Source organism: Megalops cyprinoides, chromosome 24, assembly GCF_013368585.1.
Source record: "Megalops cyprinoides isolate fMegCyp1 chromosome 24, fMegCyp1.pri, whole genome shotgun sequence".
Classification (NCBI taxonomy): domain Eukaryota; kingdom Metazoa; phylum Chordata; class Actinopteri; order Elopiformes; family Megalopidae; genus Megalops; species Megalops cyprinoides.
In genome coordinates this window covers 20,555,615-20,626,283 of record NC_050606.1, presented here as the reverse complement: position 1 = coordinate 20,626,283, position 70,669 = coordinate 20,555,615, and the positions used below count along the sequence as shown (strand labels likewise).

The following is a 70,669-nucleotide window of genomic DNA, read 5'->3' as shown; positions in this document are numbered from 1 at the left end:
AATAAAACGTAAATATTCTTCCTATAACTAAGAACCCGGATCGTGCAACTGTCTCCTTGATTAAGACAGAAGACCTCAACTGCTTCAGTAAACATACAGCTCTATAAATACATAATATGTAAAACAAACAAACAAACACACACAAAAAAAAAAAATTGTTTAAGCTTTAAGGAGTGTGTCTCATGCTAAATGACAGAATGCTAGTGGATTTTGGATCATGCATTACAACAAAACATTTCTGACTGACAATCACTCAATTCTTCAATGAAGACTGTTGTTCAGGTTTGAACAAGTTTTAAAATTGTTTTCAATTTTTGCAACCTTGCATTAGTTCAGCGAAAAATCTTAAAAAAAAACAAAGACACGTAAACACATAAATGTGCTCAAAGCCACGCATGAAAGCACAGTAGCGTTCGGTTCGAACAGTGCCCTGGAATTCCTGCCTGGCTCTCCGATTCTTACGGGATGCTTTGTGGAGACAGGCACAGAGGGAGACACCTTTTCGTGAGAATCCTTATCTGAGCAGGAAGCGAAAGCCAAAAATGTACTGTCTTCTTAAAGAGGCATGAAGCTGCTGGTTCTGAGCTCCTGCCCACTGCACTCTGCCTCTGATAGCGATCTTATAGTCAGGATATTGTGCATTGTCCCAGATAAGCAATCTGCCACCGCCCCACCCTGAGGATTCCATTGAATGTATTTGATCTCTCTCTCTCTTGCTCGCTCTCTTTCTCTGCTGCCCTCTCTGTCTCTGTCACTCGTCTGTCCACCTTTCCCTCTCCCTCTCTCTCTCTGTCATACCTCTCTCTCCCTCACGCTTTCTCTTGTTCCTGCCCTCTTTTTCCCTCTCTCTCTCGCTCTCCGTCCCAGCCTCCGCATTTGTTTTTGAACACAACCGAGTGGCACTGCAGGGGCAAACAGGCATTAGCGGGAGGCGAAGGCAAATCAGAGGCTGCGGGATCTGAGCGGAGGCGGAGCCTCGGCTGAGGAGTGCCGGGAGAGCATGCGAAACGGGATTGCATTACGGCGATGCAGCAATTTTATTTACACTTGAGGACAAATGCAGTTTGTGCTGCAGAGAGGAGATGGAGCGATTAAGCCATGACACCTTTCATCAGCACCAAAAGCATAAGTCAAACAATCCATGTTGTTGTAACTGAGCCCTCCCCAGATCGCTCGGAAGTATTCAAAGACTTGAAGAATAGGTAAGAGGATGAGGACCGCGGTTCCAACAGACAGACAGTCATCTAAGAATAGGGGCCAGATAAATCCATCAGTGTATGAGTCTGTAGCACCTGGTGGACTGTAGGGCCTCAGGCCCGTCCTGCTCAGACGCCTCCAGCCCAGAATCTGGACGGTTCAGCTGGACTGAAACACAGGCACCAGCAGGGCTCTTTAACAGACATGAGAGACTGAGGCCTTGTGACCTTTCCAATGGGTGGAGCTACCATGTGTGCTGTCATTGGCTGCCCTCTTTGAAGAAATATTTTAAGTCAGTTTTTTGTTTTCTGGTTAAATCTTTGTAATTTGCTCTCCACAGCAAAATGACTGATTGGTTAAAATCAGTGCATCACTAGTAACACATGATTGGTCCATCAGTTTTGGGCCTCATGAATGCACCCCTTTAACTGCTATTAATCTGATGAAGGACCGTGGTGGATATATGTGTTTATTCATATTGACATCTTTCAGTATATTAAACCAAAGAGCACTGCTTGCTAGTGCTAATAGCCATTATATGTCTTCTGTTCTAGGACAGAGCTCGGTCTACCCTATGGTTATGTCAGTAATGACAAAAAGTAACACCTCCAAAATTGTATTCTTCAAAGTGATGCCAATACACAAAGTGGAAAAGCTGAATTCAATATTGATTAGAAAAACTACACATAAATAAAAGACAAAATAACTGGTGAGTCTTTCATCTACACTCTACAATGGAAAAAATCTCAAAGTGTGTATTCCCTTTCATTCAGTGGGAAGGAATGGACACAACAGCACACGCTTCTGCAAATCAAAGAACCATTTGCCACTCCACTTGGCCCTCATGTCAGTCTTCTGTTTGGTGTTTGACACGCGTCGTCCTCCATATTTTTGCTTTTGAGAGATAACAGACTGCCATAGATCCTCCCATTGATTCCCATCCGTTTGATGCTGCTGCTTGTTTCTGTTTTACGTGATAATGCACCTCATGGCATATTTTTACTACCTGACACTGATTAAAGCAACCTTTGAATTCATGAACATGTTACATATGGAACACAGTCAGACATGCTGCATTCCGTGCTTGTGTGCATGTGTTCCTGACTCTTCCGCTTTGTTTTAGAAGCATGGCACCCACTGAACACATACTGACATTTAATCATTGAATAGAAGTAAAACTTGCATTTTTACTTAAATCTAAGTCACTCAGATTAACATATCTGAGCTAACCGGATAAGTTATACTAAGGACGAAGCCCATGGTTAGATTACAAAGATGCCTTCCAGTTTACAGACATGAAGCAGCTTATCTGTGAGGCATAAAGGTGCCTGTTAGGGACCACAAACTGTCTGATATCCCAGCACAGAGGTGTTTGGGAGCACATTGAGCACTCATGAGGGAGACAGGAAGGAAGGAAACAGGCTAAAACTTACCCACACAAACAGAGGGGTAAATCATTTAGTACTGATTTCCACTAGGTTGCAGGAGCATACCTTGATTATTACCCACCTTCTGCAATTCTGTGAGCAATACAGGATGGCCAGGGGAACCGCCGGCATCAAACATGATCAGATACCACACACCTGGGACCTGTACGCTTGCACCCCCAGATGAAAACTGCTAGCAGCCTTTTGATTCTGCCTCTAGTTAAAGTTGTTCATTTACAATCAGTGTAAGAGATCAAAATGGTTATTATGCCGGTATGAGATGATACCTCCTACTATTACTTGTTAATGAACAGCACTGTGCTTACACCCTGTTTGTAGTTCCCTGTTGCCTTATCTCAGACTGTGTGAGGCCTCTTTGCGACGGTGTTCAGTAGGAACTCAGGTCAAAAGTGATTTCTGTCAGTGTAAACACACACGGCTGGCAAGGTCAGGGTGCTGGGAACTGTTACCAGCAGAGAAGGAGAAGAGAAAGGTCAACAGTCACAACTGCAGAGGGAGGTTCTGAGGCAAGCGTCATCAACCGCAAAGGGAAGCCCTCTCAAGGCCAAGGGATGTGCGTGCCGCATGTCACACATTGTAGCAACGGGACGCCTGCACCTACAGGGAACAGACAGAGGCTAATGACACTGAAGTCTGATGCTTAGCTTAGTCCTACTTAAGGGTGTAAAGCTCTGGCTTAACATTGATATGATACAATGTTGACAGCTAAACAATGATACAACAATATATCAACATAAATCTAAGAATTCACTTCAATACAATGTGACATGATTCAGCACGTTCATTTTAATTGCACTCAGTGTTCAAGGATAACCGTATGTTATTTATTAGAGGGACTGACAAAAGTGCTCTGGTTTCATCCATTATGCTCTGGCCTCATTTCTTTCTGAGTGGAGTTAGTAAACTTTTCAGTCAGTATGTTTCTGAGGTGTGGAGGGGTACACAGAATGCCAACAGAATGAGACAGACAGACTGCCAGAATTTTGCCTTCTGAATGCATTAAAAGCCAGAGTCCTTGTAACCCATCTAGGCTTTTTAGCATGCTCTGTTGCAGATCCATGCTGTAGTTTGTTTAAAAAACAGTGGATTTCCCAACTGTGTTGCAGTTTTGAGATAAAGCTAGGAGATAACATCCACAACAGTTCTCTGTGAGGAGCAAGGCTGTGAAAAAGAGTGGTGTTCACTGTGAGGCTGAAATGACAAAGAGAAGATCATTTCATTTCACATGCAGAATAGTTCTACATGAAACATGTTGAAAACAGTAAATGATACATTGATTTGCACTTTGTTTTATGTACCCATTTATTCTTCCTGCACCATGTTCACATTCAAAAGATTACTTTAATTCTGGAGAAATTAAAACTAGGTTTGACACAAATGTATCAAACATTTGAAAATCAACCTTGTCAGTGCCATTTACTTGTGGACATGATACATTCAATTACACACTTTCCCTGGGATTCATTTTCATTCTCTTAACTTGGTTCAGAAAGCCTTTTTGATTTCAGGCTCTTACCAGATGTGGTGCCTATGCTCTAAATGATAAGGTAATGGCAAGATAAGGTAAACTACTAAATATTTTTCAGGTGAAAATGACTTATTTCAGAGAGAAAGTGAGACAGCAAAAGAGAGTGAGCGAGTTTGAGAGAGAAAAGGTAAAGAAAGAGAGGGAAACCGAGAACGAAAGGGAGAGCAAGAGAGAAAGAGAGAAGTACTGTATGGCTCAGTTTCCCATTAGAACGTGCCTGCGTTTTTTTTCTAAATCAGGAGCACCTCTTCCAGTTGTTTAGGAAACAGGTGCCAGAGGCCCTTCACAGCCAGAGGCTGCGGCCTTATTGTGATCACAACCAAACCCTGTTTGCCTTTCGCGCTCTGAAAGTGACCTTGGTCACAGATCACCGCTGTGCGCTCTGCTCAGCCTCAAGTGCTGTCCCAATCTTAGGTTTCTCCCTTCGAATGTGAAAAAAAAACAAACCGCCGATCTCTCTACAGGTTGAGCACAGTCAATATGTCAATATGTATTTTGTGGAACATCAAAGGGTGGTGCCGGTTGTCCCAACAGAAAAACCTGGTCTGCCTGAAACCTGGTTTGCTCTCCTCCGGTCAGCAGAGCGAGGCTTTTCCTTTAACTGCTGATTGAAAGTTTCCTAACCTGTTCTTAAGCTTCTGTTTCGTCTCCTATGGGACATTCTGCACCCAAAGGCAATAAACATGCAGTGTCATTAGTTCATGAGCCACCTAAATTACACTTTTTACTATCTCTTCTCCTATTTCTCTGCTGGTACACAGGAGCTGTTTGTGAAATCGTCAGCTACATTGATATCCTACAAATGCAAGGTGAGTGGAAAGACAGGTCTATGGTAGTGTAAGGGGGGAAAGCAGGTGATTTTAACAATTTATATCAGAGAACGTGGGTAGAGTAAGGATGCAGCAGGCTTCACAATGTGTTCAGCTCCTTTGGAGGAACTAGCGGGTATATACGCAGGCATCTCATCATTTTCCATGTACCTTTAAAACATTTAGTGTATACATGAACTAATTTCGTGTTAAACTGAAAACTATGAAATATGCATACTCACTCATATCCAACTTATAGTGCGCACACACACACAATTAGAAAATGCTCAGCAACAGTGTTGCCTGTTGTTACAGTAGGATTGTAAAATATATATATATTAAATAACCAGTGTCCTACTGTGACAGAGTGCTGTCACTACGGTTGAGTATGTGCTCTGACTGTCATACCAATGAGCCTGGCTCTTTGGTGTCGCGGTCAAAGCCGCATGATTGATACCCCGTAGACCTGGGTTCGAGGCCAGGTGGGGTGACTGCTCTTGCCCTTTGCTACAAATGGTGTCAGCAGTGGGATGGCTTGCCATGAGGCCATCGGAGGTGTGCCCAGTGTGTGAGCCGTATGAGGGACCCCCAGGTTCAGTTGACCCCGGTGTGAGGGACCCCAGAGATGGGTGAAGCATGGTGTGAGGGACCCCAGAGATGGGTGAAGCACTAGTGAGTGGGGCACCCTGGGAAGGGAGAAGTACGGCAAGAGAATGCGTGAGGGATGCCATGGTGCGTGAAGCGCATGGGCGTGCTTCCCAAAGGGGAGGGCAGTGTGACAGAGTGCTGTCACTATGGTTAAGTACGCGCTCTGACTGCAATACCAATGAGCCTGGTGTTGGGGTCAAAGTCGCATGGTTGGTACCCTGTAGACCCAGATTCAAGGCCGGGTGGGATGACTGCTCTCGCCCTTTGCTACACCTACCTAGTGTAGAAGTAATCGCCTTTGTTTGAGTTATATGTCCACTATCTTCTCAGGTGATAGGTTTGCTGTTATGTCATCCTCAATGTGAAGGCTCAAAAATTAATTTATTACAAAACCACACATAATAGAATTCAGATTCATTTCTTACAATAATTTTATTTTATTTTATTGCATTACCGTAGGGTTATCAAAAATAATGTGTTAATTTCAATTAATTAATTATAGAAAAAATAACGCGTCAAAAAACTAACGCAGATTAATCACACTCTATAATTGCCCCTTGACCCCATATGTCACTGTGCATTTAAACAATATCACACGAGAGGGAGTGCTGTTATACTCAGGGTTGGGGAGTAACGGAATACATGTAACGGCATTACATAGGCTGTTTAAAATACAAAATATGAGTATTCCATTGTATTTCCATTACATTTACAGTACCATTTAAATTGATGGTAATAAAATTACGGTTACTTTTAAAAAAAATATTTAGATTACTGAAGGGATTACATTGGATTTTTTTCATTTACTATTAATTCAGTTGGAAAATCTATCCAATGATAGACAACTCCGGGGTGTATCTCCCATATGCCCCTCACGGAAAAAAAAGAAGAAAAAAGCCTGCCTGACTCACAAGACTGTAGAATAGAGAGGAAGACAGAAAGCAACCAGCACAACGCATTTATGTCATGGAAATACCGGGACCATTTTGCTTTCAAATTTCAAATAAGGTTGCAACATAACAGTACAACGCAAGCTGTTTTGCCAGCAACCAAACTGCTATCCGCTTCAAAAGAGTCAACCTCTAACCTGAAGAAGCATCTTGAAGTAAATTCTCTTTTTCATTATTTAAGCTAATATTGATCGCTAGCTAGGTACCTTACATAGTTTGGCTGCACTGGATTAGCTATTCAGCTAATAGGCTAGTAGGTATAGTATTAAAGCTATTAAAGCTAACTAGCTGATGAGTAGATACAGTGACAAAACAAGTGAAATTTCACATGTTCAAAACTATGATTAATACAACAATTTTACACTACGCATATAATACATGAAATTGTTAAGATACTCCTTTCTCAATCACAATGTGTTTAGGGTGGCTCGTGCCACCAGGCCTAAGACAGCGGAGAGTTCTGTCTCCGAGGAAAACATCTCTGATAGCCTAAGGCCTGGTGCACACTAGAGGATTTTCAAATCTTAACCGATTATAAAAACGTGGGAGACCACAGACATAATGACAGATTTGACCAATTTTTAATATTTTAATCGTAAGAATGCACACACCAGATGATTCAGTCAAGACACAGGACCACATACTAAATGATTTCAGAGTGGCGATTCCAGGGACTTCAGAAACTCATGATCAAACGTGACTTCAGAGCAAAACCAACAAGGAGGCAGACCGTCGTCTTCAGCTTGTTGCACTTGTGTGTTTTGCACCGAAAAAAAACTGTGGATGAAGTCATGGCTGAGAAGATGGAATCAACATGGCTATACGTTTTGCAGCGCAAGCTGGAGTTGAGTTGGAAATAATGTTTTATTCTTAGTTTCGGCTTGTGCAAGCTACTGCTACAAGCTATTTGTTATTTGTACACAGGTGGAGGGGAGAGTGAAACCTGTGATCATTAGAAATGTAGTCATTTTTATACATTTTCTGACCTTCCACTGCCCTGGAGATGCCGTTACATATTAATATTATTGTGCTCTGGGCTTGTACAAAGGTTAACTGTCAATGGTTGGGTTTGTGACTCTTCCCTTTCAGTTCGCTGTCATTGGCTATTGCGGGTTTCTGCTCAAGATTCCATCGCTGTTCACTACAGGATTTCAAGGTTATAAAAGGTTATAAACAAGGTTATAATAATTTTCAAATTCGTTTTTATTTTGATAATATGTTTGTATTCAGTCTTAATTTCCGTTTAGTTTTAGTTAGTTTCACCAGTGTTTTCATTAGTTTCAGTTTAGTTTTTATTTCATGGACTCATTTCTATTTCGTTTTAGTTTATTATAGTTTCAGTTTTAGTTTTAGTAATTTTAGTTAAGGAGAAAAAATTGTCTAAGATTAGTGCAGCGTGAAAACTAATCTGTTTATCACTGAAGATATCAACATTTCAAGACTAAACCTAACTAACATATGCGATACATTTGTTTCAGACTACACAGAATTTCGGGAGTGTGACTAGTCGCGGCTCCTGCCAAATCTCTCGGGGTGGGGCAATTGCTGCGATGATGGCTAAGCGGTGACCCGTTCAATGGGTAAATTAACAGCTAGCTAACTTGACATTGTCACATTGAATTGAGCAGGGGTAGCAGAACAAAACGTTACCTACTTCGCAGCCTGCTAGCCACGTTTTCCGCTCATACCAGCTCCGCGAAAATCCCCAGTTATACGATTACCCCCCCCCCCCCCCCCCCCCCCTTTGTAGATACTTGATTGATGTTTACATTTGGTCCGGGTGGTCCTAATTCTTTAGTTGCCAATTTATCCTGCTTACTACGACGACTGAACGGCATTTTTTTAAAGCCACGATCGAGTTGCTCAGAGTTATTACCCAGCGATCCCTACACCAGGTTCCGTATGACGAAATCACATCAGTGCAAGCCCACCCAGAACCCATACAGATTGCATTGCAGCGCCTGCAGTTCGAAAAAATCGCCTTAACATGAGTCTATCAAAGCGATCTGTGCGATTTTCAACCAGACTGAAATCGCCCGAAAGGGGCGGTACTCCACGGAACACGACTTGAGACTGATTGGACTATGATATTCAGAGGCAGGACAAACTGTCCAGAACAGTCACGGCTAGTGTAGCACTGTGGTAGGATGTGTGATGTGAAAAATTCCCTCTCTTTCCTCTTTTGGTGGTGCGTCGCCCGATCGCCCGAAGGAACAAACCGCCCCTGAGTGTGACTCCCGCCGCCTTGAATGAATACGACCTCCGCCGTCTTGAAACGATAACGACAATTATTTTTTGTCTTTTCTTATTTTATTTTAATACGTTTTTTAGCAATCATTCTTAGTTTCGTTTAGTTTTAGTTTTACATTTTTTTCGGGTACATTTTTTTATTTCGGTTTACGAAAATGTCTAAAAGCCATTACTTTTCGTCTTAGTTTTAGTTTTAGTATACGATAATAACCCTGGTCGTAAATAATAAACATGTTTTATTATTTACGACCAGGGACCAGGGGCTAGGGGCCAGGGGCTAGGGGCCAGGGGCGACAGTGGCTCAGGAGATAGAGCAGTTGACTGGGGATTGGAAGGTCCCTGGTTCGAATCTGGCAGAGTGTCGAAGTGTCCTTGAGCAAGACACTGAACCCCCAACAGCTCCCAGTGGTAAGGTAAGCCTGTATAGCATCTACCTACCTTAGGTAGATGTGAGGCATATAACTGTAAGTCCTTTGAGTACTCAAATGAGTAGAAAGGCGCTATATAAAATGCAGTCCATTTGATATTTACGATTTGAAATCCGGGAGAGTCTGATCAAGTCGGTAACACTAAGATTACATCTGTAAACCCCTCACACTACAGGATCATTTGGGCATTTGGTTCCGACCAGCCCCGACTTGGGAACGGCCCCCTGATCGTCGGGAGGGGCGAATCGGACCCAAAATCGGCCCAATTATCCTCTAGTGTGGGGCCAGCATAAGTCACCTCTCCCTCACAGACAGTACTCGTACATTTGGATTACAGTTGTAGGATATATTTTTGTGTTCAATTTACTTTTCAGGTTAAAGTCGGAGGTTGCTGTTTCTATTCAATATCCAATAAAGCAACCCGGAGTAGTAGGTATAGTCATGAGACAACAAATGATGTTTTTTTGTTGTTTATTCGACTCTGCCGACAAAAATAGTTCCTTCAGGATTACGTTTACACGTGTTGTTAAGCAACACATAAACAGTTTCTTGACTGCAGGTTAGTTAGCTAGCTAGCTTCCTGCTTTTTATCATTCATGAAAAGGCTAGCTAGTTACCTTCATACCAAACAGCAGGCTCACCAGCTACTTTTTATCATACAAATAAAGGCTAGCTATATGGTAGGCAAGGAAGCCACTTTTAATCATAGCCTACTACAGGCTAGCGAGCTACTTTTTAGCATACATGGTCGGGCTAGATAGATGGTAGGCTTGCTAGCTAGCTATTGTTTATCATAACCAACTGCAGGCTAGCTAGGAATATTTAAAAATATTTTTTCAATGCTTCTCAAGGCAAATATTAATTTAGATTAATTAATCACAAAGCATGTAATAGATTAATTTTGGACCTATTTTAGACTCGGTGTAGTGATATATTTCAGCAGCTAGGGGGCAGTTTGCTTCCCGCAAACTCCGCCTATGCTGCTACATATCATTGCAACAAACAAAGCCTTATATCATACTATATTTATATTATATGGGTTCTTTCATATATGGGGTTCCTCTCATGTAAATTCATGTAAACTCCTGTGAATCAATTTTAACTGAATTTCTAGGGCAATTCATCTAAAAACTCAGCTCATCTTTCATTTTTAAATGGAAGTGAGAGATCCTGTCTGATGTATATAAATGCAATGTAACATGACAATGAAGATATCCATAACACAGGCACTCTTCCTTAGTGGATTACTTAAACACTGAGTTGTTAATAGGTACTTCTCAAAACACAGGACACAGTTTGACCCCGCATTCAAAGTCATCTCTGGGTTAGATTAAGTGTGTGGCCCTCAAATGAAACGTAAAATAGTAATGCACAGATATTCGGCACATATTGTTTAAGAAAAGAATGCCCGTATGAAATATAATCCCTACATCCTACAGGATTGTCCCTGACCACGTATTGTTTTATGAGCGCCAAGGCAACCTGAATGGAGCAGCACTTTTCTTCTGAATGATGGATTACCCTGAATCAAGTCATAACAGATTAAGAGAGGTGTCTGTGATCTTGTACAGACCGTGTCATTACCCATGGAATATCAGTCTATAATTTAAGTGTTAGAATTCTGCACATGCTCTTGTTCCACAAATAATGCCATTTAATTGTTAAGTTACAGGTAGTAGAAAAAAGGTTTCCTTAATATAAATATGTTACCAATAACATCCACTCCAAACTTTTTCAGTCCTGTAATCACTACTTAATACACTTATTCCATGTCCATGCATTTTAACAGAGGAATAAAAGAATAAGAAGCTGGATGCTAGGGTTTGGCTCTATTGGCTCAAGGACATGACTGAATATCATATTACACTAACTTTTTCTGCTAAGTTCAGAAAGCGTGTAAGCAATGCAGCCAAGCCTTCCAGCCGGGAGATAGAGATCGGATCAGAGGCCCGGCGATGACAGAGGCCAGCGCTACATTAAGGGGCAACCAAGAGCCCCTCCCATGCCTCTGTGACGGGCTGGGGAAGTGCTGTTATTTAGAAACAAGACTGCCACCATAACGGCCAGTCCCCCAGAGAGTGGTTCTCACAGGAGACTTCTGGAAAGAGGGAGAATGGCCTCGGAGCGCCGTCACGCACCACTTGGAAGAGCTCTCATTTGTCAGAGGGAGCACGGTTTGCGGCAGAGGCGCATCCGTTGAATGACAAACGCCCCCGCCCTTTTTGGTTTTTGTGTGACTGTGGTTTGACTTTTTTGGTTTGCTCGAGGTGAACAGGAGTGCATATGCGCACCGATGGTGAATCAACGCTTGTCCCTTTCCTGCTTTACGCTCCAGCCAAGTTTTGAAAGCTGTACACATGATGTCAGCAATCGCAATTTGGCATTACATACACCACTGTGGCTCTCACACCGCCACACCCACCCTCTCATATTTGGTGCAGAATGAAAACATATTATTTAATTTTAAATGACTTTTCTTGTAAAGCCTGCAATCAACAAATGGCACTTAGGCCCACAGAAGGCCTTATTTTTTGGGCTCTACCAGCACTGTGTTATGCAATTTGGACTAAAAAGTGCAACAAAATGCTGGTACACTGATTGCTCATGAAGGAGGAAAGCAACCAGTGTGGCCCTGTCAGGTCAGGTCTCAGGTCAGCTCTTTCTCTTTCCATTTCAGTCTTTCCTGCAAAAAACCCTTTACCTACAGGTCTCAGGTTAGCTCTTTCTCATTCAGTTGGATTCTTTCTTGCAAAAATACTTTATCTGCATCTCCACAGCTATAAGCAGGATTTTTACTGGAGTACTGAGAGATTTGTGTTAATACAGGATACAGAGGCCCTGGGTTGTGTTTTAGGTACTTGTATCTGGCACCATACATGCATATTATTTTTTTAGATAAATTTGTATTATTTATATTGTTTCTACCTTTTAATTTCTACCACTCTGTAAGCCACACTAGCTATATCAATAAAATCATTAATAATAATGCTGATAAAAATCACCTTTTTAATTGTCCTTAATTCAGATGTCTCACCTGGTGCCTGACTTAGAGTGTGTATCATTGTCATATTTCACCACTGTTGAGTTGTAATATTTTCAGCTCTCTGAATTTGAACCTCGCTTCTACAGGAAAGTGTTTTGTCTTAAAACATTACCTTTTGAAGAATTACTGCTAGGTAAACCTTTTTAGCTTTATAACATGAACTGTACCATCTTGTAATGGGCTGGAAAAGCACACTAAAAACTGTAAAATTATTAACTAAAACAGTGACAAAACCAGATACATTACCCCTTTCAGCTGTAAGAGAGCTAACTCTGATGTTTTTTTTTTACCCCAAGACAAGACAGCCTGACACTTCGGTATTACCTTTCAAGCCATGTAAACAATAACCCAAGTAGCTGTGGATATAATGCACGCAAAACAGTACCTGACTGAGGGTCTAACTAGCTCAAACCTTCCAGTGGCAGTTGAGATGTCTTTTTGTCCTTTCGTGCTGTCGTCTTGTATCACACTTGTTCCTAGAAATGTATCGGTATATCACTACTACACAGATGCATCTGGGTAGATGTAATATATTTGTCTACACATAATATATAGGTATATATACAGGGACAACCGTTACTAATTATTGGCTAGGCCATTGGCAGTAAAACGTAACATTGTAACCATGTCTGAAAATGTATGATCTTTACCAACAACACCTTTAAAAAAATCTAAAGAATCTCTTTTCCTCAACACATACGAGACAGGGGTAAAGACGTACCGAGCATGAAATGTGATTTTTACTCCTGAACTGTGTCATCAACAAATTATTATCTTCGTTTCATCTAATTTTGACAGCAGAAAAATTGATGTTATCTCCTTCGGTTTTCAACAGTGTGCAAAAAAGTAAAATGTGCACCCTGAACAAACCTTCTTAAAGTGGATGTAAAGCTTTTAACCCTCAAAATTATTCCAGACTTTGTCTTCAAATTAGAATAAGTATAATATATCTCGTTTGTATTGTAAAAGCAAGGTATGTGGTGATGGTCCCGGTAGAAGACAATGTTTTCGTTGAGCCAGACGCTGTGGAAGCAGTGTGGAAGCAGCACGATGTCTGGGATTAAGGGATAACTCCGACACAATAACGCGACCGCACTGAGAGGAATGACGCGGTGCAGTTGTGAAAGAGCGCATTAACTTGTACTTAACAAAAGTATGTCGGAGACAAAAAAGAACGTGTAATCTATCAACTCCGGCAGCTCTTGAAATTGACATCTTTCAAGGGATTAATCTTTAAATTGCACATCTGAACAAGCCTCATACCTCTGCGAAAATAGGGTCAGCCGAAAAATACACTTCTGAGGAAGTTTAAAATAAGATCTTACGGCAGTGATTTAGAGAACAGTAAGAATATTCAGTTTTTTTTAATAAATAATGCATACAGAAATGACGTAATTAAACCACTGTATCAGGCGTGTAACCTACTTACATTATGGATCTGTAAAAACTCATTTGATTGCAAATCCATTTCATATCAATAACAGCATTTTCAGTTGTAGGGTATTTGAAAATTATCATTAAAGCAAAGTAGGGTAATATTACAGGTATTGAAGTTTTTCGTCTCCCATGGAATTCCAAACTGAAATAATGCTTTCAAAGTGGCATAGAGAAACACAAAAAAGTTGACAAAAAGAAAAAAACAACAACAACTAATAGACAATAAACCATTACACCACGCAATACATACAACTCCACTTTAATAACTTTATCCACTGCACAGTGTTTTCATAATTAGTCTACAGTGGTAAATAACTATTTCTATTTCTACCACTCCTGTTAATAGTGCCGTTAACTAATGGCGCCAGTGCTACCACCATTTCTGAAACAGATCACTGTGACGATAAAATACCCTAGTACCCTATATGTTAATGTAAATGTTAATCTGTCCCCCTCTAGTGGTGATATTGAGAATTGCTAGAGGAAGAGCTGGGCTGGGGGTCGTTGTGCAGCGGTTCAAGAGGAACTTGGCTCTTCATCGCCCCAAAAGAGTCGCACCACTTCAAACCGCGTTTACATCCTACCTGACAGCTACTGAAAACATTGTAAGGCAGCCTGCGCGAACATGGTAGGAGGAGCTGGAGCCGACCTGGAGCTCGGCCCGCAGACAATGTAAGTTTTGGCAGCCAGAAGATAGGGCCCAACCTGCCTGACTGCCCTCGCCCCTTCAGGCTGCGGCTTGCAGCTCCCCGATGTTTAATCAATCTTAATCATGCCCGCTTGGGGACTGTCCGCTTTTGAAAACTTATCTCCCTGGAAACACCCCTCCACACACATACGTGTGCGTGAATGCAAACACACACACACACACACACACACACACACACACACACACACACACACACACAAACACGCACAGAGGTAAGAGTTTCCAGTGATTAACTTTCACTCTCTTGCAGCTGTTTTCCTCCCTCTCATTGTTACGCTGACGATATCCGAGACAGGTGACACTGGTGAAGTGTCGGAAAACTGATAGGGCAACACCATTGAAGAAGGTGTCACATGAATTAGGGATAAGGTTTACGGATAGAAGAAGGAATCAGATTTTTATAAAGTCAGATTTCAGTGCAGTTGTATATGGAGTACATGCACACACATACGCACACACATGCACACACACGAACAGATGTGCCGCTGTGACACTGTGAGTGCTGTCACTATGGTTGAGTGTGCACTCTGACTGCCATACCAACGAGCCTGGCTCTTTGGCATTGCAGTCAAGCTGCAGGTTTGGTACCCAGTAGACCTGGGTTCGAGGCCAGATGGGGTGACTGCTCTACATACGGTGTCAGAAGTGGGATGGCTTGCCGTGAGGCCATCGGAGGCATGCCCACAGTGTGAGCTGTATGAGGGACCCCCAGGTTAGGTTGACCCCGGTGTGAGGGGACCCCAGAGATGGGTGAAGCACTAGTGAGTGGGGCACCCTGTGACGGGAGAAGTACGGTGGGGGAATGTGCAAGGTACGCCTCTGTGCGTTAAGCGCATGGGCGTGCTTCCTGAAGGGGAGGGCAGTGTGACAGAGTGATGATGTAGTCAAATGTGTCATTGCTAAACCTATTCCGCCACCTGCTGGGGAAATATCTACCACCTGTCTATCTCAATAGCAAAATACATTGTAGTTTTCGAATTAAAATCGGATTGTTGCGTGAGTGCCGTGTATACGTAATCATTCAGGTCAGATAGAGATACATGTAGGCTACTATTAAAATGAGAGATTGAGTTTTATATAGTATCTGTTATAGTCCGACTCTGAACATGCGATTTCTGTGGCTGTTCGTTGTTCATGTCATGGCAAAACTTCACGTTGACGTTTGGGGCGAGCTCTGCTGTCATCACTTAAGCTGTTCTTGGTGTGAAGTGTCAAACTGAAGGACTGGCTACTCTGAGTGGTCAATGGGATGCATTTTTGCAATGTGGCATGCAGCTGTGTTTAGGAATGCCAGCATTTTTCCTGCTCCATCACAAAACACTTAAAACGGAATAATGCAGCTGTCGTTGCAGGAAATTTCCTGGGAGATAAATACATGCAAACCGCACCTTTTGGTTTTTAAGACCACATTCATACCACTCTCCAATAATGATGGTATTTTGCTGCTACAGTGTGAAAGTGGGTAAACCTTTTATTCAATTTAAATACACAAAGTGACCAAACTGAAAATAGGACCAGTTCTTATCGCAAACAAAATAAGGTAGTACTTTTACCAAACATAGGCTATTATTCTCATGTTGCGCTCATCACGCTCTTTGAATGTGAAAGAAATTGCTTGCTGTGCAGATAAATGGAGATGCTTTATTCTATTCGTCTTGGTTTACTTCTAATAAAGTTGCCTGCATGGAACCGACAAACGCCGCAAGGTGGAAGAAGAACGCAAATTCGAGCGCCCCTTCGTGGCGCACATCAAGTCCCATAAGGCTTTGCGTTTTTCCCCTCGACCAACGTGTTGTAGCATTAGGTGGTGGAGTTTCCGTTGCCAAGGGGAGAAAGACACAGCCCATCGCGGAGCAGGAGTGTCCCAGACTGCGTTTTTGTCATAACAAAAGCGAATGCGATCCAGCTGCGCAGGCATCGGAGTGAGGAGACTAACAAGAAGAGGGTAAGCGCAGAGAATCAGAGAAAAAGAACGACAAAGATAGATAGCTAGAGCCTGGATCCGAATACACTGTCATGTAACGATTTTATACTGTAGGAAAAAGTAGCCCGTCCAGCTCCAGTTGCTAGCTAGCAAATTAGCCACTCTGCATTGTTCTCTAACAGTGTAGCTGTTCAGTTATTGAGGCATGATCGGTTTAGGAAACGCAGTGCACTACATAGTTATCAATCTATAAATAGATATCACTGAGTATCCCGTTATTGTGACACTAGCCCGCAGTGTGTAGGTATTTGTATTATCACTCTAGCGACTAATTTTCTGTCATTTCAATTAGCCAACGAGCTAATGCTGCTCCTGGGAACTGGTAAGCTAACGCTAACCCCAGTTTTATGTCTGAATAGTAACTAACTTAGCTAGCTAACAAACTAGATCTGTTTCACTTTTATAGTTTGTTACAATGCTGTTAACTACTTGCCCCCATTAATGTGATTTTTTTCACAGTCTGCGTTCAAAGTTTCATCTTTGGGCGTGTCTTAATTTGCATGCTATGATTTCAGAAAGAGCTAGCTGTATAGTTGGACAAACGTTTGACAGTAGATAAAACGTTAGAACATACATTTGGATATTTGCAATGCATGTAAAAGGATCTATATGTTTGTATAACGCACGATCATCTTATTTTCAACTAAGATTTTCTCCGTTACTTATAATTTCCGAAATTATCCCAAATTGTACTGTAATTACATGAACCGTTAGTTTCCACGTGCGGTATGAAGCAGGGTTGTAACCTGCTTGCGACGGTGATTGGTTTCGTAGAGATCACTAGTCACCGAAACCAGAGTGACATTACATATTTACACACAAGATGTATGGGACCTGTGTATCTCAGTGCATGCTGCTTTGACCTTGAACAGTTTCCCAGTGTACGCAAGTGGCCCTGTTTTCATCCTCTTAAATCCTCCTAAACCCCTTTCCAGCAGATTACTCTTCACAGAAGCTTAGCGCAACAAATAATCTGTTACAGACAATACTTCACTTGGCCACAGTAGTGCTGCCAACTTTGTCTCCACTTACAAAAAAAAAAAAAAAAATGGACGTCAACAAGTGGAAGCGTAATATGCAAGACATAAGCAAGTCACGTGTTTCTGACTCGACAGTCAGGGTTACTTTTGAATTTAGATGTGCAGGCTAAAGAAATCATGACGTATTCAGTTAAGACGCCTAATTTTTTGTGTTTGAATCAGTGTCAAACGTGAGGCCTATTATCTGTTGTCCTGCATCAATGCCAGCGCTATGATGTCCTTAATAACTTAAATGCCTTTTCAGGATATAAAGTATACTGACAAAGGTATTGTAAATGTCTCATTCAGAGCTTCACAATTGTGTCTGTCTGACATTCCACCTTCCACCTGCCATTTATGTACACAAACAATTTGTAACTCTGACTGACAGAATAATTATGGAGTACTGTAATACAACACTGAATACTTTGCGCAGAATTCATTAATTTAGAATATCTGGTAACCCCTGATAAACCTGTTTGACTTAATGCTTAACGCTGTGCTGAAGTGAGAGGAAAGAGTTTTCGAGAGATCTCATTTGAGGAGTTAAGTAACAGTATGCTGACATCTAGGCCAAGCATAGATCCTCAGAATGCTCTTTTGTGTTTATGTGTTTATGCTAAATTTCTAGAATTTTCTAGGATTTTCCCTCATTCGTTGCTGGTTATCAAAACAGTGAAAAGGAGGCTGACAGGTGGCTGGTCTACAGCTTATCATAGGCTTCGTTTAGCCTAGCTCTTCACTTTTTGTGCTGTTTTCTGCATGCTGTGACACGAATTGTTCATGCTTTGTCCATGCTCTCAAGGGTCATTGTGAGAAAAATAGACCTTTGTTAATTGCCTTTGATGCACTAAGTCGGCCATGAGCAACCAGACGGCCTGCTCTCAAACCAGCATCACTCCAGCGCCGAAATCCAATTTACAGTAAAGGAGATTGAGGGCCAGGCAAGTGTCCTCGAGTATCGCGGACACGTCAGATCCCATTTCCGCTGTGGCGGATTGCTGCAGCCCCAGAGCCTGGTCGCCCTTCTGGAGAGGCGTCCTGGCGACGGCGCTCCTGGCACACTCAGGCAGAACCTGCATTTAATCCACTTCCTCTCAATCAGTCTCCTTAAGTCCCCGAAACCTAGACTTAAGCACGAGAGAAGGAACTGACCCTGATGCAGGTGGGGATGGCTTTAGGAGGAGGAACGCCAGAGGGGTGGAAATCGCGTGGGATTTGCGCCGCTTCCATTTTGGGAGCCTTTTTCGGGACGGTCCTGTCTGTCGCAGGTCTAGAGGTGCTTTGTTGTCATTTTCGGTAGGGGCGCAGGGATGGAGCAAACGTCTACCCGTGACTCGCCACTCGTCGGGACCGTCTAGAGGAGAGGAATGGAGGCCAACCCCCGGACAGCTAGCTCTGTGTGAACCTTGTCCACGGGACCGAAAATTGATGGTGGAGGAGCCAGGGCGTCTGCGCTGGGGAACAGTGTCTGAGCACCGCGCTGCGCTCGGCCTCCTGGGAGGATGAACCGCTACACCACGCTGAAGCAGCTGGGGGACGGCACCTACGGCAGCGTGCTCATGGGGAAGAGCAACGAGTCCGGCGAGCTGGTGGCCATCAAGAGGTACGCGACGGGTCCCCTCATTCTCCAAGCCCTTGTCTGTTCCTTAATTGTTTAAACTTGGAAGGCGCTCTGGGTAAGAGCGTCTGATAAATGACTTAATATAATGTAATTTGAACTGCATGTGAGTGGAAACCAGCCTATTGCTTTGTTTCCATGGCCATATTAAGTCCCTCAGGACGCTGTGCTGTTGAGAATGGTTTTATTGCTTTATTGGAATGCAGGATCATCTGAAAGTCATCTAGGGTGGTGCTGTGAGGACACAAAACCCAGGGAAAGTGTTGGACGCACAAATTATTTACAATATAACCTTGTTATGGCCAGTGCTGTGGTCTTTGCTTAGTTCGCCTGACTAAACATTTTCCACAGGGTTCCTTTTGAAATATTATCAGCTTTCTCTGTTAAGTGTTTAGGTAATGTAACAATTAATAGCTCGAGGACCCCTTACACTCAGTCGGAAATCTGCTGAATCTGCCACCCTGTAACTCATTGTCATAGGTGAACCTCTGGTTATATAGTTTTGTATGTGTCATAGTGCGTTGCTAAGGACTGTAAAAAAAAAAAAAAAAAAAAATCATGTTAGACTTCTGGCACATTATGTTCGCATTTGCCTGCAGCTTGTTTCAAAATCTGTCCAAATAAGACTGAGCCAGGCTCCAGTCAATGTGAAATCGCCAGTCACTGTTTGTAGTAGCACTGTTATTGAGATTAAAACAAACACCGTGGAGGTTGTTAGGGAAGTGTGCTGAGAGAGCAATAGGATAGCTGCCTCACTGATAACTCCATTAATCATAAAACTAGGAGAATAAATGGGCGTAGATGAGCTGTCGTGTCCTAACCGGGGTGTCCGTATTTCACTGACCAATGAAACAATGCCTATTTGCAGTGGTTGGCTTTTACCTGATTAGCAGTGCATGCTAATCAGAACAAATAATTACATTTGGTACTATACCGTCTTTTAAGTACACTCACAAGCTCTGCCTTGACTATCATGAGCCCAGTGATTCTGGATTTCCTCCTGTAAGTGATATACTGTTCATTAGACTTATCCTGCAGCAAGCTCGACCCAGATTCCTACTCTCTGAGGTACATCCACACACTACTTTGGCCGCCTTCAGCAGGCTAGTTAAATGCTATGTCCTGCCTCACCCTAAGACCCCAGAAATGTTGTGCGCTGCGCGTGAATGAGTCCCGCCAAGACGTGCCTTTTCGTCTCCTTTGCCGCGGCATGGCGGCTTACACGCACGTTTTTCATCGAGGCGCGTTAATAATGCACACGCTGCGGAGGCTCCTGGCACCGCGCGTGAGGGGAAAGGCTCTCCTGCAAAGCGATCCCTCGGAGGAGGGTGAAAGCAGTGAAAGTGCGCGGTGTTGTGTTGCCGCTTCCCTCTTCAGACTGCGCCTGCCACAGATATTCTGCGCATCGATGCGGTGTCCAGCTCTGCTTGTTTCGCGATGAAAGCTGCGTCTCTTCAGACCGCGCCTGCTAGAGATACTCTATGTGTCGAGCAGATATGCAGCTCGTTCCTCATTGCACAGGTTCTGTCTCTTCAAACTGTGCCTGCCAGAGATACTGTATGTATCGAGCAGATATCTAACTCTGCTTCATAATGAAAGCTCTGTCTTTTGACTTCACCTGCCACATGCTGCATGCTATTGCAGGTATTCTACATACTGATCAGTAACTAGTTCTGTCTATACTGTTATTTAAGCTGTAAGCATTATGATATGCTGGTTTGTTAGGAATATTTTTGAAAAGTCCTGGTCTAAAACTGAACAGCAAGCATGGCAATGCTGGAGCCTAATATCTGGTCATAATATACAATATCTGTGATAATACATTGTGTACTATTTGTTACTTTGGTGTTTGGCTGTGTACCATGTGCATGTGATAGACTCTTAACTGCTAAGGTTTAAAATAGTCTTGCACAGTTCTTTTTGAGCCTTAAGCTCTGTCATTATACTGTAGATGGCTGTCACAGCTGTCCTTCTTTAGAGGGATGTGTGTGTTTCCTCACAGAATGTAAAAATATGTTGGCATTCGCCTGAATTGCAGGGTTACCACACCCACAAGTTGTTTTTCTTAAGAAAACTCTGTTCTGTAATAGACAGGGGTGTCTTCCACACTGCCTGTTGTCATCACGTGACTTTCTCCTTGACACTTGATTGCCCCTGCTGGGTTCACTGTCCATCCCATTGCTGGCTTTCTCTCATGGAGCAGCCCACTGACCCGCCCTGAAGTCACTAGTGTTAGGCCATTCTGGCTCGGTCACAGTGCAGAAGGCTGCAGCTATTATAAGCTAATTATAAGCTATCAGAGGAGAGGCTATCTTCAGTTTGTCAGCCGTTTGACTACCCTTTTTCCACACTAGAACATGAAATACGTTACGAAATAAAAAAGATGCATCTGACTTCTTGCTCTTCTGGTTTAAAGGAAACGCCTCTGACCGCTCTGTTAGTAAACGGCAGCTAGACCGTGATGGCGAGCGATGACCTCTTTAGTATGACTTGAGTGTTATTACTGCTGCGTTTGAATAATTCACCCTGCATTGTCCCTGTGCGTCGCTGCGCCTCTTACAGTGCTCAGACAGGCCCGGTCAGTGTTGGCCATCATTTATTGATGATATCAGTTATTAGATCCCCTGCCCTTTGCTTTCTCCCTAAACGACCCTATGAAACCAGCATCTCGATGTGTGTTTCAGCTGGCTGTGTGTTACCGCATCATTCTCTTAAAGTGTTCACATTGTGCATTTAAGTGTAAAAATTAAACATCTGCCTGGGCTGTTAAAATGATACTTTATCAATAATAAAGAAATTGCAAACTGCAGCTAGCTAGCCCTAATGTGAATGCACTGGCTCATGTTGGCAGTGTTTAATGTTATGTGGCAATTATTTGTCAGGTCTGCTTTGTAGCTACATTCCTGAGTATAAATGGTCTAAATGCTCTGCTCTGTTTCCAGAATGAAGAGGAAGTTCTATTCTTGGGAGGAATGTATGAACCTAAGAGAAGTGAAAGTAAGAGCCCCACATACAATAGCAATGTACAATAATTTGTTTAACAATATGTGTAACAATGTGTACTGTTACAGTGAATAACATTGTGTAGCAGTGCGTACCGTTACAATGTATATCATTGTGTTACAATGTGTACTGTAACAATGTATCACACATTCTTGCAGTACAGATTGTTACCTTGTTACACACATTGTAACAGTGTGCTGGTTCATCATCCATGAAAACATATAATGGGCAAGTACTTAATTACACTGCATGCTCGTGTTCCTGTAAGATACATAAGCACTTGAAGTTGGACACCTTTGCACATTTTATAAGAGATAGTTTAAATTTTTATTATGTAGGGGATATTATTTTATTCCGATGTGTGTTTGGCCTACCCCCGCTAATCTGTCAACGTGTTTGTGCTTGCAGTCCCTAAAGAAGCTGAGTCATGCCAATGTAGTGAAATTAAAGGAAGTCATCAGGGAGAATGATCATCTGTACTTTGTCTTTGAGTACATGAAAGAGAATCTGTATCAGCTCATGAAAGACAGGTAAGATTTAACCTGCGGTCGATCACAGCAAGCACTAAATGCTGGGAGAGTTTTAGCTGCAGTCTCTTTATCATCTGTGTGACTTCAGCATACGTGTTTGTTACACTTTGCAGTGATCAAAATAAGTAATTTCTGTAATGGTGCCAGTGAAGGTGATGCTGAATATCTCCCTTTGACAGTTATGATCTATCGATTCTTCATTTGCAGAAACAAGTTGTTCCCCGAGTCAGTCATCAGAAACATAATGTATCAGATATTACAGGGGCTGGCATTTATTCATAAACATGGTAGGTCTCTCACTCGGGCTCCTCTTTGAAAGAAGAGCAACCATTGAGTCAGGTGCCCGCACAGCATTCTCCACACAACCAGCAAAGTACATCAGCTCCAAACGAAAGCCATCCTGCTCTCGAAAAACAACTTGAATGAAACAATAACATATATCAGCATGTAGTAAAATATTGCTAAAATATATCTCATATATCATTAAATATGATGTAAAGTGTGAAAATATTTTGCAACATACAAATACACTTGTAAAGTCATGTGTTAATTTTGGTATTTAGACTGCTGGTAGTGTGTTAGAATGCTGAGTTGAGGAGACCTCAGTTTTTCTTCCTCCTCTTTGGGGCGACTGGGTTTTCGATACCAAACTTCTGCCTGGAATGTAACTTGCTGTCTCTTGTGAGACTGTGATTGGAAACAAACACATCTTTAATACCACAGTGACAATTAGACGTCATAAACCTGTTCGAAGGTGCCCTATTTTGCCAGGCCAGTTGGCAGACAGCGCAGTGGCAACTAGTTTGGACTGGCGTGAGGCGCCCAGAGTCGCGGTATCGCAAACCCCCTCGGACGACGGCACGTTTTCTGGCCTTCATTTTTCTTTTCCTCATCTTTTCTTTCTGTTCTGTTGGCTTTCCCTCTGTTTTCCTGCTGCCAGGGAGAATAAGATGTTCACTGAGAATGAAATCAGGAACATAATGTTCCAGGTGCTGTCTGGCTTAGCATTTGTCCACAAGCATGGTAGGACTCTCTTCTGGCTGTTCTCTCTCCCCGTCCTCTCCCTGCTCCAGCATGTCTGACATTGAAAGACTTCGAACGCTGTAGTGATTGCTTCAGTACCTTACTGTAATGATTGTTCTAGGAGCATGTGATTCTATCCAGTCCCCTTCCTTTTTTTGTTGTGCATGTAACATTTTTGTTAATCTCTGCATTTGCTGAATGTGTAATGTTTAGAAACAAAAAAATACTTCATTTCATTGGTTTAAGTTGAGCACAGATTTGTAGCATTTGTGAACACTACTAGTAAAGTCTCATTAGCAAACATCCTTTTAATGAATACATTCAGATATCCATATACTCTGTGGCCCTTGTTTTTCTGTGTTTATGACCTGGGATAGTGGAGAATGCCATCTTTACAAATACCTCCAGATATCTGTTCACTCTGTAGGCTCTTATTTCTCTGTGCTTATGTCCTTGGATAATGGAGCATGACTGTGCTTAGTTGTTACCTCTGCTGTTGAGCACGATGCTTGAAGGGTTGGCTCGCAAAATGGTAACCATATGTCATGCACGGCAGGGTTCTTCCACCGTGACATGAAGCCGGAGAACCTGCTGTGCATGGGCCCGGAGCTGGTGAAGATCGCTGACTTCGGATTAGCGAGGGAAATCCGCTCCCGGCCGCCATACACGGACTACGTGTCGACAAGATGGTGAGGGACATGACTGTTCTCTGCTCTCACAACGATATCTGTTTGTGTATGCGGAGACTCCAATCCTGGGTTGACTGGCTTAGCTTACATTATTACACAGTAGACATTTATACAGCTGGATGTTTACTGAAGCTAAGAAAGTATCTTAAAAATTCAAGTGTATGCGTAAGTATAGAGAGGCAGTGTCTCCACTGCAAAACTTTGTGTTGCAAACCTAGCTCCTTAACTACCACAGTGCACTACTCCTTAATGTGTGTTTTCACAGCCTCTATCAGGAATCAAGCAATGAATCAGCCAATTTTAATTTAGCTCAGGACCCTACACAATAGTGTTATTGTGGAGTGTTTTTGCTCTAAAACATAAAAACACGGACATTACCATCGCTCCAAAAGTACTTCAGATCAGGTGCTGGGTACAAGCATTTGTGCATTAGCTACCTGTTTTAGCTAGTGCTTGCCATCAGTTATTGGTACTATCATTAAAATGTTTGACTACCTAGTCCAAATGAAAAACCCTTGACATTATAAATGCAAATATCCAAACTTATCTTTCCAAATTAAAAACAGACAACAGTTATTGAACATGGATGGATGGCCTAATGGAGGTAAGTAGACAACACTGACTGACAAGTAGAGCATGAAAACAAATCACGACATAGCTGCTGAGAAAATAAAAATAGCACTATCCATTAATAACAGCATCAGTTCAATCCATTCATTCGTTTAATGAAAAATGGTGAGGTTCTCAGTTAAACTTAGCCTCTGAGTAAAAGGCAGGGAGGGTAATCGCGGATTAGCTTTGCTCGTCAGGGTTTAAACTGCTGCAGATCTCCCAACCTCCTCGGCATGTGGGGCCGCGTCACCTCGTGCGCGTCTTAAAACGGACAGCGCGCACGTGCTGGGATTAAATAAATGCTGACGCACGAGTCCACGGGCAAACGGGGGGTCGACAGGGTGCAACATACAACACCGGCACAGAAAACGGGTCTGAAGGGATCTGTTTCATAACCCTTGATGGTACAATAGAAAGATGATGTCAAAAAGGACAGTATGCTCTCGTGCGGTGAAGGTAGTCTGTGTTAATGTGTACTAACCTGGAACTGTTTCATTTTTCATGTGGCACATCTGCCAGCTACATGTTGAATCCCGTTGCTCAATAATACCTTAGATAAAAGTCTAACAGAGTGGTAAGGAGTGGGACTTGCAACCCAAAGGTTGCAGGCTTGATTCCTTGGTGAGCCACTGTTGTTGTACCCTTGAGCAAGGCACAAATCCAAATCGGCTCATTAAACATCCAGCTGTATAAATGGATAACATGTTAAAATTGCATGCCATGTAAGTTCCTCAGGAAGAAAAGAGTCTACTAAACAGCTTGCTGTCATGCCAGTGCGCAGTTAGTGGTTTGGAACAGTATTTAGTAAGTTGCGGTTGCTCTGGATGGGGGCACAGTCATTATATCCTTTAATGTACCAGACCTGAATGGCTTCAGCAGATAGCTGTATAAATGAGTAACATGTAAAAATAAATGTTGGTGTTGGGTAAAATGTCCCAGTGCTTATGTCCCGACCCAGAACGGCGCAGATTGACTTGTGTTCTGACCTGCAGGTATCGCGCCCCGGAGGTCCTGCTCCGCTCCTCGGTCTACAGCTCTCCCATTGACATGTGGGCGGTGGGGTGCATCATGGCGGAGCTCTACACGCTCCGCCCCCTGTTCCCTGGCAACAGCGAGGTGGACGAGATCTTCAAGATCTGCCAGGTCCTGGGGACAGTCAAAAAGGTAAGTAAGAGGGCGGTTCATTCCTTCTGCACTGTGGTTGACACATTTTAGCAAACATTGCTAAGCAAGCTAAGCATGTTTGTAAGTGACCAGCAAATTTATTACATTGTATAAAAATAATAAAAAAGTACCTATTGCATGAATTTGAAAGGCTGGGCAAAGTACAAGCTGTAATGGGGTGAGATTGAATGGCCCCCTTGTGGAAGAAGTGCTGAGGTTTGTAAAAAACAGGCAGGACTTGGCAATCCAATGAAAGAACCTGCCTCTATCCAAGTGCTGACCTTAAAGTAAAGCTACTCCTGTGTGTTTGCCAGCAGTTTAAATGGTCTCCCACTTGTTTCTGTGTGTTCTGAGCATGGCGGTGATGCAGTCTCGCTTTGTGTGACAGAGTGACTGGCCAGAGGGCTACCAGCTGGCAGCGGCCATGAACTTCCGCTTCCCCCAGTGCGTCCCCACCAACCTGAAGACCCTCATCCCCAACGCCAGCAACGAGGCCATAGCGCTGATGAGGGACCTGCTGCAGTGGGACCCCAAAAAGAGGCCCACCGCCGCTCAGGTACCGCCATCTGGCACGCACCCCACATCCAGCGGAATTATTGCGTAAATATACACATCAATCACCAATTTGTTGCATTTTCACATATTTTCACAAACAAATACCCTTTGTTCGTAAGTGTTTATTGGTGACACAGAACAGTATTCCTGGATTTCCCCATTAGGCAGATCCCAGAACATGTCCCAGTTAAGATTTTCAGAGAAAAGTTACTTCATGACTTTTGGATTACTTCATAACAAACCCAGGAATGCATTCAGCTGGGTGCGGTGAGAGCATGGACCTCACACAGCTCATTTAAAAATACACATCCGGATGAAGCTGAAGCCTGATGGCCATCTCCTGATTTTAGTTTTTTACCCAAGTTGATTAAAGGAATTTAATTCACTTACAGTAGTAGAAAATTCTTGTTTATATAAGTCATATACAAATACTTGATGTAACTAAATGCTTTCCAGGGGGTTTTGTTATTTTTCATTGAACAGCCCAATAACCTGAAAGACTCTGTGTGTATTGTGTTTAAGGCTAGTACACATAAAAATAGATATTTTTATGCTTCTTCTCCTTTGTACATCCTACTATTTGGAATTTCCAATTGGACGCTCATCTCTCACCATCAGCTGATGACACGGCTGGAATTGAACCTGGGATATAGAGCTCAGCTTGCACTCAAAGCAAGCACCTTAATCACCGAGATACCTTTTAAATAAAAAAAAAATTATTCAAGCTTCAGCCATGTTTTGGCTTTCTGAGTGTTTATTGAGGTGGGATATTATATGCTAGCACTTATGTTGGGTGCTCTTCTGTTTAGAGCTGACTTCATATGTCCACTCTGTCATGATGTTAGCATTAGCAGAGCAGGAATATTTAACTTAATGGGCTCCTGAGTGATATTAGCAGTGATACGCCCCATTTCCCTCTGTGAGGCTCATGAAATGAGGCATGGCATGAGGCTTGTTTATTTTCCTAATGACTACCACTGACCTCTGAACCATAGACCAGACTCTATTACAGTAATATCCTGCAGTCACTCAGGAGTGCAGCTATCCACACACCCTGCATCAACCAATCAGCCTGCACTTGTACTTGTAATACATAATGTATATTTTTTTAACGAAGTGCTTTGCTGAAGGTGCAACCTGTAGGATACATCTTGGTAACCGTCACTCTACATGGCTGCCCCACGTTAATGCTGCTTTGTTGTAGGCTCTGAGGCCCAGCTTGGTGACCCATGTTAACTGCTTCTCTGCTCCTGCTGTGTTTTTAGGCACTGAGATACCCCTACTTTCAAGTGGGCCAGGTCCTGGGCCCGCCCCCCCAGTACGTGGAACAGCAGAAAGCCCAGGTGCGGACGGCCCAGGCCCCCGAACCCAAGCCCCTATCCCTATGCAAGTCAGACGAGCAGTCTCCAGCTCAGAGGACGCGGGTCCCGGTGCTGGGCCCGGGTGTGAGCAGGACCCATCACCAGCCCCTGCAGCAGATCCCCCTGCCCCAGAACAGCCTGCAGTCGGACAGTTACAAACAGGAGGGGCTGGTGTCTCCCAGCCTCAGCAACAACAACAACCCCCCACTGGTAAGTAGCCTGTACAGCATGCTACTGACGACTGATGTACCACTGTCACACTACACAGCACTGTGCGGTATTGATACACTACACAGTACTGACCCCGCACAGTATTGGTATGCTACACAGTACTGACACGCTGAACAGAACTGCCACACTACACAGTAATGACACTACACAATATTGCACAGTACTAACTGCACAGTACTAACACAACAATGACAAGCTACATAGCACGTCACTGATACACCACCGAGACACTACAGAGCACTGACACAGCACCTACACACTGCACATCTCTGATACACTACATAGCACCACTCCTTTTACACACTGTGGATCGCTAACACATTGCGTGCACACTTTTTACACACTGCAGATAACTGGAGCACAGCACAGAAGTGAAGGTTCACTAAAACACTGCATAGAACATAATTGCATGACTGCATGAGTCCCATAATTAACATAAGCACACCACTGTGCACCGATACCCTGCATGGCATCAGTTTAGACTACAAAGAGTAGTATTTGGCAATTAATTAAAAGGGTATGCTTTGGCATGTGCTTGGCATGTCCAGACAGGTGAGATTATCGGCTTCTGTGTTTTTAGAGCGCGTAAAATGAAGTTGCACTCTGATTTGGCCCAGTATGAACTGCCTGACGGTGCCTGTGCTTTTCTGCGGCAGAAGCTGAGCCCGGCAGGCAATGAGAACCTGGTGGGGGTGAAGGGTGGCCGCCGACGCTGGGGCCAGACCGCCGTGAAAGCCACCGACAGCTGGGACGAGCTGGACGACTCTGACATGGGCGTGTCCTTCTCCAAAAAGCCAAGCATCGGATCCATCAAGGAGAAAATCCACGAGGACGCAGTGTTTCGGCAAGTTTCTTCAAAAGAGGAGTTTAGACCTCTTCCCCATACATTTTGCGATCCTGTGTGATTGGATGTGCTTTCTCAAAGTATTTATAACTGCGTAATTTTTTTACTGATTTCACCTTCCACCATCTTTGAATTTCAGGCACACAGAACCGAAGCCTCTAAACACCTTCAGTGCTGTAATTAAATTGCCAAACAATACGACCCTCAACAGGAACGACTCTGAGACTTCCAACACTTCATCAGCAAGACAGCATTACCTGCGGCAGTCGAGATACCTACCAGGTAAGAGCTTCCTACACAGATGAAGAATAATTGAACACCTGGATGGCTCATGTTATTCTGTGAGTCCATTTGTCAGCCCATCAACATGCCATATTGATCTGTGAATCTTAATAAATTGCATATATATATATATATTGCATATATCAATATGTATTATTTTTCTTTATACAGACATATTACATTTACATTTATTCACTTGGCAGACGCTTTTATCCAAAGCGACTTACATAGCTTACCGTTCTTTACAACGTTGTCCATTTATACAGCTGGATATTTTTACTGAGGCAATTGTGGGTGAAGTACCTTGCCCAAGGGTACAGCAGCAGTGCCCCAGCGGGGATCGAACTGTGCAATATTACATATATTAATATTCTGTATTATCAACAATATGCTGTTTATTACAAAATATTTCATACATGCACATTAATGTATGTATATGCAGTATATGCTGGGTACAGTGCACTCCACATTTATTCATACCGCTGACTAAGTAGAGACATGCTATAAAAATATACACATTGGACAAATTTAGGCAGAAATATTATACTCTGGGCAGAAATATTATACTTAAATTGTAATAACATTGCACAGAGAAAATTCAGGTTGATCCAAAGCATTTATCCAAATACACAAAGAAATGGTGAACAGAGCACAAAATGTTCTCAGCTGGCCATCTCAATCTCCATTGAGTATTTGTGGCTTAAACGTAAGAAAGCAGTTCACTAATGAAAACCAGAAGGTCTGAAGTTCCCAGAGCCATTCTGCCTGACAGAATGATCAAAACCTCCCTTCAGAACTGCCAGAAACTCACAAAACACTACACAAAGTATCCTGTCAATTTAATCGATGGCAGAAGAGGATATACTAATATTATACACAGGGATGTGACTCTTGTGTTTTCTGGAATAATCCATAAATGAACAGTGTAACTATTTGTAATGCTATGAAGATTAGCATAACCTTTAGGAATTAAAAGTACGCAGAAACAACTATCCAATATGTATGTTTTTTTCATATATAGCATTTTTTTCTTTAGTCAAGAGTATGAATACTTATGGAGAGGGTGCTTTATTTCAGTAATTATGTGTGATTCATGTATAATTTTATATAGCATGTTTTATCTCATTTTACTGTATATTTCATTTGTTCACAATGACCATGTTTTTAGAGTGCGATTTTTTTTCTTCCCCAGTTAGCATGGACTCACATTTTTTCTCATAGGTGCTATTATTCTTGAGGCTTACTAGCCTGGTTTAACCTGGTCGTAACATGTCATTGTAGTGTCGTTTTTGTGCTGCTCTGTCAATTTTTCATCTAATAGCAATGTACAGTAATGCAGTTTAATGAATATTATTTTGATCATTGGTGAAAAACTGAATCAGACTAAGCAGGCACAGCCCTGAGTGAGCATACAGTTTGTCTGGTTGTACGAAATGAGCAGTATCAGAAAACGATGCTATACTGGATGCTGTAAGTGGTCATCATATGTTTCATAACTGTGTGGCACTTCGTAGAAAAACAAAGATCCATGTCTGTACAGTACTAAGGAAAGCTTCCATTCCCTCCAGGAGTGAATCCCAAGAACACATCCTTAGTCACGAATAAGGACGCAAGCAGAGATCTGTGGGGCAACCCTACCTCTTTAATAACTAAACCACTGGGTCCCATTGGAGCTGAGCTGTCTGTCGGCAGGGTGAACGCAGGTAATGTCTTCTTTTAACTTGTACCCCCATCATAATGTTTGTAAACTTCCATTCTACTCTGTTCCGTGTTCAGTGTGCTGTGACAACTTTGACTATATAAATGCGCTACAACAAATTTGAATGAAATTTGACGGTTAGTACTACAAATCTGCATGTGATACACTTGCCTAGTTTTCTTTCCTAATGCCTCTGTAGTGATTCAGCACTGAAGAGCAGCTTTAAGTGGGCTAACACTGCCAGTGCTGGCAAAGGGAGGGGCCTGTATTATTCATAGGCTAAGCAGACTGGCATGTGTAGCGTATCTGGCTCCCTGCAGATCTCTATTCATGAGATCAGGGGAGCACTAAGACAGCGGGTGAAGGTCAGGTGTAGCTTCAGGCTTGGAGTCTGAAGATCGCTTTCTTTATTGCAAGATTCACCCAAGGCCAAACACTCTGCTTTCTTTTTTTCCGTCACCTCTCTTTTCCGCTATTCATTACAGCTTTCCTCATCTTTCCTTTTCCCTGCTTTGCTGTTAGTCTTAATTCAGTTTAAAGGCTCCAAGGGCAATTCTCTGGGGAAAAAGACAAATACTCACCCCCCCCCCCCCCCCCCCCCCCCATATGTACATGGACTTTTGGGTTAACCAACTCTGACAAATAGCTATCCGTAAATTAAACTATACAGATGGCCCTTACAATGCAGATAGAAGAATGTTTTGAATGCCCAACCAAACACTTTTCCTTGGTTTGCTGTCTTCAGAGAGTATCCCATGTTCCTTTTCATCATTTAAGTCATTCATCAGTTTCTCCCTCTGCATTTCTGTTTCCTTTCTTTGCCTCCACTCTCATCCATCCCTTGTTTTGCCATGGTGACAGAAGACCCTAAACCATCAGATAAGCACCCTCTAAAAGAAAAGACACTCGACAAAGTAGAACTGCCCAAAGGTACCTGTAATTTCACTCTAAGTGAGTAAATTATGTTTATGATAAATCTGTATAGCAAAGAAAAACAGATGTATTGTTTGATAGGAAGAAATGACACAGATTTAACCCAAACTCAGTAGTGCATGGTTTATTTTGAACGTGCCCTGTGTTAAGTCTGTCTGTGTAAAACATTTTTTTTGCATTTAGTATGAATTATGAATTCAGTATTTTTTTTTTCCAAAGGAAACTTTGGGAGTGCAAACTACAACCCAGGTGGGGGTTATGTGTCGTCTTTTCACAAGAAGGAAGTGGGATCTGCTGGACAGAGGATCCAGCTTGCACCCATTGGAAGCACGTCTGCAAGTAAGTGCCAAGCCTCACTTCAACGGAGGAAGACCTGCATTGGAAATGACATCCTTTCGATGCAGTAATGAAGCTGTTTTGAGCCAAGTTTCCCCTGGCAAATGTCTACTGTAAAGCTGCCTGTCTGAATTTCCATCATACATTGTCTGTCTTTCCTTTCTTCCAAACGTTTCTTTCCCTGTAACCTCTTTTCCATGTTCTGTTTCCATGCTCTCAGTTGATCTTTCTTCCTCTGCTGATGTTAAAAATGACAAATTGAAACCACCCAAGCTAAAGTCTGCTTCCAACAAAGCCCTGATTGAAACAACAGAAGGTAATTCAGATAAAAAGCCCCATTATACATTCAGAAAGACTTTGGTTGTCTTAAAGGGCAACTAGAAGGATACCTCTGAAGTGTAAAAGAGTAGTTTACTGTAAAGTCATTATACCAGTAAATCTAGTTTTAGCTTAAATTCTTCAGTGGTCAGTAGGAGGAAAAGTGTTTAGTTGAACTTTCCAAACTCACAACTCAAAATTTCCGCGGCCCTCAAGTCAAGTTTATATATTCAGTGTTCCACCAAAATACTGATGGGATTTGTATTTTCGTGTAGACCCACCCCTGAAGCCTCCCATAGCCAGTTAAGAGCTTGGAATGCAGGTAGCTGGTGCTGCATGCTCATTTGTTCTTTTCTGTTGCAGAGTACGAAGGATGGAAGGGCAGGGCGTCAAAAGCTCAAATCCCCGGATCGAGTTTCACGGTGCCTGCAAAGAGCCTTCTGTCCAGAGCCCCTCCCTTGCAGCCAGTGCATGGGAGAGTAGACTGGGCAGCCAAATATGGAGGCCATCGATAGCTCTGCCCACTGTGGTTAGTAACGGCCCCGCCCACTGGTGCGTTCACACGCCGTGGACTGTGAGAGGAAGACCTGCCCACTGTAAGAAGCACCGCCTTGAACTGGGCACCTCCATAAGGTGGCAGCCATTGTTATTCCTCAGCATGCATACTTCTACTGATGACCAAGTGACTTGTGGTTCCTTTCGGTTCGGATGACGTAAAATTCATCTCAGAAAAAGGATCCCCTTTGTTCATTTTGGGAATATATGTGTAATTTTTTTACATGTAAAATAGTTTAGTCTTGATACAACAGATTTCAGCGTAATAGGCAATATGCATTGTTAAAAAAGCGGGTAGTGATGGGAATAAGCAGTATATTTTCTCATGTGGCCATTTTCTTCACTACTGTTTCATGATGAAGGGAGTCATTTTGGAGCTGATTTTTGTTGGTTTCCCATTTAAACACATATAAAAACTTATATAAAAACTTAGAAAAAATAATCTAAACTTTTTTCCAGACAAGTGTATAAACAGGCATGAGACTTCTTAAATTAAAGATTTTGGTATAAATGACTTTTTGGATAGAAGCGCACTGATTCTGAAAAGGACAGCCGGTATTTGAAGAGGCCGGGTTCACATTATGTCTGACATTATCTTTGACGTTAAATAATGACGCAGTGTTTTTTGATACATGGTCCCAATTTAGTGGCCTCATTCTAAGCACTTAGGTGGCTCTCATTTTCCTGTTAACTTGCTTGCTTAAAAAAATGAGGAAGAGTAATCAAACCCTTTGGACAATGTATGTCAGACCTGTCTGATATCTATTGATTTCAGCTTATTATGCATTTACTTTTAATTACTTAATTGTATTGTACCCTTTACTGTAAAACTGTCTTGCCAGAAGTGAGATGAAAAATGCCATGTTGTACATGTACTTATTTGTTTTTGGGTAGACGCATTCAAAGAGGAACCATCCTCTTGTGTATTCATATTTTTATATTTATCTCTTTAATTGTAAAATTACTACAGTCAAAGTTTCCTGGAGCACTGTGTTTTCATGTATCACTATCAGTCTTGATAACAAATGGTCTGAACACATTATTATACTGTTTTTCTATGCAGGTAAGATATGTTTCAGACTAATGCCCAGGGCGTCAAGACTGCATCCATCTAAACTACTTGCTGGCTTATTATAACCAGCAGGATATGTTTGTATCATTAGCAGAATGCCAAAAGAGTGTGACACACGTTTCATGTTGTCATTTTATAGAAGATACTTGTCATTTTATTGTCATGTGTTTTTTAACAAAATATCCATTAAAATGTCTTATTATGAGAAAAGGAAGGTCTGCTATGATAATTAATGCGTTGAGGAAAGGAAAATGATTTTACAAAGCGTTTTTGAAGTTTGGCCACTCTCCAGTGACCATTATGTTTGTTTGATGTGCTTTCTATAACATGCCCAGACCAATCTTCACCAACATCAGGATGCTGTGAAAGAGAAAAGACAGAAGAATTCAAGAGACTGTGAATGACCATTGACTCATTTGTTTTTCTATAAAATCAGTCCTTCAGATCTGTATAAAAGGTAAAGGTAATATGAAGAAATTTATGAACAGAATATTTTCACTTTCCACATATCTTTGTAAATAATCTAGTTTTGGCCATCTGTCTGAATGCCACAGTACTGTACCTTGCACCAGCCATAAGTCCTGCTGGCATGAACTTCCCAGAGTTTAAAAATCTTATTCCCATGATAGCAGTCAGTATTCCTGCAGCAGCTGTTCAGAGAGTGAAGAAAAAAAACTTAGGACATTCCTGGCAGAAGAAAATTGTCATCTAAGCTTTGAACATCCAAACAATGTGTTTTACTCCTGTAGAACACTCTATACCTACACATTTGCTATTCAAACACAACACCCCATCCCCGCCCCAAACCACAATTTCACTCACCCAGAGAAACCCAGAAGTTCTTTGGGTTCTGCGACATCTGGTATGCCCCAACAGCAGCCAGGCACCCAAAGAATACCCCAGCAACCAGGGAGGGGACGCTGCCTTCGGAAGGAAGAGGGAGGGCTGATCATTAGGTCTGCTGGGAGATTGTGTTCGTTGCATTTTCACAGAATATAACGGATGTGTGCGTGCCATCGCTGCATTCGTTGCCATCTACGTCTCATTTCAGGACATGATACTGAACAACTTAAATGTTGCGGGTAGACATTCAGCCCAAACTTTATCTGGTAGATAAAGAGGCAAGAGCTGCTCCCTTACTGTAAAGGAGTACTGTAAAGGATTTAGGAGATGCCACAACGCGCCATTTTCTTTAAAGTAGCTTTTTATAACTCGAACACTGCTGTACCTTTTCTAGCATAGCCCATAATCCCCCCTGTTACAAGAAGGACTGCATAGCCATATCCAATCCAGTCAACGGGCATGTTCACACCTAGAATCACAAGGAAACGGCAACAAATATCACCTTTTACAATTTTCGCACAAACTTAAAGTAGCTAGCACAGCTAGCTAAATGTCTTGGTGGAAACAACTACAGTGTATTTATTCCTTTGATTTTCCAACGTTAGTCTGGCTAGATTAGTATATTATGAACTATAAACTGACAAGCTTAGTAAATATAAATTATAGCCAGGGCACAAGCCAGAAAACCAATTGTCTAAAATAAGGCAAACGCTTAGCTGTAATGGGAAAATATAATAATGCAATACCTAAAATGTATGCCATACCAGCCAGGTGATTCAAATCTACTCTGAATTTATAACACCTGGCTAATGTGCTAACTAGAAAATAATATCGACGGCTACCTTGGTAATTTACCACGTGAACATGGTTTGACCGAGTTTTAATGTCCGAGATGGCTATTTAGCTAGCTAGCCTGCTAATCCACTGTCGATAACTCGTGTTTCTTCATCGTCAAGCAATCAGTGAAACAGCCAACCGGGGAGATGACTACCGTTAAAGTATACTTGCCTTTAACTTCGCAATCTTCCGTGTACCTGTAGGGTTTTCAGTTAAAAACTGGGAGAAAAAACGGCACCTGAATTTCTTCAGTGCAGTTACCCGGAGTTACCTTTTGCACAAATGAAAAGGCGTAACATAAAGACAGAGATAGGAGGCTGAGTAAAGGCGTCTCGTTGCTGGCATGTAATGTACAGTGCTATCTGAATGGTTTGGAAGACATTGGACTGTTGTCATACGTGCAGCTTGTGTTATTAGTTATGTTGCAATTTTCTGGCTAACTATAAAATACGATTTACATATTAAACCTTAAAGTTTGTTTTGACTGTCTTGTTATAATCCGGAAGTAGCTGGGTCAGTTCAGGAAGTGTTGCCAGGAACGCTCCTTCATGCCTAATGCACGTCAGCCCTACGATCAGAAATACCCGCCTGTAATGGCCGAAAACCATTACAGCCTTAGGTCTAGATCTGGAAACTCCTCAATCGAAGTCGCACTGCAAAAATGCCTAAGTCAAAAGTCATCGTGTTATTAGTTAAAATGATCCGTTTTCGTCAGTGTCCCGTATCGAATTATGCAAATTAGAGAGCACTAAATCTTAGCGACCTTATACTTAGCGAATCTTATACTTCCTACTCTAAATTATATAACTATCATTTAATTCCAAATCTACTTAATCCTGTAAATTTCGAGATCTGACACATTTCCGAAACTATACCCCCACAAATGGTGAATAGGAGTGAAGGTCTGCATACTGTTCCTGAGTATTTTATCATAGTAGAATGCTATAATAAACAAGACACATCTAAGACACACATTTTAATAACAAATTTATTGTGTTTTCTGCTTCTTTTTCTTTTTGCTGGTTTCTGTTTTTGTCTTCTTGGTGCAACTGTCCTCTTCAATGACCACTTCCTCAGCAGATGTCCTCACCCTCTTTGACTTGGTAGGCTCAGACACGTCCTCCACAGCTGTTAGTGAAAATAATGAATAGTCTTTCAGCCTCTAATGTGTTAAGACAATTCCATGGTCAGATGTTGTGAGGTGTGGTGGACTCTGTGGACCCTGAGTTTGTTTTGATTGCCTTTTACAAGGGGACAGGGAACAATTTCTCCCATTAATTCAAACCTTTTTTTTCCCTTTACATCTGATTGTATGGCGTGAATGTACAAATAAAGTGTATTATTCATAGGCATGCAGATTCAAGTCCCAAGTTACCCTGCAGTTGTAGCAGGGTAAATGACCACAATTACCTCAGTAAATACTCATCAGCTTCAATGAATAATATGCCAAATATACACGCTGTAAGTTGCCAAGTATCTTCAATGTGAATAAAAACGAATGAAAACAGTGAATGGATACATGTTGGGCTTCTCCCTAGGCTGGCGGACAGCTTGTATTACAAAGCGGGGCTTCAGTGCGGTACCTTGGGAGGCTGCGGCCTGTGGCTTCTGTTCCACTGTGGCCTCCTGCTGTGGGCCCGGCCTCCACACTGCCAAGCAGGTCAGCCTCGCTGTGGTGTTCACCTCCCCGAGGAGGGTTGGGGGCTCCATCACCTGAGAGAGCCATTATTATCACAAGCCCTCAGATCCACACCCACCCAAACACACACTCACACAACTGGGATTATGCAAGTTTACAGGCGTGGTGCAGTTATTCAAACTATAAGATATGTTGTTTTTACAGATCTGCCAAGGATTTTGTATGACAGTGATTGATAGTTACTGTGTTCATTACCTTATCAAGATCGACTTTCCACATTTTGATGAACCCATCATTTGATGCAGACACAAGGACGCAGTAGTCCTCCATCGGGAAGCAGTCAAGAGCTTTGACTCTAGACTCACAAAATAAAAAGTGAGGCAGGTTTTAGAAAAAGCCAATCTTTGTAAACAAACAAAAAACTTTTAACAAACTTAATTAAAGAAATTCAATGCTACACTTGATTCTAATGCAGCGGTGTGAAACATAATTCTTGGGGGTCTGTAATTTATTGAATTGAATTCTTGATTAAATGCTACATTGAAACTTTATAATTGCATATCGTGCCATACACTCAGATATTTTACAGCACTGTATTTGGGAAAATACATCATTAAAGATGACCAGATAAGCTATTGACTGGACCAGTTTCACAGGTGATAATTGTTTGGGACAAAAGAACCAGCACACATCACAGCCACCCCTGTTCTTGTGCCACACTCATCAGGGCCATTTGAGTGACACACCCCTACCTGGTCTCGTGGGCCTTGAACTCGCAGAGGCACTTCTGAGTGTCGATATCGTACAGCCTCAGGGTCTCCTCATCGCCTGCCACTGCCAGGATAGCAGGCTGAGAAAGAGACAGGCTTTCTTTACAGAGCATGACCAAACTCTATTCAATCAGATGGCACCAAACACAACTACTGACTGCATCAATTAAAGGAAAAGGAAGTATCAATGAAAGAAGCCTCACAGCATGTGGAATCATTGTGTTGTGCAGGTTATATGTAATGTGTAAGAAATCTTTACATATTTTATTCATGCACCCAATGTAAACCTTTAAAGGTTGTACACGAACTGAATTAAATTATTAATCAAATAATTTAATCATATTAAATCAAATGATAAAATCAAGTAATTTACATTTCCCTCGGTTTTTGGAGTTTTCAGACAATGTTACAAATGAATAATCCACAATGCCTGTGACAGCAGAACAAAAATGGGCACTGATAAACAGCTGCTGTGGCTGTATTGGTACATTGTTCCTGCAGGAGCTGCTGGGGAGGGAGGGACTCGGGCAGTGAACAGGGAACAGGGACACTGGTTGCCTGCAGTGCGTATTATAGCTGCAGCCTAGCCTTGCATACCTGCCGTGCACCAGGCCTTTTGTAAGACAAATGTCAACAGTGCATTTGGCTGAGCTGAGGATGCAGAGAGAGCAGGAGGCAGGGATTGTTCCACACTTGCCTCAAGAAATGCCTAATGTGTGCCAATTGAGCGGGCAAAATACCCACAGGTTTTGTGTGCTGTACTTTCAAGCTAAAATTATTGGTTTAGACTCACTGATTCTCAATCCTGCTCCTGGGGCCCCCCTGCTCCGCACGTTCTCCATCTTTCCCTGCTCTACCTACCTGACTGAACTCATCAGTGGCACTTTTGATTAGCTGAGCACACCTGATTTAATCAAGAGCGTGTTTGGAGCAAGGATAGAAAATATTCAGGACAGGGGGGCTCCGAGGAGGATTGAGAAACACTGGACTTTAGAGCATGGTTGTCATCATACATGTCATCAGGCCTGATGAACAAGGCTAGTTGCAGCCAATGAAATTTACTCTAGTGTCAGAACAGACATAAGCAAGTACTTTGCTGCCCCCTCATGGTACAACAGAGAGAGTGTGGTCTCAAAGAATGGTGTTCTTAGGAATTATGTGGGGTAGTTTTTCAAAATTTTTAATCCAGGAAAAACTCATTTTCAGGAAATGGTGCTGGATCATGTTCATCGACATCAGCAAAGATCAAAATTCATTATAAAGGATGTCAGTAGTTAGTGAATGAAAATAAAGTAAAAACATGCTACAAAAATAAGGATATTCACCAAATAATCTAACCCTGGCCACTTCCAAGAAAAAAGTAACATTGTGGGTAAAATTTAAACACAAGAAGGACTGATGATAATACATTTTCTGACTTGCTCTGATCTTTACAATGTTCTTTTCAGACGCATTTGTAGTTTGGTTTCATTTTGAGTCTGGTTTTCCAAAATTAATTCTCATTCAACATTGACAAAAGTTACAAACATCTGCCCTGAAGGTCATATTAGCATACAGCAAAAAAACATTTATGCCAAACAGTGATTTAAGATAAGCAAAACACCTGCAAGAGTCAAAAACTTACACTGAGAAACTTCAAAGAGGAGATTCTCTTTAGGTTTGTGATGGTCCCGGTCACTGAAGCCGTTTCTAGGCTGTAAATGTCCATTTTATTGTTCACAGCCACAATGTACTTATCTCCAGTTGGGGACCACATGACTATATGGGCATCTAAAAAGCAGAAAGACATGGCAGGGGTAAAGTAAAAAAAAAATCACAATAGCAAAAAGCATCCCTTCTGAATTTAATCACTTCCCAGTGCCACCAACAACAACAAAAACATTGTTACAGTATATATATTACCAATTTGCACTGAAGACATTCTTTCCAACAGAGACATAGAGAACATACAATTAATATACTATCCATGCATACAGCTGAATGTCTAGTGAAGCAATTCAGATTAAGTGCTATGCATTAAATAGCATTTTCCCTCAATATGCCTTTACCAAACAGCAAAGCTGTGAAAAAAAGATTAACTTACTTTGTTTTATGTTTTTGATGAAGGCAGATCTGCCGTCTATTAGATTCCACGTTCTGGAACAGAAAAACAATTTCAAGACTTAAGTTCTAATTAAGTGTCGCCTCCCCTTGATGTGTAAACTCTGAGAATGACGTCAAAGGTACACAGTTTTGATCCCCAGGAAGAGGACCCTCGGTGATTTAAACAGATTTTATATTTCTGTCAATGACTAAACCACTTTCTCAGATCATTCTTGGAATGACAAACTGCACAATGAGGAATGCATGATAGTTACAGGCAGCAGAGCAAGCAGAAATCTGATGACATAACCTGATTTTAGTAAATGTGATGTCATCTTAACTGTGCAACTGTGAAACTGATGGATCAAGGCACACATTGTTATAAACAAATGCCAACAGTCTCACATGACAGGTGGCCACAAGGCAGCAACCTCAGTGACCAATTCAAAGGTCCTCATCTTCTGTTCCTGAGGGGATTAATAATATGGCAGGTACATACAAGCATGGGGTCATACGTTACGAAGGTAGTTACCGGAGTGTCTTATCTGTCCCGACTGACAGTGCAAGCTTTCCAGAGGGATGTACTGACAACGATGACACATAACCTCTAACAGAGAAAACAAGATGATCAAACCATTTAGCTTCCATTTTACACAGTCCATAAACAGCAAAACTAGGATGTTAACTGTCCTAGACCACAAAGAGAACTGAATTGAATTGTCTAGGGTGACTTAAAGAACTTTACATTAATGCATATTAACCAGATCTAAAGCTGGACATTACCAAAGTAATTCAGGCTAACGTCATTTTTAAGAGTATACCAGTACTTTGTCTGGGACTCAAACCAAGAATCTGCAAGGTGCTAGTCCTATTCCTTAGGAAAAAAGACTTACTTGTGAGCTTTAATGGATTTCAGGCACTCCCACTTCTTGGTGCTCCACACACAAAGCAGGCCGTCCTCACCTCCACTCAGCAAGTGAGAGGCACCATAGAACTCCAAGCATGAGATTGTCCCTGTAAGTGAATTTAGCAAGACATAAAAGACATTTTAAAAGGGTCAACTGCAACGAACCTTGAGAGTGTGCAAAGCTTGATAATACACCACCAGACTGTTCAACTAACTGGATATACCTAATTTAAGAGATTAGGGCAGCCATCCCACTTCATATACAGTTCAGTACTGGAAGTCGCTCTGGATAATAGCGTTTGATAAATGAATGCAATGTAAACAAGATAACCGACTTCAACTGTATCTGTATTTCTTTATACACGTGCACAGACATAAAAAGGGAAAACAGCCGGCAAGACCTTGCTCGCCATCTCTCACCGTCATGGTGCAACAGAGCCCCGTGCTCGACTCGCTTTCTCAAGTCGTACAGCTGGATGGTTTCGTCTCTGCTCCCTGTTGCGATGAACCTGTCACTGGCGGCCACAGCTGACAGAGATGCTGTGTGAGCGTGATGCGTGAAGTCGGCCGTGGGGGTCCATTCCTGGGAGCGACACGATAAATCCATGTGACTTGAACTCTAGTTTTAGTTTAGTAGAGTTATTAGCCTTAATTTATCAGCCGCTGTGAGTGTTGTCCTTAACACCATTTGTAATGGGGGTACATGTCTTTTCTAATGTTGCTATAGTACTGACACTACACAAAAGAATTTGCATTTTCCCCGATATAAACACTTCTGTCAATAAATCGCAGCTGACATATGAACTAGAATTAGCGGGCAGCCATGATAGTGGTTTGTTGTTGCGCTGGCTATTCCAAATAAATGGTTTGTCGATGGGACATGGATCCAGTTAGCTAGTTCGCGGAGAGCTAATTAGTTTACAGTATCGTTAACTACGAAAGTAGCTTATTTGTTACTTGATGCTAGTGAATGACTTCGGTTTCGCTAAAACACATGAGTATTCTAGCTCACTAACTAGCTAGGGTAGTTGTCTGTTTGACTGACAAAACCAATCTCTCTAGCAAGCGAAATGCACGGTTTGATCGATCAGTCACGCTGCCATGTTTACAGAGTTAAACATCTCATAACTCTAGACATTTACATACCTTTTCTCCAACTCGCACCTTATAACCAAACACAATCTGTTCATAACTACCGGCTATCAACCCCACACGCTCCATGATGGCAACACGTTTTCAATACGACTAACACATCCAATGTGCGACACGGGTGATCCAAAGAACATGCCTGTTTATAAATAAGGTACAACACATTTACTACAAATAATTAGAACAAGTTCAGTATGTTTGTATGTGTTTATTATTAGAATTAAAGATGAATTAATGTATTTTTGGTTTAATTTTGTGAAAGTGTCAAATATAGCTCACAATTTTACTTCAGGCAGACTCGAGGCAGCCATTGAAATAGGAGTCGATTTGGGCTACAGTAGATCGGGGACATTCAGAAGAAGCTGTGTAGGTTACCTGGTTGGGTTTTATAAATTTATTGACATTTTGGAAATCGAGGAGGATAAGAAGTTTTATACCGAGATGTTCAACAGAATGACTAGCCTGTGGATGGGTGACGTAAGTAACTTAGTCTTAAGATTGAATAAAGTTAATACAGTTTGGTAGTTTGTCCCACTGTTAACATGCGTTACAGCGTGGATAGCTAACCTTAGCTAGTCTGTCATAATCGTTCGAAACTTGATCCATCACGGTAACCAACTAATTAGTTAATCATACAAAATTAACTAACTTTACCTTGATAACCCGTCGCAGCATTCGAGCAGACAAGTCCCACTGGGTAGTTAATGAGAAATGAATTGGACATTTTAATGCATATATCAAATAACTACTTGCTAGATAGCTATGGCTTGTAAATATTAGCTTGTCGCTTAGCCAGCTACGTGTATCTTAATGGAATTCATATTACTAGCGAAAACCACAACAGAGAGTTAGTAGACAGTGTAAACAAGTCAACTGTTGCCTTCCTGACCTGTTGTCTCTTTCCGACAGTTGGACCCGTACATGGATGAGAACTTTATAAAGCAGGCCTTCAACTCGATGGGGGAGACAGCATTAGGCGTTAAAATCATATGCCACAGAGTAACTGGGTAGGTATCATTTTATTAAGTGTCATTGTATCTTTTACCGAACCTCGTGTCTGCCAGCGATGTACATTATGCGCTTACGCTCCAGTCTATGGCAACTTGTAGATCCACATTTTTGTGTTTTAAAATGAAGAGGCGCAGAAAATAGATTAAGGTTTAGATTAGATTAATCCTTATTTTAAGGACACAATAGCTATGTCGTTTTTACCCAGGAAGCAACATTATGTTGTGCTTCACAATTATGTTATGCATTTGATATTGATGATACTTCTAGGATTGATGTTTATTTCATTTTATTTTACGTGAGGTATTGTGATATATTTTGGATTCTGTGCTATAGTGTACTTGGCTTCCGTTGCCTAGTTAGGTTGCACAGTTTGTGGTAGGGCTTGAGTGGTGTTATGCTCACACTCACTGGTCTGTGAGTATTGTTAGCCTGGTCATTTAACTTGAATGGATATACTTTTGTTCTATTGTGCTGGAAGTTGCTCTGGATAAGAGAATCTTCTAAATGAATGTAATGCAATGTAATGTTGTACATGCTGAATCTAAGGTCATGGCTCAGCTGGCCAGTGAACTGAATTTTAGAATATTTAATTACTGTGTATAAAAATGAAAATTGTCTACACTTTACCCCACATAGAGAACAGTGTCCCTGGACGTATTCAGTGTTTACTTTAAAACAATCCCTGTGTGTCATCACCATAATGTGGAACTGCACAGGGCCACTTCCTCCTTTGTCACATGACAGAGCTATAAAATCGTGCCCACTTCTTCCAGCCTTTGTGTATCCACACCTTATTTACATTAAGTTAAAGGTAGCAATACTTTACCTGGAGCTGCCTGCTTTCAACCCTACCAACTTTCAAGGGTCTTACAAGTGTGGTCATGTTCGAGCTCACTCATAACGTAGAGTAGGGAACAATTTGCTTGACGCAAATTTAAAATGAAGTTCTCTGGGCTGTTTTGGGGAATCCTACAAATCATATTCTCAAACTAGTAATTTAAAACATGGCGGTGCACCTTAAGTGTCAAGATGTGCAATTCGTCTGAGAAGATGTTTGACAAAATCATTGTTAGGAGAGTAAGCAATATGTTCCTCTTTTTGTGAAACAATGCTGAGCTTTATTTGAGGTCTCCTCTCAAAGACACAACCTGTCCTCTTCCCCTTTGACAGTGGCTCTGCAGGATACTGCTTTGTGGAGCTAGCAGATGAAGCCAGTGTTGACCGCTGTGTGCTTAGGCTCAATGGAAAGCTAGTCCCGGGTTCGAATCCAGTAAGTACTGCTTTTGACAGTGCACACATCAAACCATCTAGTGCAGCGTTTCTCAAACCTCTCCTGGCGGCCCACTGTCCGTATCTTCTGTCTATCCTTGCTGCTTGATTAAATCAGGTGTGCTCAGCTAATCAAAAGTGCCACTAATGAGTTCAGTCAGGTAGGTAGTGCAAGGACAGACAGAAGATATGCAGGTTAGAATATGCAGGAAGATTTAGTTCCCTGATTCAGTGCAGTATAAAAATGTAAAATGTCTCAAAGTATGCATAACAGTGTATGTATAATTTGTTTTGATTTTTATGTCACCTAGAAAAAATGTTTCAAAATGCACCCCAGGGAAATGTTGTATTGGACAAGCCGAGCATAAGACTATAGTTGGAAGTAACTTTGAGCAACATGTTTGAGCATGTGTTCCACATCATTTTTTTCCTCTTGATTTTGGAAACTCCCCAATATTACTCCCCAATATTTTCCAATAACATGACAGAATTAAGACTTTATAAGACATTACAAGTAAAATTTGGAATGTAACACACTGGTTCAGGTTTTTATAGGAACACTGGAATCATTGAATGGCTTTTGTTTGTTGCGGAGATTGAGTAGTGTGACAAACTACAACCAAGCCGGTAAAACGGGAATGCTTTATGTCATACCAGATAGCAGGTTTACAAAAGTCTCTTCTCTCCCCATTGGCTGTTGCTGAGGTTGTTTGTAAAAATGATTTTGTTTCAAGCTGGTGAATAAACTCTGTTAGGAAGTTACTGCTGAATGGGGAGAAAGACTATACTAAGTACCAGAGGTACATAATGATTAAAAATGTTTTTAATACTCTTAAATTTTTCTTTTTTGTATTTATGTGGCATAATACTACTTGCTGTCAGGAAAGGCGTGAACATGTTTGTCCTCTCTTTTGCTGCAGCCCAGGAAATTTAAGCTAAACTATGCTACACATGGGAAGAGGGCAGAAGCCGGGTAAGTCCTCATTAAAAGAATTAAGAAAACTCTTAAGAATGAACTGAAACACTAATTGGTATTTATGTACATTCCAATCGTACAGTACATCATTGTCAGGTTAAAATGTGAAGCAGTTGTTATGCTGAACGCATTTTCCAACAGAGTGACTTTGCCTTGAGTCAGCAATGGTGTCCTTCTCGGTTAAGACCCTGCAGTTCCGTTTTGCTGTCTGTCCATTACTGTTAATTCAAAGTCTGGCCTGAAATAAGCTGAACTAACAAGTCATAAAATGAGCATAACAGTCTGCCTACCAGTGAAGAACCAATGCAGACACAAAGTGAATGGATTGGAAGTCATTGTTTGAAGTCAATGGCTGGTGATTTAGGGTGAACAAGCTCTGATTGACTAGTCACTGACTGTAAATTGACTGGTGGCAGCTGGTTGGTTGTAGTGGAGGAAGTGTTATTTGACTCTGCTGTCCATGTTGATCCTTAGACCGGAATACTCCATCTTCGTTGGAGACCTGACTCCAGAAGTGGACGACTTTCAGCTTCATCAGTTCTTTGCAAAGAAGTATGATTCGTGCAAAGCGGGCAAAGTGGTCACAGACCCGTATGGGAACTCCAGGTAAAGGATCCAGTCATGGCCAGCACTCCCTTTCACAAAAACGCTGGGCAGTGATCTACGCACCTGTGCACTTAATTTCAACAAATAACCCCCAGTTCAGCTGTTTAATTCATTAGCTTTGGAGGACTGGCAGAAATCTAATCCTGAGTTAATTGCAAAAAGGTAGTATTAATTGTGGCAGATGTCCTGATACATGACACTGGTGAAGCTGAGGTCTGGTTCTGGTGTGTGAAGCAGATTGAAGCTGAAATTCTCTGAACTTTTCTGATTAAATGGACCCCTGAATGACATAATTTATGTTGCACTTTCTGTTGAAATGCCAGTTTAAGAACTTGTTGTTGTTGTTTTTATATGGTTTAATCCTCACTTTCCTTTTTGTATATATGTTGCTTTGTGAAATTGCTGTAGACCTGAAATGTCACTGCCAGGGGAACACTTGAAGTCTGTCACGGCTTTCATCAAAATGTGTCCTTGTCTCATCTTTATTTTTTCATTCAGAGAAAGTAACAGTGGTGATGTGGTGTGTTGCTGTTCTAGTTAAGACAAACCTGCTATTAAACTGTTGTTTTCCCCATATAGGAATAAGGGAGAGCTACACACAATTGAAGTGATGCTACTTCATGTTAAAAGTAAAAAAGCATTTTCAGTTCTTCCAAAAATATATAAAATATTTATTTTTTAAGTATCTAGTTTGCATGGTGGTACGCCTGCAGCGATTACCGTGTGCGTGCCGATTGGTCTCAATACCCTTTTCTCACAGAGGCTACGGCTTTGTGAAGTTTGGTGACGAGAATGAGCAAAAGAAAGCCCTGGAGGAGTTCCAGAACGCCACAGGCCTGGGAGGAAAGCCAATCAGAATTAGCATTGCTGTCAACAAAGGGTGAGGTCACATTCTTTCACTGATCGGTACGGTCTCAAGATCGGCTGATTATGGACACAGAGAATAGGATCTCCCATCTTGTGGTGATATAAACTAGACACCTGGACATTCACTCTTGTGACAGTATGTACGACAGTGGCACTGCATTGCAATGATGGCACTGTTGACTCTGTTGTATTTGTGTGGCTATTTGCTTAACCCTACTGAATGCTCTTCTTGTAAGTCGCTCTGGATGAAAGCATCTGCCAAATGAATGAATGCAAATGTAAATTAACTTAATCTGAAGTTAATACTGTACATGGTTAGGCTTTTTTATTTCACCATCCCCACATTCCGTTGGTTTTTGTCCTATCATAAGCCTTCTTTGTTGACTCAATTATTTTCCTCCTTTGTATTACAGAAACAAGACGAATAATTACCACCAAAATCACAGCTACAATAATTATCACCAAAACCACAACTACAGCAACTACCAACAAGACTACTACCAGCAGCCATACCAAAGCTACTACCCGCAGTGGGGCTATGACCAGTACAGCGGTTATAACTACGGGTATGGTTCTTACGGCCCGCCCCCTCCGGTGCCAGGGATGATGGGACCCCCTCCGCCCCTCAACATACCCCCCATGTCCGCAGACGTGCACCCCCCGACAGAGGTACATTCTTACAGAACAGGGCTTGTAACCCAAAGGTTTCTGGTTCAATTCCCAGATAGAGCACTGCTGATCTACCTTTGGGCAAAGCACTCATAAGTAGTGCCTCAGTAAATAGAAATTTTGAAATAGATATGGCTTTAGAATTTGTAAGCTATGTAAGTCACTTTGGACAGCAAATGTAAGTTAAGAGAGTTGGGTTTTAATGATGAGACTGCTGGTTCAAATCTGGGGCAGCAAAGCCGCTTATAGAAGGTATGGCAACATGCACTGTAATATCAAATCCCCGGAACAGTATTTTGTTGTAATATATATAAATATGGTACATTTTTGTGCATAATGGGTATATTTTGACATTAATGTTAAAAGAAACTGAACAAAGTAACTGCTAATAGTGTATGTTGTAACTAAGTGAACAGTGATTGTCTGTACTTTCAGCAAACATCGGAGTCTCTTGAGGATTCTGCTGAAGACACTGTGGAAGGTAATTCCTTACTACTCCTTAAAACCCTCTGGTGGGAATTAATGATGATAGATGGGAGTGTCTGATCTAGAGTGAATTTCTGTAGCACCTTTTATTACTCTCAAAACTCTGTGTAGCCTGGAGTTGTGATTTGAGGCTTCCTCAACCACACACACCATGTAGATAACCTCAACCACAATCGCCATGTAGCTCACCTCAACCATGGTTACCTGTAGCTCACCTCAGATGTGATTATCTGTAGCTCACCACCTCCAATTAAACAGCAGGTGGAAAGGAAAGGATTTATTCAAAATATGAACCAGCAGGGTGATTACACGGCCGTATAGAGAGAAAACCAGAGGAGGTATTTGGCCTGAACATTGGACACTGGCTGGTTCAGTGACCAGAGAAAGAGAGCCTTAGAGTTTAAAATCACTTTTTCTTAGACCTCTCCCATTTCTCTGCATAGACCCTAACCCCCAGACGGATGTGGACGCACTGAACAAGCAGTACATGGAGCGCAGCGAAGAGCTCTACGACTCGCTCATGGACTGCCACTGGCAGCCGCTGGACAGCGTCACCTCTGCCATCCCAGCCCTGACCAATGGCTGACTGCCCCCTCCGTCACCGCCGATCCCAGTGGCCAACTGCCACAAAGAACAGGCCTTTTAACAAGGACTCAGAATCACTTCTGAGACTTTCTTTTTCAGCTAGCATTCAAATAGCATGATAAGCAGTTTTCACCATTGAATTCCTGCAACTGGTTTCTGTTTTTTTCTCATGAATCACACTGTCTCACTGTGCATCCATTTTCGTTAAGAGTAACTGGCCTTGTCTGATCAGTGGTTCTTTTCTCAATAAGTTGTTATGGGTTTGCTAGCCAGCAAAAGGTTGTGTATGGGGAATGAGAGTACATTACTTTATGCTACACATCTGTATGTGAAGGCTGCTGTGAAGGCGCAGTTTCTAGCACTGGTGTCTGAAAATATTTTCACTCTCATGTATGAACCCACACTGAAAATGCTCAGCTACCCTAAAGCTTCTTTGTTTTTGGGGTGTAATTCAGAAAGCACTCTTAATGACCATCCCTCAACACTACTTTAAGGGTAATGTCTCCAAAACAGCGAAGGAGTTACATAAATTTTAATGTGTTACATAAACTTGGACTGGCCATCTTGGTCTCTTGTACATTGAACATGGATGGATTTAGGTGGATCTTACAGCTTTCACCCAAAGAAAGGAATTTTACTGACTTTTACTGACCCGTGTTGTAGTCTTCAGACAGCGTTTTGCAATTGCATCGCGAGCCTATTTTTGCAGTGGTCTCATTTAGACTTGCTTTCATTTATGATGCATAGTTAACAGAGGACACCTTAAGGTTCCGCAAGTATAATGGAGCAGACAATAAAAAATGTATTTTATAGTGAATTTATTTCTTAAAATACATGAATGTTTTGTTATACTAAATGTGACTCCTTTTATCATTTTAAGAAATATTTTAACCAAACAAATCTTAAAATGGTGAATTATTTTTTATTGGGAAACAAATATGAATCTTGTATATTCTTATTTCAAAGACAACATTTATAGGATTTTTGTTGGAGATTTTTCTTCTACAACAATGCGCTCACATGGCTCTCCTCAGAAATATGTATAAATTTACTTTTTTATAAAGAACTTTGGTGAGCAAGCGTTGTACCATCTGTAAAGACACGTTACTGACGATTCATCGGCAGACCAGATGTTATGTTACAGTGAAGGAGACTTCGCATGCCGAATCTAGTTGTATCTTCGGAATGTATGTCTTTATCTATAAATGTAAAGATTGTATTATTAGGGTTAAGTCCTAGAAACGAAAAGCAGTAAAACTTGTTACTGAGGACTCCAAACTTGCATCACCACAGGAATGATGTTCATTGTTCATGTTGATTTGAACGTCGCTTAAAGTTAAAACGGGATGTGTTCTTTAAACGTGATTATGCTTTTGAACAAAATATATATATATATATATATATATTTATGTACTCAATGAAATGCCAGTCTAAAAACGTCTATGCCTTCAGTGTGTATTTGTTTTGGGAGTCAACTTGCAAATCTGGTATAGTTTAACCCGCCAGGGCATTTCCGTAGATACTGACAGTCAACCGCACGATGGTGCCAAAACGTAAATTTTGTCAGTCTTTCTGTGAGACGTGAGAAGGCTCCGCTTGACACCGAAATGCTTTTGTAGCTTCCTTGCAAGCGTGCAGTTCATTCAATAACCCGCGTCAATGCTACCACGCTCAGGTTAAATCAATACGTATAATTATGATTATTTGCAGCCTGCAGGCCTTTTATTCACTGTGCTGTTTGGTTTCACTTGAGGAAGAATTTATCTTTGCGTTAGATTATATAAATAAGATCAATGTTTACGTTTTTGTCATTTTGGTTTTCTTTAATGGCGACATAACCTATATAGTCTCGGGAGAATAATTTACCGAATTGAGTACGCTGCAACATTTTTATTAAAGACATCGCCGGCTACATCATGCTGGGTAGGACTGACAACCTCTTCCACTCTTCTTTTCGAATGTTTTTTTCGTTCAACGGATCATGGGGCTGTAGGCCAAATCTTAGCCCTTTTGGTTGTGATAATGTTTGCATTGAATTAGTCGGTGAATAACAGGGAATCAGTATTTCATCTGACTACTAAATAAATTATACTTGATAATGATACGTGTCCCGGTTTAGCTTGTGTCTGAAACTCGCTGTAGAGTTTATAAATACAATTATAAAGTTCCTCGCACGATGATAGGCTACTCTGCCAAAATTGAAGCAAATAGGACTCGTGATCAGCAGGTTGCAGGATCGAGTCGTGAGGGAGACATTGCCGCTACAGATAGGCCGCCTCCTGTATTATGACATTAGTGGAAAGTGGAAATGCGTCCAATGACCATGAAACTCTCAATGTGTTTAAACTAAAGGCTACCATGTGTTTATAGTGAGTCTGATTTCGGTAAAACGTGTATGGTATGCTGCACACCCCCCATGTTCTGCAGTTTGGCGCTATGTTTATTTCCAGTAATTTTAATAGCGTCTCCACAATCGACACTGCAGTCAAAATTGCTTGAATCTATGTACTGTACGTGGCATAACTTTTCGTTTTTTTTTTTAATAATTTTTAAGCAGTTGCATCGTAATCATATTTATGTTGCTACAGATATGTATTCACAGCGGAGCACTTTTGTATGGTATGACCAAAAGCAATATTCTTTTCAGGGTGTGAGAATTTAGCAGCTAAATTATCACCGTATGCTTTGACTCAAGTCCAAAACCAACATAGCTTTGAGGACGATGTAAAGATGTTTATTCATTGAGGCGTATTCGTTTAATTGTTATTTAGTCTTCTTCCCTTAATAGCGTGACACTTTGAAGAACCGTAGCCTACACCGCAGATATTTGGGAACGCGTTAGGGTGTTCGCACATACTGTGTAAAGATGTGTAATTTGAGCCTTAATGTAGAGAGTTTCTTTGGAATCCGTTGACGAGTGAACCACCCATTTCACGCTTCATTAACCAAACTAAGCGCCCCTTAAGCATCGAGGTGTCTTGTTTGTACCTTTTTATAGTTCTCGTCGTTGTAATTAAACTAGTGTAACCTAACGGCGAAAAGATACGAGGTACGCCACTTCTCTTTTATCGTCATTAAAATTCCCCCCTTTGCTCTGTAATGTGCATTTATGTTTAACATGGCCTCCGAAAACGTGAGTATTAAAGCGATCACCTAAATTATTTACATGAAAACAGTTTTTTAATAACCTTATTAATCTTTGCGTGCGATCAACCACTTGTGTTATTCAGATACGTTTAAACACGCTAAAGATCTAATTGTTTATTAACCAATAACTATAAATTTACGTAGGCTACCTAGGAATCGTTTTACTGTGGCAGTTATCATACATATTCCAGGTGTATTTCAGACATGCAGGCGTACATCCATGAGAGTCGTTTTGCTCATGAAACTTCAGCGAAATATCGTGTCTAAGTTTAGGAATTTTCGTATTGATTAGACACGGAATATTTATCTGTTTTTATTGCTTTGGGAAACATTAGATGCAGTTTATTAAAACAGGAAATAATTTTCCCTGAGCAAATATCTGTCTGCATGACATATACTATACTGAATTTTCCCTCCGAAGGACCACTGCCAAGTTTGGAAGCCCCTCGGAGGATCTGTTCCTTGTAACGGATCAGATGCAGCTGTTAATTAATGTAATTATGAACATGACACACAGAGAAGATCTCGGGGGTTATTATCGGGGACATCTTTTTCGGATAGTTTTTTTAGTTACACGCCCGGTGTAATGCGCATGCGCCATGAAGTGGCAGCCTGTTTTATGGGCAGGTGAGATGATCCCGCTCAGGTAAAAGCAGATATTGTCTTTGAGGTCGGAGGATCAATGAGATTACGCCGTGCATGACCCGCCACATACAGTGAGAAGACAAAAGAATGTCAATAATGGGTAAACTGGGGGATTGGCAGGTATGTACTGTTTAATTTAAAACAAGCGTATGTTATATGCAGGTGTTATGAGTGTCAAGCAAACTCATGATCACTTAAACATGAACCCAACAGTTCTCGTCAACGTTTCAATGACGGTAATAAGCACCCTCTGTAATTTGTCTCATCTAACTTGTATGGGATTTATACGAAGTGAAAGAAAGAATTCCGTTCGTTAAGGCTTAACTCAGAAAAATGATTGCGACTTTCAGTGTCAGTATTTTACATCTAGAACCATGCCGGTGTTCTTCAGCAAAACATACCCAAGTTGCATAATATAAGCGAAATGTATAATAGGTTTTATAAAGTAATCATATTTATTCCCAACTTGTAGGCTAGACAAATGAAGGAAATGGCCATAACTCAAGCAGAGCTGGTTTTGAAGAGTGTGTGAGATAAATTTAATTCGGTGAAAGGCGATTACTGAGTTTTCATGCCGTACTCCTAAAACCAGTAGGAAAATGAACACTGCCGCAAAGTCTGTCAGTTGTTTTCTACATATTGAACAAACTTAAAGGAAAACCCAAGGTGATTTGTCATTGGTTTACTATTGTGAGGTCGTCAAAACTCAATCCAAAGAGTTTCATATGTGTAATAACTGAATATATATACTGTAGAAATTAATTTGTTGCATATTAACTAATAGTCTTTCAGAGTTTTATTTTTTACATTCTCTCTCGGTGCATTAAAAACTGCAGGTGGACTTTGGTTCTGAAACTTTGAATTAAAAAGCAGCTGTTGTTTAGTCTCAAATTAAACGTATTATAAATGTTTTTGGAGCCTGTACGTTTATGTCATTCGGTTTACATTTACTGCTTAGATAATAATAACAGAATTCGTTCTGAGACAGCAAAAGAGAGACCAGTCTTGGTATTTATTGACATTTATTAATCGGCAACATTTTCGTTGCGCCATATGCAGACTTATGGACAAACCTGTTATATTTTTTAGTCCCGTGGACCTCAGAATATGTGTATTTTACGGATCAAATTGATAAAAAATAAAGCAATGAGAATCGTATTCAATTTAAGGAAACAGAATTCACTTTCAGTTTTCAGTTCCATAATAATGTGTTTGGATGAACAGAGACCTAGGGAATAATTGTGACCTTCGGGACATGAAGGTCTGGGAGGACTCCTACGGCCTTTCAAAGTTACCCCACCAAAACTGGAGATTAACAAAGGCCAACGCCTAGGAGTGGTCTACCTGTTTTACAAGAGACAAACCCGGGGTGCTATCTGTCTCTAGTGACCAGGGTTAAGCCTACCTTTTTCAGCGTCCCCATTGAAATGAAAACAACACATTTTGTTGTGTTAATTATTTTAATTTAAAATGTACAACTGTGTTGGTGGCAATAGTCCTCCGCCGAAGCCTGAATGGTCAACTTTTGCATAACACTGTTGGGTTGCGACTCAATTCTTCAGTCTCAATAGGACTAAATCAACAGTTTACTCTGTTGTCATTTAAAGACAACGATACCCAGATAGGCTACTCGACGGTGGGAACAACGGTAATAGGCCTACTTTACTGCATTTTGGTTCCAGGGAAAACTCTGGAAAGCAAATTCAACTGTTTTACTTATTTAGATTTATTTTGTTTGGATTATTATAGTAGCAACAGAAGTCACAAAACACAAGTGACAGTATGTTTTGTTGGGTCTCCAAAATCTGCGACATGACGTCTACAACAGTAGCAGTGCTTCCTCTGTAGTTGTATTGTGTCTGTTACTTACATTTTGCGCCCAGCGACTTGTTCATCAAATAACAACTTTATTGCTAAAGAGCTATGTCTTACTCTGTTGTAATATACCATAGACGGAAGAAATGTATGCGTTTAATAAAGAACGCGCTATAGGCTACTAGGACATCTCGCGGGAGTTATACCTTTGCCCGGTGGGGTTGCGAACATTGAATTCAAGCTACGTCTGTTATGCTGATGAGAGACTGAACGTCGGTGCAGTAAAGTACTGAGCATTGGCTTTTACTTTCACCATTAGAGGGAGATCTCACAGCACTGACGGGATTCCCAACGCTCTGTTCCGGACATATAGCTGAGTTCCCCACAATAAAACAAGGGAGAAGTCCCAATATTCGCTGCAATCAAAATGCTTTGGAAATTAATGGATAATATTAAGTACGAAGACAGTGAGGTAAGGAACCGTACTGTTCAATTCACTATTGTTCCGTTAAATCTGGCAAATGCTCATTTTGATATTATACTGTGCGAGAAACTCTTTAAAAGCAGAGGATGCGTAAATTCATAAACGCAAAAAGTCAGCCAAAATATCAAGGCATTTCTATTTTTCAGATAGAATTTATTGTTAAATATTTTTATTGTTATAATTTCAGTACATATATTTTCCCTTTACAAAAATCCATACTAGTACTAACAGGATAAGGACAACGCTAAATTTACTACTACTTATAATAATAATAGTAATAATAATAATAATAATAAAGCTTACACGATGATAAACATACTTATCTCATATAGGTTACATGTAAACAAATGACTATATGGAGAAGAAATTTTACATTCTTTGCGAACAGCTCAAAACGTCCTCTCTGAGAGAGGTAGTTTAGAACATATTTTTTGTACCACTGAAAGAAAAACACAACTTGCTCTGGCAAAAATATGCCATTATTTCCTAAAAACTGCATGGGCATGATTAATCGGTATTTTATAAAGTTAAAAGCGTAGGGGTTAATGTTACATTAGGCCAATATTGTGTATGGATATGCCGTAAGGAACTGTCAGTACAATTATAGAGCACGGGCTCTGTAAGTATGGCTGTACTCTCTCTCCGTCTTATATATTTGGAAGTTGATAGTTGTACAGCCAGTCAAACTGGTTTACGCCTGCGTCTGGGGGGCAGGCACGCTAGGAGTTGCAAGAAACGAGTGTTGAATTGTTTCACTTACTCTTCTGTACGATATTGGCTCGTTGTTTTTTTCTGGCGGAATAGCCAATAAAGTACTGTTTAATAGGAGAAACATTAAAAACTGTTCACATTTAATCCATCGCTGATCGCCAATGGGCCCCCGAAGGAAGCGGACAACTTAAACTGGAGGGTACCGAGTGCTAACAGGGAACTTTGGACAGGCCTCTCTTAAACATCCTGAAAGATAATCTCATCCCGATTTACGTGGTATAGCCGAGAAGTCATGGATCACTCTGTTCGAGAGACTCAAAGAATAGCAGAGCAGGAAACGTCGGAGGTTGAACGGAATAACAAGGCGACGCAGCGCGCAAGCAGCCGATCTCCAGGCAGTAACTCTGTGCCAGTCGAGATGTCACTGGCCTTCACTGGATTTTCAGACGAACCAGAGGTGCCCATTGTTTCCCGTTCTTCCCTGTTCTGCTCACTCTCTTCATTCGATCCGTCTTTCACTGCAGCTTGCCCTCAAACCTTTTAAAATGTCCCCCCTTCTTTCTGATTCGTCAGACACAAAAGAATGTCCCCTTTTTGTCTCCCCCACTCTCTCTCTCTCCCTCACTCCCTCTCTCTCTTCTCTCCCTCTCAGATTAGATACACTGATTCTTCACTCAATGGACGGCATTTAGCGAAGAGTCTTCCTTCAGTTGCTTCCTCGCTTCACTGTCGATTTTCAGCCGTTCCTCCCTTATGAAATTTTCTTGTAATATTGATAGTTTTGCATATTTGCAATTAAGAGTCCAGGGGAAGAGGTCGGTATCCGCTAACATGCACTGGAACCTGGCAAATTCAAATTGACAGAGCTAGAACACAGAAGACGGATATGAGAAACTTTAAATAATAATCTGAAAGACAAAACTGAATTTTACAATCAAATGAAGCGCAGCAGGATTTTTTACCGAAGACTGATGGATTATTGTGCCTCGGTGGTACATCTATGAACACCGGCGGTGTCATCTTGCCGTAGTGTTGTGCGGGGTTTATTTTATTTACTCTTATTTGGTTTTCGTTGCTTAATCAGGGTTTTTATTTTTAATTGTTTCCTCCTTAATTTGCTCAAACCGCTACGCAGATGTTAGTGCACAGTTTTTCCGCGATGGTAAGTAATATGTAGAAAAAATGTTCTAAAATGGCTTAACTTCGTTAAGCATTTGGACTCCGATTGCTGGCATTTTCATACTACTCGCTTGGCTATGTTCCCGAACTGCCATTATTGGGGAATGACAATTGGTGTTTCAAGGAATTTGATAGCCTATTTGACGTGTGGGCGTAGTGCAACCCGGGTTTGTTTTTTAATCATACGAAACTAAATATTTATTTCCGCTCAATCGTGCCTTTTCTCGTGTTTTTATTGTATTCAGTTTTCCATTTTATTCACCTGCCAGTCTTGCCTGGTCCGAGAAATTTCGGCACATCCAGTCGCGGGACTTGTGTTTTAAGGTGTTAGTGTGTATTTGTTGTGTTTTGGAGAGAATCAGTTTTTGATTCCAAGGAGAGCACGCCCAAATATTTGCATCATTTGCACTATTGAGTTTTAACTAATACTCCGATCAGTAAAACCTAAATATAGAGGGGTGACAGGGACGTTCAGTATTAATTGTTTCTCCTCTTTTTAAGGATCGTCATGACGGTAGCAATGGGACTGCCAGGATATCTCAGCTGGGGACCGTGGGTCAGACTCCGTACAGCGCCCCTCCGCTGTCCCATACTCCGAACTCCGACTTCCAGCCTCCGTATTTCCCTCCGCCTTACCAGCCCATCTACGCCCAGTCGCAGGACCCGTACCACGACCCTTATTCCCTCAACTCCCTGCACACGCAACCACAGACTCAGCACCCGGGATGGCCGAGCCAAAGACAAACCCAGGAAACCAGTTTGCTGCAGCATCGCAGCTTGCCCCAACTGTGCAGGGAGTACCGGAGAGATGTTCTTCTGCCAGGGCACGGAATCGATTCTGGACTGACAGATTCAATCTCTATCCATGGAATATCTCATTCTTTAGAAGATATGCAGGTAAGAATGCATTCCTCACCAATACAATAACTTGCTGACAGAAGAGATATTGTTAAAATTAACAATAATAATAATATTAATAATAATATTGCTTGATAGTTGCTATTTTACAAAGTATGGCAGTGTTATACTGATGAACACTCGTGTAAACACAGTCATTACAACGAACTGCGCTTTGAAATTCTGTTCAGAGAGTTTTTTTTTTTTTCCTTTTTACAATTGGTAATATTTAGCCCAGATCATCCACAATATTGGGACCTATGGGAATGAGTTGACAGGGGAAAAGAGAAGGGGAAGAAAACATTGAAACATTGAAACAACTGTTTTACTGTTGTATTCTACTCGCATATCAAGGTTTCAGTTTAAGGGCTGAGCACTTGATGAAAATATTTGCGAAACATGGATGCAAGAACAGGCGCATCTACACACACACATGTATATATATATATATATACATATATAAATCTCCGTTGGATAGGGCTGTTACAGTATGATTTTTCCATATCTGTCTCTGTGATTTTCTTCTTCTTCATTGATTCAATTCTATTCTAATCAGTAAGAACAGTCAATACGAGGGAAATATGCTTTCCAGCGACTGAGCTCATTCTTATTGCGCGTTATTACTTTGTGAATTTCAGCTGTGATCAATGAGATTTATAAACACATCTATGAGTATCAGCAGGCCAATGTTAAACCTTAACTATCGAATGAATGCAAATCGTGTATGATAGGCCTATAGATGTTTCGGTCTTTAAGAAAATCAAAGATGGATACACTGTCTAATTTACTTGAACACACAGCCTGCGTTGGCGGTTTCTTTTGTTGCCATTTTCATTTCAATCCCCTTTATAATTACTATACAGTAAAACTGATGTCTTACAAACAACTTATAAAAGGCTGACATTTCGCATGCACGGTTTGTGAAGTTATTGTTGTCGTGTGTTGACGTTGCAGCATGTTGAAGATCACGCCATCACCATCCAAGACCAAACTGTAATTAAGAAAGGTAAGCAATTTGCTTCAAAATACCATGCATGTCGCCACACGCTGTAGCCACTGAAAGGGCTGAGGAACTTAACACTGCTGTGCTGCAATGCATGCATAAGCGATTAAATATGGGGTCATAAACAAAACAAAATGTGAGCACATTTTTTTCCCCCGGACAACGTTATGAGGGTCTGATTTATTATCCGTCAGACGCGACGAAATGTATTTATCCAAGTGCCGAATGCGTGCAGCATATTTAGCCGCTTGCGAGTGCAACCGTGGCAGCAAGACGAGCAGTGAAAAACGCAGCAGGATCTATGTGGCAATAGTTCTGCCCTGTCTGGGCTTGTTCGGTTTCTGTAACCGTTCCAGTGTCTTGTCGTCTAAAACAACAACTCTAAATGGTGTGTGAATTCTGATAATATGTCAGTTTATGTACCAAAACCATAGGCTTACCTGTAAGCGCAGCCTTTTTCAAACAAGACTATTGGCTGTGTAGTTGCGCAATTCTATCCCAGAAATACCTTTTAATTGATTTTTTAAAATAAAGTTTAGATCTTGGCTTCAGGTTGTGGCGAGGAGCAGTTTTTTTTTAAAAAAATATTACATGTGCATATTATACAACTCGTGCGTTTGTCAGTGTCTGTGAGTTCAGTTGCTCATTCAGACCCTTACGAGTAGGCCTGTTCCTTGATCAGGTTTAACGTCGCATCTTTCTGCACGTGCAGCGTCTGTTGTATGATCACGGGGATAAATCTCAAACGTGCTCTCCCCGCATTAACATGATACCTGGTTCTTATATTATTAATCTCAAGAGATCATTTGACTAGCATTGTATCTGCTAGCCTCTCTTTAGCTATTAACGTTATTTTTGATCCATCCAAAGACACCAGTCCTTTCATCTCCAATAGAAAATTTCAGTAAGAAATTGTACTGTAAAACGAAGGCACATGTTAAACAGCAGTATTCGTTCGTTTTATGCGTTTTGGTGATTGATTGTCTGTAATTATCATTCTGAAATATGTAAGACATTTCTTTTTATAGTTTAATATTTTAATACACAAATGCACAATTATATATGAGTCTTGTATTATAATTGCAATTATTTATGTCTGTTATTATACTGTTTAGGTATATGATTAGTTATTTCTGGAGGAATTTATTTATATCATTGATGCCATTTTAGTTTGTCAATCCTATGAGCTATGAGAGTAATATTTTGAGTCTAAAATTTTCAGTAAGATGCTATACGTGGGCCTTCAGGCTACTATGGAGACAAACAGAAGTGAATTTTTGGTCTATTTGTGAATAGCAGACTCCATTAATTCCCTTCCGTTTGAACCACTGTCACTGTGTCATCTAGGCCACGGCTGTAATTTCCCCTTTTTAGGAAGAAAGGTGGGAAAGTCAGTGTCCAGCGCTAGTTCACAGAGAAGCCATTTCTTTTTGCTGCTTTCGAATAAAGGCCAGGTTGTGAATGGACCGTCCTGTTGTTGTAGGTCCTGTCTCTGTACCCAAGAGCAACAGCAATGCCATCTCCACCATCCCCATGACCAAGGATGGCCTCTTTGGGGGCGTCCTCAACCCCAATGAGGTGTTCTGCTCCGTCCCGGGTCGCCTGTCCCTTCTCAGCTCCACGTCCAAGTACAAGGTCACAGTCGCCGAAGTCCAGAGGCGACTCTCTCCCCCTGAGTGCCTCAATGCGTCTCTGTTGGGAGGAGTTTTGAGAAGGTAATTGTCATGCCTCTTTGGTTATTCTGAGCCCATCTGTGTGTACACCTGTTGGAGAAATAACCCAATCCATTTAAGACAGTGTAATTGAATTTACCACCAAAATAAACCCCCCAGCATGGACATAGGAATGTCACCTACTAACTGTAACAGCAATTCACAGATTAAAATGACCATTCTTGTTTGTTACTAGGTATTTTTATAAATTGTTCATATTGACAACAACTATGAACCAGTTAATATCATGGTGATTTCTGCTGGCGATTTAAGTTTCTGTTTTGCGGCTTGCAGTTGCATAGGCTTACTGTGATCTTTTTAGAGAAACCCAAAAAGGAAGGTCTAGTGATGCAATAAATTACTAATATTGTTTTTACATTAAGCTGAAGTGTTACATAGATTGTGCTCTTTATATGTAACGATATTTATGGTTTTAGCTGAGTTAAGTTGAGGAATACATTCATATTAGAAATGCACTTGTTTCACTTGCAGCCATATTTTTCGTTTGAGAAGGTGGAATGTACATAAACTTTTAAAATCCACTGAGATATTTCTGCTATTTATGAACAGTTAATTCAGCAGCAATAAATAAAGATCGTTTAAAAATAAAAACGTCATTTTACTGATGTATCTTGATTCGTTTTGGAGCAGAGCAAAGTCTAAGAACGGAGGGAGGTCCTTAAGAGAAAAACTGGACAAAATCGGATTAAACCTTCCGGCTGGTCGACGCAAGGCTGCGAACGTTACGTTGCTGACGTCACTAGTGGAGGGTAAGTAAAGCTGTTGAATGCAATTTCCTTGCTGTTTCACTCAGTTAAATGGGACTAATTTACAAGAGCATTTGTATGTATCCATTCTGCATTAGATTGTACCTTTTGAAGACATTACTAACATATTATCTGTTAGGCCTGCCTATACTGTTCAGTCTGTTTCCATTGTCTTATGATCGTATATAGTATGGATGCGTGGATATCTCCAGTTATTAATGCTGTATGCCCAGGATGTACTTACACTAGGATACACCAAAATCAGAGCTAATGTTTCTGTCTCATTAGTATGCAATTTTTGATAGTAGTTTTTGTTTTAGTCATCACGTCTGTATTATTATTTTATTATATTTCGGCAAGTACTTAAAGATGTAGGTTTTGTCTCTAAGCTAAGTAAATTGAGCAGATTTACTCCCTGCGTTGGCATTTCGTGAGCTGTGGTTTTTAAAGGTGAAACTTTCGGATGGTTCATTGGTTTCTGTTAATCATTACAGCCGAGGACCTGAATGCAATATTCATTTTGGCTTCGCTGAGATTTAACATACCAGCTACGCCTGAAGAATTATACGACTGGTTTGCGAGAAGGGAACGGTTATGGGGTAGGCAGATAGTTAGTTACGCTGCAAAGGGACGCGCGATTCTGGAATATTGTCTATGATCCGCTCCATTTTATGGAAACGAGTTTTCTGGGCTCGCGCTTTGATGCCCTTAATTGGCGCATGCGTTCTTCCGGACTGTAGCTTATGGCAGGAAGCCCTGAAGTAAAAACTCGACTGGTTCAGGAAATTAAAACCAAAGACTTGGCCAAAAAAACAGGCAGAACTCAGCTGTGTGACCTTATGATTCTCATGGTTAAACTATGCAAAATGAAGGTTTATGTGCAGCCGCTTTAAAATGCTTTCCCGTGTTGATGACGGCAGAACTTAAATATCAGTACATAAACACAGTGTTTTACATGGTCCCTTAATGCAACTGATAAACGAACGAGTGTTTTATGGAGTTCCCTATGACGCATGGGTTTAGCATATATGTTTTCTACGTCTTCATTTTTTAAACTGAGTGCAATTACCGTACATTTACTTTCAAAATAGAGCTATTACAAGTTTTTCTCATGGCCTAGTAAAAGGACAAAAAATGTGTTGAGTGGAAGTGTTAATTGCTCAATATTTGATGACATTAATTCAGTGTAATATTTCTCTGCTCCTTTCTCTCCCTCATAGGCGAAGCTGTGCATCTCGCCAGGGACTTTGGTTATGTGTGTGAGACGGAATTTCCAGCCAAAGCGGTAGCTGAATATGTAAACCGTCAACATTCCGACCCAAATGAACAAGTCCAAAGAAAAAACATGCTCTTGGCAACGAAGTAAGTCCCCATGCTTTTATTACATGTTACAGTATAAAAAAAAGTTTTGTGATTTCCCTAATTGCAGTGCCTGACTGATCGTGGTCTACTTTACTGCGTTTTCACTTAGTTTTCAGTGATGTAAAGTGTCCGCGTGCAAGCGTCATATGTTTGTATTTTTCCTCCCAATTTTATGTTCAGTTAACGCGGGCAGTTATTTTCTGTAGTGGGCACGTGCTGCATTTGTGTAGACTTTAAGGCAACTATTTAAAATAGCTTGAAAATTAACTGTCCACAAGTTGTCTCGATGTGCTTTTGGAATATTATCTGCTTTAGACACTTGGCGTTCCATATACATTGCACGTATTTCACTCATAATATCTTTAATACCTGGTATATACTGCCCCACAAACGCCGATGTTAACTTATGCAATTTGATACGCATCCATAGACGGTTGTGCAGAAATTCAATTAATTTCTGTGGATTTCCCTGGGCAGGACAAGTTTTCCTTTGCTTATTGTTTCCGATGTTATTAATCCGACCAGCTTCTGTTGCAGTTGAAACATTGCATTAATACACATTACATTAGCAAGGCCAGCAACAGGACAGTGTGTAGCTGGGCGTGCATGGACGATTGGAAACATATCACCGTGATTATGTACCTAAGGTTTATACCAAAGATTTTAGGCAATATCTACATAAAATATTCCCATTATCGTTTCGCAGAATGTGAAAAATGATAAGTTACCTTTTTTGCATGTGTGTGCGTGTTTAATTAGATTGCTTTAACCACACCTGACAAATGTGTTATGTTTCTTTTTTTTCAGACAAATCTGCAAAGAATTCACGGACCTTCTTTCCCAGGATCGTACGCCCCTAGGGAACTCTCGGCCACAACCTATTCTGGAACCGGGGATTCAAAGTTGCTTGAGTCATTTCAGTCTCATTTCTCATGGATTCGGGACCCCTGCCATGTGCGCGGCCATCACGGCGTTACAGAACTATCTGACCGAGGCCATGAAAGCTATGGACAAAATGTACATCAATACTAACAGCCACAACGAAAGCGGCACTAAGAGTGGCGAGAAAGACGAGAAGCACAGAAAGTGATTAAAGTTTCCACAAATAAAATTGAACCTAAATATATCCCTGCCAACCCTGGCTCTTGCGATCTTTTTATCACATTCATTTCAACTTTGGAATCATGGAAAGTACGACATCTTCAATGCAGAATCAAAGAATCAAACCGGGGGGAAAGCAATGACCAAGACGGAGAAAAAAGTACCCATCACTTTGAAGACTTTTTATACACTTCCTCCCTCGTGAGCGGCAACGGACTGATGTTCAGCGACTCTTCTATATCTCAGTTTAAGATTGTAGCCATATGACAAGAAGATAAAAGAGGATGCATTTTTTTTATCAGTATTGTGAATAATAAACTTGAAAAACGTTTTCCACAGAGTTCCATGTCATGACTTCAATAGTACACTTCCACGCCAAGGTAAAGCTACCAGCTTGAACTTCTTGAATTTCAACACGATTCGCGATTACGGGAGGGATATATATATATATATATATATATATATATATATATATATATATATATAATATTTATGTGTAATTTAATGGGATTTGTAAATATGGTGCGTCTGTTGAAACGTGTTTTCTAATTACCAGGTACCTCTGTTTTAATGGGTTTATATATTCAGTGTGATTTTTATTATTCCTTCAAAATAAGGTTCGGGGTGCTTTTCTCCTCTGGGAATGTTTCAGTTAGTCCTCTTGTAGCATGTTGTGGGGACATGGAAGGAAGTGACCAATTTTTGCTAAAAACAAACTTCCGTTTGCTCTCTGTCATTCATGTTGCATTCATTTTTTTGGCCCTGAGGAAAATGAGACTGTTTCGTGTTTCTGTTTGTTTGGATATGAGTTCATACAAGCCTTTTTGTGTTTATGTGCCAAGGAGAGAGTATACTTTTCACCTTTTGTTCTTCTCTGGGAGGACAACCGCAGCAATAAATTGATATTGTCTTTTGAAAATCTTTTTTCCCCCTTGTTTGTAGGAGTGCAAAGCATATGGGATCACCTGATATCTTGTTTGTCCAATTTCCAAACTGGAAGCGATTTGAAGCAGCTATGGCAACTTCCCAAGACTGTAAAAATGACATATACTTTATAATTATCACCCCAAAAATATAGGCATATATTTCGTACGCAATATGTTGATTTCACGCGTATGTTTTATTTGATTCAGTGGTTGATACACCGGGACGTGATCTTGTTCCTGGTGGTGTTTCATTGTGCCTAGTTCCTGTGATCGAGTTTAACTCTCCCCTGGCGATTTCTGCATGCAGAAGCAACGAAGCCAGTGTTACCCCAAAGTGGTCTACAGTCGACCCCCACTCACTTCTAGTTCAGAGAGACTGTTCAGGTAGTCCACCACGCTTTTGCCTAGGCAAATGACAATAGAAAAAAATGAATACATATCCTTTTTCAAGGAGTTCTGCTTTTTACGAGCCTCTCAAGAAGGATCGAGTATTTAAAAGATTAGCTTTAAACGAACAGTATGTATTTTGTGTATGTGTTTTGTCACGAGAGCCGTGTCTAAATTCTCTTGTTATAACACAGGCCTACTATAATTTTAGTGGCTATGTTGTCATTTTTGCTTTATTATGAAAATTAAATATGCATTTAAAGATGTTGGATACTTTAAAGGTTGTCTAGCGAGGTTGTTGTTCTTGAAGGGTGTGGCGAGCATATTTGGGCATTTTCTCTTATAGACTGGTCTGTTCAGAGCTGCTCAAAGCAGGTGTGACTCGAGCAAATTTTGTATTTGAATCGAATAATATGAAGAGCGGAACTCCACAAATCCCCCAAAATATAATGTAACCGATTACAATTTAGTCATTAGTGTATCCCTAGCATGCGCTCCAAGACTGATCTCCACTGACGTAGCCTGTAGTCTGAATGCTCTGAAATGGTCTGAATGGGTTTTGGAATTCTCAGCGCTGCTCGCTCTCAAGTTTCAACTGTATGAAATACGACCCTTCAAAAGTCGAGTAAAGGCAATCATCGCAGCGGTCATGTATTCTTTTCAGGCACGATTTTGTTGACTCTTATAAAATCAGGCGACTAAAGTCTGTCTTGCATGTGTTTGGCAAAAGTGTCACGGCAGGTGAAGCGAAGCATTGTGGAGTGTAGCTGTTTTTGTTGGCCACGTCTCAGATTGCGTACGGGATCCTAACCGGGACACGGGTTGTCCCAAGCTTGGGCCTACGACTGCTCCTTTCTGAGAAACCTGTCGGGGTCAGATTCAGTCGAAACTAAATGTACTATGTGCATATCGTTGAATAAAGAATTAAAGCAACTGTTAGATTTTCCGATGCAACATTTTTGGTTATTTCAGCGACCACCAAACTCGTGGTATCGTGGAAGAATTTAAATGCAAAACAATGAGATGGATGAATTAGCCTAAATAAATAATCCAACACTTAGGTTGTATTAGTTGCTCAAAGTTAAGAACAAACAGTATCGCGCTTAGGATTGATCTGGGCTCCAGCTTTCTCAACAATAACCTTGTTAAATTGTTACATACGTGTTCGTCTTTACTGGAAAGTAAACAAAGGTAATCATACAAATAAACAGTCATAGTGATTATAGAGATGAATATCGAAACATGATGTACTAGGCTGTTTTAAATGAATTGTATACTTAGTGATCTTAGTAATACAAATTAATGCTCTATGCGCCACAGGAGTGAATCAGCTATTTTTTTCCTTCTTTATCTTTATTCTTTTTCCATTTGCAATTTGTAATATGAGAGTAAATTGATCTTTAACTGGTGGAAATTCTATTAATAATGTTCTGCAGCTAAAATAATATTTGAAGAAGCGAAAGGATCTGACATTTGAGCAGTGGCTTTAAGTGCATAGTTATATTTGGCTGATCCGCTCTTTAACCCCCTCGTTTGAGATAAAATCAATTACAGCTGATTCCACTTCCATTCACAAGGGTATACACCCCCCCCCCCCCCCAACCACCCGGTTACCCCAATGCATTATTCACTGTTTGATACTACTGCATGTGAATATTGAATGTAAGTAATCATCTAGTTTATTCCAAATTTGTCGGTGTAAATGGGTCAAGATAAATAAGAAAGAAGATCCTGTATAGGGGTATATAGGGGTATTTGCTAATCAAATAAATTAATAAGTATAGATGAGGATCATTATGACATTACTACCTGGCTACTACAGCAGCAACAGCAACAGAGACAACAACACACATAATAATAATAATAATAATAATATAACGACAACAATAATAATAGTAATAATAATAACAAAATTATCCCATTCACAATTACACATTGGAGGGTGCCCTGGGTGTTTATGTGCGACAGTTCTGCCTAGTAAAGTAAATTCACTTGATGTATGCTAGGCCGGAAGTTCGTATCAAATCGGAGTCGGCGCACTGTGGTACAGTTCAACTTTTTTTGCGATAATTCAGCTGTAAAACTGTAGAATTAACATTCTGAGATGTTTCGGGTGACTTCAGACCTGAAAGGAAATCAATAAATGTACGTGAAAATATTAATATTGCGTTCGTGTCACAGAGCGGAAAGACATTCTGGCCACTGGAGTAGTAAAAAAAGAGAAATTATAAACATTTCAGTGGGTATACGAACAAATATCTGCCCAAGCGGAGTTCAACAGCCCAAGTCCTGTTAGTGACGTGTTATGAGATGATAGGCCAAAAAAGGTTTGGGCAGAGCGAATAAGAAGTTGTTTTTACATTGTCTTAAACGTATACGTTTCATTCGTTCCCATGTGTCACGCATAAACCTCAGGTCGACTGCCTCGGGGAATTATAACTGGCACGGTTATGAAAAATAATCAAGAGCTTACTCAGTAAACATTTACACCTTTATGTCTACGTTTTAAAATAATATTTTATGTATATAGTGTTGAAAGGTAAAAGAAATCAAAAATGTATACAGTTTATGGAGTTAGAGGGTGTTAAATAAGCGGCTTAAGACGTCACACAGTATTTTGTCAGAATGTTGCATAATTTAAAAGCGCAGCTTTTCACAAGAAACTCACCCTTATGGATCAGGCGTCAATGGAACCAACAGACGCTGTCAGATTTTGTAATTCCGTAAATTCTCAGTTAAGCGGAAAAGTGACTAATTATCCACGACCCTAACTTCAAACTCTTTACCCCCCTAGCTGACCTCATCTTTCTGGGTAGTCAGGAGCGCGAGTTCTGGGAAAGGTCAATGACATCATCATATCATATATAATTACCTGAGGCATTCGAATATAAACTTAAAAAATGGGGGTGGAGGAAATCCATTCAATAAATAAATAAGCATAAAAATGAAAATATAATAGTTGCAATAATGACATCAGATTTTTCTTTTGAACACATAACATGCATTATGAACGGGCATGTCGTCCTCCTACAGAGGTTAATAAAGCCGATGTCCTATAGCAATAGCAATAACATTCACTGTCACATGGTACTGCAGTGTCTTCAAAATAATATGAATAATAGTAAATTAAACAGTTACACGTGGGTAAAAAATATACGAACGGAATATTCGATTTTTGCTTTTATTTCGTTTTTTTTTTTTCCAGGTCGAACTAAATTGACTGCTGGCGCACATCGTAGTGATATGAAGGGAACGATCCATCCAAGGCAACGCGCTTTGGCCTTAAATTTTCGGAATTCAGGGCTATGTCACTGCTGCAGTATATACCCATATTTCTTGGAATAAATCTACGAAGTTGGATCTGTGAAAAATATGACTGAGAATCATCTCTGAAGTTAACACCGTTCTGTGCCTACAGTAATCTGTAGTATAATTGCGTTTAATCAATACATTTACAAAAAACACTGGCGATATGACGATATAGGCCTGTACACCGTGTCCTCCTTTGTACTTTACACTTCTAGTATCGTAGTGTGAAAAGAAAGCTTTGTACTATGTATAAATGCAGCCTCAATATATTTGATTTAGTTTATTATTGTTAACGAATGTGGGCTATTGAATACTGAATATCCAGGGGCTGATCGTATTTAATTAATTATTTTTAATTTAATACATTTCTTCAGTATCCTCACAATCACCTGCAAGATAGGGTCAAAGTGTAAACCCCTTTCCTGTCACCCTCAGAAAAGTAGAGAAGGAAAAGAAAAACACATTTTTTGTTTACGCGTTTCCTTTGGTTGAGAGTAGTTCATATTCTGGGCTCGGCCTCTTTTTTCTCCTTGGATTCTCTAAAGCCAGTCGGGGGAGTGTTGCCCAGGGCAAAACATATGCTTCTTTCCATTGCACCAATTCAGCGTGCAGCAATAATTGTTCGAATGACCATGGCTTCGTGGAGCTTTGTCCCTAGCTGTCTTCCGTCAGCCAGGCACACGTCATTTCAATCAAATGCTCTGGAGTACTGTCTTTCTCTCCCTCTTTTTTTTTTTTTTACAAAGCCTAGATTAAATGTGAATATTTAACGCTTCATTAATAGCCCTAGTATTTAGGCGTGGCAGCGGAAGGTTGGTGGAGCTAGGCGGTCTGAGAGAAATCGCGTTGGTTTTGTCCTAATTTTTGGCGATTGCTCTTCTGTCTACGCCTATTCAATTCTTAATTTTAAAAATATGAGTAAACACGGAGAGCTCACCCACTCGAGCTACTCCGTGGTAATTGTCTTGGGACTTGGAGCTGTACGCCACCAAAAACCTTCAACATTTCATTTATTTTGTCTGAAAAGGTCACATAGAAGATGGGTATGTTGTGGGCCGTATGAAGCCAGTGCCTGTATCCATTTCTCATTTTCGCAGGACCATTCTGTGTATGTTTGGAGAAAATCGTTTTGTCACCATTTCAGACTTAAAAACAGTCAATATTATGACTGAGTGAGTTTTCTGACGTCCCTCTTGGATTAATGTTGATCCAAAAATTGTGAACGAAAATCATGTGATGTTTTTATCAAAATATTAAAATTGATTAATAAGTATTATAAACATATTTAATGTTTCGATAAATCTCCAATATCTGAAGATGAAATTGACGGATTGAAGACCTATGATGAAGGTTGAATCATTTTGAAAGTACTTTCGAATAGCATTGGAAACTCATGACATATCATTATATCGTAGTTTAAATCTTCAAGTCACAATCTTTTCAGTTCTTCACTGTTTTTATGTAACAAAGTCAAATCAATTCGGGCACCTGGAACTGTTCATTTAAAGGAAACTAAGGTAACATGACAAAAGGTCACAAAATCGTCCTTCCTAATTCATTTTAGAAGCACAGGCGAGCAGCTTCAACTCCAAAGACAAGTGTATATAGCATACACGCTGCAGCCCAGACTCAGCCTAACCGCAGCCCGCTTTTCCCTACCTTTGCCATACTGGTAGTTAATGTCACATGGACAGTTTCGAAAAGGATAATATCAACGCTTTACAGTGAACAACATGCGTTTAACCAAAAACGTTTGTTTACCCAATTCAAAATCATGCGATGCAACTTTCCAAATCTGTTTAGATGAGTCCATTAACAAAATCTGTATTTACCCAGCAAGTATTATACTGACGATACTTCATCAGATTCAAAATCCAATGAAATCAAACATAATGTATTTCAATGCAGTTTATCCTTGCTATGAGCCACATGTCTTTTCTTGTTTAAAGGCTCATCTACCGCAACGTTATTTTATGAAAATCAATGATGGAAAAAAAATCTTCAGCAAAGTGAACCATTTGCTGGGCAATCCCTTCTTTTTACGGGTGAAGACTAAGGAAAAAAAGCTGCACAAAACCAAACGGAGACTCTGGTCTGTCTGGCTGAATTAATGGACATTATAATTTCACACCAAAGCAGAACACTATTTCATCCAGCTGATATCTGTTCTATCACAAAAGGGTCACGCGGCAGCTGCGGAGGACCCGGCGTTATTATGTTGATAGGATGCCGTTTGGCATCCGAGCGCGT

At 41.0% G+C, this 70,669-nt stretch overlaps 5 protein-coding genes across 13 annotated transcripts; 3 read left to right on the top strand and 2 right to left on the bottom strand.

Annotated features, from left to right (window-relative positions):
- The first annotated feature begins 16,265 nt into the window (after window positions 1-16,265).
- LOC118771161 (serine/threonine-protein kinase MAK-like) lies at window positions 16,266-34,353 on the top strand. 6 transcript variants are annotated; one of them, XM_036519059.1, is made up of 16 exons: window positions 16,266-16,392; window positions 18,754-19,056; window positions 22,014-22,068; window positions 22,483-22,604; window positions 22,812-22,891; window positions 24,184-24,316; window positions 25,921-26,092; window positions 26,481-26,648; window positions 27,913-28,218; window positions 28,896-29,083; window positions 29,223-29,365; window positions 30,934-31,068; window positions 31,929-32,015; window positions 32,217-32,336; window positions 32,554-32,649; window positions 33,015-34,353. In XM_036519059.1, exons 2-16 carry the CDS (start codon window positions 18,956-18,958, stop codon window positions 33,164-33,166), a joined length of 2,058 nt encoding a protein of 685 aa, XP_036374952.1. In that variant the 5' UTR covers window positions 16,266-16,392; window positions 18,754-18,955; the 3' UTR covers window positions 33,167-34,353. The 6 variants fall into 6 exon arrangements, with proteins under 6 accessions (XP_036374952.1, XP_036374953.1, XP_036374951.1 ...); XM_036519060.1 differs by having other exon boundaries at window positions 31,926-31,994; XM_036519058.1 differs by having other exon boundaries at window positions 31,926-32,015.
- A 90-nt stretch (window positions 34,354-34,443) lies between these two features.
- LOC118771163 (transmembrane protein 14C-like) lies at window positions 34,444-36,486 on the bottom strand. The gene is made up of 5 exons (XM_036519064.1): window positions 36,130-36,486; window positions 35,507-35,590; window positions 35,101-35,202; window positions 34,841-34,928; window positions 34,444-34,638 (listed from the first exon to the last, which is right to left on the bottom strand). The coding sequence occupies exons 2-5, from the start codon at window positions 35,580-35,582 to the stop codon at window positions 34,599-34,601; spliced, it is 306 nt and encodes a 101-aa protein (XP_036374957.1). The 5' UTR covers window positions 35,583-35,590; window positions 36,130-36,486; the 3' UTR covers window positions 34,444-34,598.
- A 460-nt stretch (window positions 36,487-36,946) lies between these two features.
- On the bottom strand, window positions 36,947-42,592 carry pak1ip1 (PAK1 interacting protein 1; the record flags this gene model as incomplete). The annotated part of the gene is made up of 10 exons (XM_036518731.1): window positions 36,947-37,086; window positions 37,542-37,671; window positions 37,853-37,952; window positions 38,350-38,447; window positions 39,992-40,137; window positions 40,451-40,503; window positions 40,982-41,056; window positions 41,343-41,463; window positions 41,777-41,939; window positions 42,503-42,592. Coding segments are annotated over 10 exons (1,116 nt in total), but the record flags the coding sequence as incomplete, so codon positions are not given.
- Window positions 42,593-42,838: 246 nt separating this feature from the next.
- LOC118771231 (tRNA selenocysteine 1-associated protein 1-like) lies at window positions 42,839-49,815 on the top strand. The gene is made up of 9 exons (XM_036519161.1): window positions 42,839-42,982; window positions 43,415-43,512; window positions 44,687-44,786; window positions 45,706-45,758; window positions 46,236-46,367; window positions 47,128-47,247; window positions 47,648-47,903; window positions 48,339-48,384; window positions 48,833-49,815. Exons 1-9 carry the CDS (start codon window positions 42,947-42,949, stop codon window positions 48,973-48,975), a joined length of 984 nt encoding a protein of 327 aa, XP_036375054.1. The 5' UTR covers window positions 42,839-42,946; the 3' UTR covers window positions 48,976-49,815.
- Window positions 49,816-52,785: 2,970 nt separating this feature from the next.
- LOC118771006 (transcription factor AP-2-alpha-like) lies at window positions 52,786-64,228 on the top strand. 4 transcript variants are annotated; one of them, XM_036518834.1, is made up of 7 exons: window positions 52,786-52,886; window positions 57,457-57,852; window positions 58,807-58,858; window positions 60,339-60,570; window positions 61,219-61,337; window positions 62,555-62,696; window positions 63,504-64,228. In XM_036518834.1, exons 1-7 carry the CDS (start codon window positions 52,854-52,856, stop codon window positions 63,784-63,786), a joined length of 1,257 nt encoding a protein of 418 aa, XP_036374727.1. In that variant the 5' UTR covers window positions 52,786-52,853; the 3' UTR covers window positions 63,787-64,228. The 4 variants fall into 4 exon arrangements, with proteins under 4 accessions (XP_036374727.1, XP_036374726.1, XP_036374724.1 ...); XM_036518833.1 differs by lacking the exon at window positions 52,786-52,886 and adding an exon at window positions 55,004-55,053; XM_036518831.1 differs by lacking the exon at window positions 52,786-52,886 and adding an exon at window positions 55,773-56,233.
- The last annotated feature ends 6,441 nt before the right edge of the window (window positions 64,229-70,669 follow it).

What these genes read in the sequence shown, in the direction of transcription:
- LOC118771231 (XM_036519161.1), top strand. Translation starts at nt 42,947, where the DNA reads ATGTTCAACAGAATGACTAGCCTGTGGATGGGTGAC. An exon ending in GACCCGTATGGGAACTCCAG is followed by an intron (nt 46,368 to 47,127) that starts GTAAAGGATCCA and finishes CTTTTCTCACAG; the next exon opens with AGGCTACGGCTTTGTGAAGT. An exon ending in AGCATTGCTGTCAACAAAGG is followed by an intron (nt 47,248 to 47,647) that starts GTGAGGTCACAT and finishes TTTGTATTACAG; the next exon opens with AAACAAGACGAATAATTACC.
- LOC118771163 (XM_036519064.1), bottom strand. Translation starts at nt 35,582, where the DNA reads ATGCCCGTTGACTGGATTGGATATGGCTATGCAGTCCTTCTTGTAACA. An exon ending in TATGGGCTATGCTAGAAAAG is followed by an intron (nt 35,203 to 35,506) that starts GTACAGCAGTGT and finishes TTCCTTCCGAAG; the next exon opens with GCAGCGTCCCCTCCCTGGTT. An exon ending in GAACTTCTGGGTTTCTCTGG is followed by an intron (nt 34,929 to 35,100) that starts GTGAGTGAAATT and finishes CTCTCTGAACAG; the next exon opens with CTGCTGCAGGAATACTGACT.
- LOC118771006 (XM_036518831.1), top strand. Translation starts at nt 56,069, where the DNA reads ATGGATCACTCTGTTCGAGAGACTCAAAGAATAGCAGAGCAGGAAACG. An exon ending in CCAAACTGTAATTAAGAAAG is followed by an intron (nt 58,859 to 60,338) that starts GTAAGCAATTTG and finishes CTGTTGTTGTAG; the next exon opens with GTCCTGTCTCTGTACCCAAG. An exon ending in GCTGACGTCACTAGTGGAGG is followed by an intron (nt 61,338 to 62,554) that starts GTAAGTAAAGCT and finishes TCTCCCTCATAG; the next exon opens with GCGAAGCTGTGCATCTCGCC.
- LOC118771161 (XM_036519058.1), top strand. Translation starts at nt 18,956, where the DNA reads ATGAACCGCTACACCACGCTGAAGCAGCTGGGGGACGGCACCTACGGC. An exon ending in GAGCTGGTGGCCATCAAGAG is followed by an intron (nt 19,057 to 22,013) that starts GTACGCGACGGG and finishes CTCTGTTTCCAG; the next exon opens with AATGAAGAGGAAGTTCTATT. An exon ending in CATTGGAAGCACGTCTGCAA is followed by an intron (nt 32,337 to 32,553) that starts GTAAGTGCCAAG and finishes CCATGCTCTCAG; the next exon opens with TTGATCTTTCTTCCTCTGCT.